The sequence below is a fragment of the Phaenicophaeus curvirostris genome, chromosome 4 (genome assembly GCF_032191515.1).
Source record: "Phaenicophaeus curvirostris isolate KB17595 chromosome 4, BPBGC_Pcur_1.0, whole genome shotgun sequence".
NCBI lineage: Eukaryota > Metazoa > Chordata > Aves > Cuculiformes > Cuculidae > Phaenicophaeus > Phaenicophaeus curvirostris.
Window position 1 is genome coordinate 44,476,677 of NC_091395.1, and position 62,070 is coordinate 44,538,746.

The 62,070-nt window shown below is 40.7% G+C and overlaps 2 protein-coding genes across 4 annotated transcripts; one reads left to right on the plus strand and one right to left on the minus strand.

Annotated features, from left to right (window-relative positions):
* Positions 1–16,329: 16,329 nt before the first annotated feature.
* Positions 16,330–19,657, plus strand: SLC25A4 (solute carrier family 25 member 4). The gene is made up of 4 exons (XM_069855929.1): positions 16,330–16,486; positions 17,278–17,764; positions 18,318–18,458; positions 18,812–19,657. The coding sequence occupies exons 1-4, from the start codon at positions 16,376–16,378 to the stop codon at positions 18,967–18,969; spliced, it is 897 nt and encodes a 298-aa protein (XP_069712030.1). The 5' UTR covers positions 16,330–16,375; the 3' UTR covers positions 18,970–19,657.
* Positions 19,658–24,378: 4,721 nt separating this feature from the next.
* CFAP97 (cilia and flagella associated protein 97) lies at positions 24,379–47,647 on the minus strand. Of its 3 annotated transcripts, none has more exons than XM_069855918.1 (6): positions 47,266–47,467; positions 44,632–45,510; positions 44,471–44,542; positions 34,232–34,491; positions 26,959–27,109; positions 24,379–26,249 (listed from the first exon to the last, which is right to left on the minus strand). In XM_069855918.1, exons 1-6 carry the CDS (start codon positions 47,318–47,320, stop codon positions 26,122–26,124), a joined length of 1,545 nt encoding a protein of 514 aa, XP_069712019.1. In that variant the 5' UTR covers positions 47,321–47,467; the 3' UTR covers positions 24,379–26,121. The 3 variants fall into 3 exon arrangements, with proteins under 3 accessions (XP_069712019.1, XP_069712017.1, XP_069712020.1); XM_069855916.1 differs by having other exon boundaries at positions 47,230–47,467; XM_069855919.1 differs by lacking the exon at positions 24,379–26,249 and adding an exon at positions 27,583–27,624 and having other exon boundaries at positions 27,005–27,109; positions 47,230–47,647.
* Between the last annotated feature and the right edge of the window lie 14,423 nt (positions 47,648–62,070).

The following is a 62,070-nucleotide window of genomic DNA, read 5'->3' on the forward strand; positions in this document are numbered from 1 at the left end:
GCAGGCACTGTGAAAAGCGGCAGTTAAGGAAACATTCCTAGGAAGTTAAAATTCTATCTTCCCACAGCTAAGTGGTTCTGGATAAAGATGATCATTCTTATATGCACTCAATTACTGCCTGAAACTCCTGCTGACTAAACACCTTTCTCTTAAGTTTGTCAGTTTTTCTGAGAAAAATGTAAAAAAGACAAAACAATACTAAGAAAACACAATTTCATACACAGTGAAAAAAAATGAGCCCTAGGTTAGTGAAAGGACTGACCTATTTTAACCAGATACTCCATTAGTTGGAGAAAGGGTCCAATTCCATTTCAAATATGTTGCCTACCCTATTTGGTAAGTGGAAAATTGTCTCCCTTCCCCCTCCCAGTACACAGCTCCAGCCCAGACTCCACAGGAATGGTGTAAGACTTAATGGAGCTTACAAAAATACCACCTCATATAAACAATATATCAGAGATCTCAACCAACCAACTAAGCACAGTAGTGAATCATTTAGGACACTTTGCTGGCATGTTTCAAACTAAATGTTTACTTTTGAACTGGTCCTCTGTGACCCAAACTCCTCCAGAATAAAGGCTAATGCACTGAGGAAACCCCCATTCTCCAGTTCAGAAGCGTTAGCAATAAACATACAGCACGAGAGTCACACTCAGTTTTTGATAACACTACCAAACTCCAGCAGCAGGACAGTCACAGCATTCTGCAAAGACAGCAGGCAACACCCTGGCGTCTGCCGGCTAGCATTTCTGGTGACCGCGGGGCAGGAGGCAGCAGTGAATGGAGCATGGAAGACACCCGCCACATGACAGTTAGCCAGACGCCAAGGTTTCTAAGCTACCAGGGATTCTCTAACACATGGGATACTCACACCTGGGCCCTTAAAGCATTTTTCCGTCAGCTTATATTGCAGGAGGACTGCAAAGGTGATAGGGACTGAGGTTTTCTCCATCGATAATGGCTTGTGGTTGGTCTGCTTCTGTAAGGGATTGAGAGCATGCTGATGGATGAGGCTCTGCAGAGCAACTCACAGTAACTAAAAAAACCCAAAACCAAAACCCCAAACACCTAGGATCTATAGAAGCCTGATGGTCCTAGTGAGTGTATGCAAGTATCCCTTCCTGAAATGAATTTGGTGATGCTGCCACTTTCCATACAACAAAGCCCACGAATTCTTAGCAACTCTCATTTCACACTACAGGATCAGCACAGGGAGGAAATAGGTGTGCAACTCACCTGTCCCAATGCAGACATCCACAGAGTCCTTACCTACATGTGAACTAGCAAACTGTAATGGAGAGATACAGACATTTCTAATGCATGATTTCATGACATGTCAGAAGGTATCATCACATTGTGGGATCCTCTCCAAACAGCATTATCTTTGGAAAATATCCCTCTCTTCTATAACAGATGATTTTTCTGTGTTTCAAATTTCACAGACTTCAGAAGTTTACACTTAGAAAGGGCTCACAAATTAAACAAAACAAATGCGATTGGACAGATGCTTACTAGAATGTGGCCAAGACAGAAATGAAATCAGACTGAAACAAGTTTGCCAACTTGGCTTCAGTTGTAATCACACCAGATGCTGGACTGATTCTCCCATCTCCAATTTATCTGTGAAATCTATGAAAGAAAAGACACAATCACATTTCACCTGTTTCCACATTTTTTCAGCCAATACCCTCACGTTCTGAGACTACAGGTAAAACTGATCAACTTTTTTTACCTTCCATTAGACCTGTTTTCTGCTGCAAATGCTAGCCAACAAAAACTTGGGCTGTGTAGAGAGCAATATGATCACTCTTCTGGTCAACAAATTCCTCCTGCCACCCTGGCTGAGGTGTGAATTTTACTTGAGCAAATCCTCACCTCAGCCAGGCAATGGTGTGGTATCTATCCTGTCTCTTCTGCTTTGGGAGTCTGACAAATCAAGCCAAATGTTCCACAAAACTGAAGAGCAAACCAAGTGGAAAGAAAAAGCACTTTTCCGGGTTCTCTGTCTTCCCCTAAACAGGCCCAGAGTTATGGTGTGATTATTGTTTAAAACAGAAGCACAAAAGGCCTTACCTTTAGAGCCCAGCTTGAGGCTGCAGGCCTGAGTGTTAGAACTGGGTTTCTCTAACAGAAATTGAGTTCTTGCTCCTGAAGGTGCAGGGAGGCAATGAACAGCCTCACAGCTCCACTCTTACAGCCACTTTCCAAAGTGAAATCACACTTCCAAAAATATAGAATCCTTGATTTATTTCATAATTCATGAACTGCCTAAATAAAAAGGCACCACAAACCTCGGCATATCATACAACAATTTGCTGAGCAGCTGACAGGATTAATGACTACAGTTAATTTTATTTATCGCTGTACAACATCAGTTGAGTCACAGGGATATTGATCAGTTCTTTCTTTACTTAGATGTTTTTAGATTTTGTGGAGGTTTTGCACTAGTCAGAAAGTGTAAGTTTCTTTCCTTTGAAAAGGAGCCACTACTTGTTTTCTTCAGGCCGCATAGAGAATCAAACTTATTTAGCTAAATCAAAGAAAGTCCCACACAGTCGGGACAGTATGTCTGAGGCAAAGAAATTGAAGGCAAGGATTTTAAAATCAGTATCAAAGAGATACCACATTTAAAGACACAAATATTAAGATAAGCATCAGGTCTTACCATTGCAACATGTTTTGGGAAGTGAAGCAGTGGTTTTTCAGAATAGACCACAAAACCATTTATGCCACTAAGGCCTTGAAACCAGCCCAGATGTGGCTGTTATGTTCTAGAATAGAGTCCCAAGCACTGCTCTGAACAGCTACCAAAGATACCTGCAGATGTGCAAGGGTTCAGGGTTACCCCATGCCTCAAGCCTAGCAGGGCTGTATTGCATTAGGGCTAGAAATTCCCCTCAATGTCAGTTCCCTCTAGTTCTGATGAAAATATTGGATTACTTCCCTTTTGCTTCCACACTGGTTCACAAATTAGCTATGGAAAAAAAAAAATCCCAGACATCTCTATGCATCCTTTACTTAAACAAGAGTCATTTTGGATGGCTGTAGCTTTATACACAACTTTATCCCAAGTACTTGGAAGTAAGGAATTTAGTAATTCCATATAAAACTAAGAAAAACAAGAAAGTTACAAAAATCTGACTTGCTGATGGAAATTCCTTCCTCTGAGTCTCTCTTGCACACTGAAACACAAACAAGCATGCCAGAAGGTATGATTTCTGGGTCACAAGATGCTTTGCTCAGCTGCAAGGATACTACAAGTGCTAAAACCCAGTAAGACTCCTGGTCATATTCTGTTGCCACAAACTGAACTGCTAGTGAAGAGATGAGGGCATATTTCAATTGGCTGAAGCACTGTATGAAATTAGAGGATTAAATAATTCACGTATCCACACACTGCTGCTTTCCTAGTCCTATTTTGTTCATGTTCTGCTGGTTTTTAGCACTGCCTTTTGTGGTTTTCCCGAATCCCCACAGCAGAGGGCACTGCTATAGCCCAGCTCTGCCTCTGCAAACAGACCCCATATAGACTGATCTGCTGCTTATCAGGAAGGTTATCTCAGGATACTTCTCTTGCACTGGGCATAGGCCCAGCAGCTAGAGGCCCTGTCTACTTAGTAGGTATCTCCGGCTTCCCAAGGCACCCCAGCTATGGAAGACCATGGATCCTGGCTCTGTCCCAGGCTGACCTATTCAGGGGAAAATTAATCCTGCTTCAGAAGGCCAATGCTAAAATAAACCCACGCTTGCTGGAGAGTGAAGAGGTAGCAGGGAAAAGGAGCCTATGTTACTGTGTGCTGCTCATCTCCTGCTGCAACCATCCTCCTCCCACACCGTTACTACTGCTCAACACTGAGAACAACCTCCGGGGCTGAGCAGTGCCCAGTAGGAGAAAGTGCACAGTTTCTGAGTAGTTTTCCCAGAAGTGGTGTCAGTGGGATCTCTTCTTTGGAAATGAGGATATTTTAGAAGTGGAGGGAAACGGGGAAGAGAAGAAAAGAAGAAAGGTCTGCTTAAGGATTTTTTTAATCTTGTTTTGCAGAGATGAAGGACAGAACAGGAGGCAAAAAAAGTATAATAATAAGCTGCTGGGTACCAGGGAACTGCTGTCTCATAACTTTTCATTCTTTTAGCTCTTCCCAGCTGTGGATTATTACCAGTGAACAAGAAAGCCTGCAACTTCAAAAATACCTTACAAAAATGAAGCAAGGCATCGACAGGAACACATGGAAGCCACAGAGATTATTTTCAACCACATAAGGATCTGCCTGTTGTAATTGAACTGCTACTTCTGACCTGAGTCCCTGATCTAGTTCTATGTACAGAAAATGGGTGCCAGCCCTACCACACTGTAACATCTGAAAGCAAAGGAAAATGACAGACAAGCGGCAGATTCATACAGCTTGTCAGCTTGTGGGTGACCCCTCTGTCACTATGATCCTGGAAGTAATCTTAGATGGTCTAGAAAATTTATCTTGGTTCAACCATTTCAAAACTGTTTCATGTCTGGATGACTGTGCCCGTGATCTCCATTTTCCCCACTATATATACTCTGAACATCCCCTCTAACTTTTTTTTTCCAATATAGCTGTATGGAAGATAGTGAATAGCTCAATTTCTTCCATTACTACATCCTGCCGTAAATAACGAGAAAGTAAATGGAGCAAAAGGACAATTCTTCTACAGTGTTGACCTGCAGGACACTTCTACAGCATATATTAATTCATACCTACCTATAATACAACTGTACATATTACATATAATGCATATATTAATACAATATCTTTCTTTCTTTGTTATGACTTCTAAGAAAGGTCACTTTTCTCTTGGAATCAGAAACAGGCAGACATTTTCCAGGAATTAATGAAATACAGATTGGGGTTTTGTCAAGCTGAGGTAACATACTACATAATGTATTATATTTCCTGACTTCTGCTTCTGTCCTCATCATTTCTTCACTCTCATATCCTGTATATCAGCTCAGCAGGGTAAATTAAAATCAAAAGGAATTTTTGGGACTGAGACTCGAACTGGATCTTTTCCAGAGTGAGTTCTGAAGCACAAAAATACCCCATCAAGGGACACAACAGATTTGACACCACTTGCTATTTTAAATCAGTCTTGGATGTCTTCTTTAAAGACACCTCTTGCCAAGTTTAAACATGAAGTTTTGAGTTGGACTCAGAAGTCTTTGGCAAATGCTATATCCTATATCAAACAGGTTAGAAAGAGGAGCACTTCCTAACTACAGACTCAGAGAGAGAAGGAAAAGCTACTTACACCTTTGTTTTGCTGTTTCTTTCAGCTGCCCATCAGCTGGTCTCACACAGCCATTGTGATTGTCCACAGGTCTGCAGGATAATGTCATACAAGAAGTAGTGGAGTCACAAACTACTACATATGACTCTTCAATTTGACAAAGGTTTGTCTTGTAGTTTCAGCCTGTTACAGTGCAGAAGCGGAAACATCTGTTGGTACCTGCATTCCCCTCAGTGATACAGACATTTCAAATACAAGAGATGTTCCAGTTTATGACACAAATTTTTTGATTAAGTTAGCAAAAGTTAGAGAGAAAGAACAGATCACTGCAAACAGGCTCAGCAATACCACCCACAGACAGAATGAAGACCACAGCTACTAGATATTAGACTAGCAAAGCTAAATACGAGATGAACCATGAGGCTAAATATCACAGCCTAACAAACCAGAACTAATCCATCTGAAACTATGTACAACCGACAAGCAAATTATAGAGAGGATGTTCCAGTTATTAAAACTTTTAAGATCCTTAGCCTAACGCCATTTAAGATAGAGGCCAGACTGGAGAAAAAGGAACAAATCTTGGTCACACTGGTCTCAAGACAAACAATGCTGAGAATAATAAAGGTGCCCATTAGGACCTGCACACTTTTGTCTTCTTTAGCTCTGTCCCATACATCACTGGGTATTCCTCTGTCATTCCCACCTTTAAGTACTTTCTTCCTAGCCTTCACTCCTTTAGTCCTCTCCCTGTTTTGTTCAGTTTCTTTTTTCGTTTCTACTGGCTTTTTTTCATTTTTTAACTCTGGATTTTTTTCACAAGTCAGAAGAAATAAGTTCTGACATCGAATGACTATCTCAACTACTTTTCTCTCCCCTCAAAGGTATGGTTACTGTCTTCAGCATTGGTGTCCCCGTTGCTGAGGTTTTGGCTGCTCTGCTGACCTTTTTTTCCTTCATGTTGGACTTGAAGATTTTTTTCTGAAATGAATATACCTCCTTGACTATGCTTTAATGATCTGGAATCCTTCTAGTGTAAAAACTACTGTTCTTGGCAACATCCTGATTACCTCTGCTTCAAGTAGTTTTAGACAAAAGCTGTTAATGAGGAAAACTCACTGGCGTAAGGATCCCAGTTGGGATAAAAATTGAAAGTTCCTACAGCATGCCTATAATTTAAAAAGAATCCAGCCTTTTTATTTCACCATCAAATTTCACCAACATCAGCTGATCAGTTAAATCAGAATACCATGTTTTCTGGAGCAAGGGCCATACACCTTCATCTCCAGCATGACCTGAAATTAGTCTGGAGACATTATACACATCTATTCTTAACAACTACCCAGCTATTGCTTCAATTTGGGGGTATTCTTTATATCAGGATAGGGCAAGTATATGAGCAAATATGAAAAACTGTTACATAGAATCATAGAATGGTTTGGGTTGGAAGGGACTTTAAGGATCATCTAGTTCCAACCCTCCTGCCATGGGCAGGGACACCTCCCACTACATCAGGCTGCCCAAGGGCCCATCCAACCTGGCCTTGAACACCTCCAGGGATGGGGCAGCCACAGCTTCCCTGGGCAACTAGTGCCAGAGCCTCACCACTCTTATAGCGAAGAAATTCCTTAACAGAGGCCCTTAAAAGAGAAGCAGCTTATCTGGGAAGAAGTAAGACTCTTGCTAGCATAATTGAAGTACCTTAAATGAAATAAGAAGGATCATAAAAGAGAACTTCCTTGTCTATACAAATTGCATCTCCGTAATGGATGAGAGGCGGATGTGTAGCTCTGTAAGCTAGGGAAGTATTTTTTTCCCACAGTCTTGATTAATACAGATACACTTTTAATAACGCATGGTGTGGAGCTGGTCTTAATTTTCCTTGCAAATTTTTTCTTGCAAAATACAGAAAGATTAATACTTCAATTTATTGCAAAACCATGTCTGTCATTATAAACAATATTATTTGAATAATACTAATAACATTGTATTTGTGGATTACTGAACCACCAAATAGGGTGGTAAGAAATTGATGATTCAGCCACTGAGCGATATAATTTGTTCATTTCTCACTTACTTGAAAATAAACTTGAATTTCTGGTACAACTGTTGTGGTAATAGCTGTTGCAAGTATGTGTAACAGTGACATCTATGCAATGCCTGCAATTGTATCTGTAATATAAAAATATAAATACCTTGTTCTGCTATTGCAATGCAGGTTGTCTCACCAAGCATAAAGCTGTGATTCAGTGAAAAATATACTGTTGTCAGAAATTGTTTCGGATTGTCCTACAATATACGAAAATAAAATTACTGTCAGCAAAGAAATTATGGAGTAATTCACAGAAGAAAGACTAATCTAATGTAAAATCACAGAATGAGAAACTCTACAAAATATGCAAAGATATAAAGAAGTAACAACTTGAGTGGGAGCTAACACTGTTAGAAAAAAAATTATATTATAATCACATGTATTGTAAGAAATAGTAGATGGAAACCAAATAAATCACTTAAATTATTTCATTTAATTCAATACTGTCAGACTGAAACAATGGATTTTTAAAAGATAAAATGCCCAGAACAGTAAAACTACACACAAAAGCAACTTAGCAAAGAGAACCCAGAAGCAAAGATTACAAACAGAAAAACAATAACCTAAACGAATTTCTGACACTCCAAAATTACTGCAACCCAAGAGATTAAGACCCTGGAAAGTAAACCTTTCAACAGTCTCTTTGCCTTGAAGGTCACAGTTTTTGAACAGTAAGGTTTTTTAATAGCTGGTGTAGAGCAAAACAATCACCAGATCTCATTTTGTCATGCAAAATATGTTCCAGCTACATCTTTTTTTTTCTTTTAATTAATTAAATATACAAACACCAGAGATCACCTCAGCATGCATTTTTTTCCTGGAAGCATAAAAACTGAATATCACTGAAACCAAGAACAGATACATGCTCCACCATGTAATGATGCATGTTTAGCTAAAGAAATTATTTTCTGTAGAGATCTACACCAAAAGAAAAAGTATGATATCCCTTTCAGCACCAAAGTAGGCTTTCAAAATCTGCTTTATGATCGTTCTGAGTAAGCTTTACCGGTATCATTGGAATAAACATGATCTTGACTTTTCAAATTATTGCAGTACAATTCTGAGAAAACCTATTAACTGTTAGCTCAATTCTGACATCCTTACTTAGCTCCTTTTCAGACCCTTTTCTATTGTCTTCAGCAGGTCTTGCCCATGAATAATGATGAAGTGAAAGCACAGTTCAGTGGAGATGTAGCAATTTTGTAATAACAATGAAGTAGCGTGTGCAACACTACTTAGCTGGGCACTAGTACTTCTGCAGAATGTTACTAGGTAACTGAATGGTACCAATTTATGCCAGCTAACCTTGTCTGATTGAGAGCATCTCAAACCACCACACACCAAACCAGAACTTATAAAGCAATAGAAACTACCATTTAAAGTTACTTTTTTTTACAGAGGTTATTTAAATACAAAATGTGATTTTATGATGTACGTTACTCCATCTACCTACTTGCGTGCATTGGAACAGACTCCTACCTCACCCACTTCAGCCCTAAGCTGCGTTCCAGATTAGGACAGCAACCTCTCATAAAACGCTCTCTGCTTCTGGCTCAACTTCCAACTTTAGCTGGTTGTCCTGACCCACTAAAAGGTAGAGATGGGGAAGGAAAGGAAATTAAAAAATATGTACAAGCAGTATCTTTGAGAGAGATCTGGCAAAACTAGGAAACCTGCATTCATGCCTTGCTGTGCCACATGCTGACAAACTGACCTTGAGCAAGTCACTTCACTGCCACAAACAGTCTGAGGATAACAAGTTATACTTGATATCAAAATATATACCAAAACTGAGTTAATAAGTAGTAAACCAACTATTATGGAGTCTATCAGGTCATTAATTTGCTTATATCCATAGCTTGGAAACTATCCGCAATGGCTCTGATTTAATGAGTTTACCATAACCTGTAATGTGTTCTATTACATTTGTGGCATGGGTGCACTAATTATTGAACAAGGAATAGGTGTTTTAGAGTACTGTAAATGTTCATGACACCGTGTAGCATCCATTAATTATTTATTGTGATGCACACTTGTGACATAAAAGATTATTTTTGTTCTCGAGGTATGTTGAGACCTACGAGAAAAAATTACTCAAGTTCTAAATCTTTGCAATATTGTTATTCTGTCTACAGTATACCCATTATTTACTATACAGTCCTATAAGGAAATGAAATTAACTTCAGAGTAAAGATTGTGATTTCAGTTCTTCATACAACCAGTGTAACAGGAATTAGGGCTTGATTGATTTGACTCAAAGCAGCCTTGTCATATCTCATGCTGCAACAGAATTAAACAAGAAACTGAGGTTCTGAAAACTGCTTGAAATAAACCTTTGATGAGGAACCAAACCCTGCAGGATTAGTACTTGATTGGTTTCCTTTCTCCCTGGCTCCCCCTGTCCCACTCTTTACAGTGACCTTTCCCTTCTCCTCCACTACACCAGAGCAGCCATAAGTGAAGTTAATGAAGCATTGCAAATTGAAAAAAAATATATTAACCTTAGGTTAGTTGTTTTCACCAGGGCAATACTTAACACCACAGAAGACATTCAGTCCACACATATTCTTTCATTACTAGTTCAGTGAAAAGGGAATGTCAAAAGTATAGCACACCTGGCCACACACCTGGATGAAGAAAGAACCAGCCAACAGAGACCAGTGTGACTCTGTCTAACCTAGTTAACCCTGCTTGTGTGCTCCTCCTCCGCTTCTCTCACCCTGCCCTCTTTGCTGCAATTTATTTCTGTACTCCTCTAGTTTTCCTTCCCCACCTAGTCTGTTTTCTTCTCTCTCCTTTTATTCCTTCAGCTGCTCCTTCTTGTTTCTTAAATAACCTACCTGAGGCACGGAGCCCTACCTCTTACTCTGCTTCCTTTTTACCCTTAGTGGCATTTGCTTCACCTCTGCCTCTCCATCCCCACTCCCTTGAGACTTTACCATTGCTCAGTTGGCCGTTCTTGCATTCCTGTTCTGTCCTTCAGCCCATTCCAATTTCGTTCCTTCTCTTCACTTACTGACACCGGAAGATACACTTCAATATTTCCCACAGGCCTAGTAAATCTCAGTGCCCACACATCTTGTATCCCCTTGTCTCACTTGCCCTCTGCAGCTTCATTCTCTTACGAAGACCTCCATTTCTCATCCCATTCCACTCCTCTCTCTCACAATGGGGCTGCCCTCACCATCCCCATCACTTTTTCTCTGCTTTTCAGCAATATCTCAGCAATTTCTCACATTCATCCTCATGAAGCTTCCAAGCTTCACGTTGATGTCCTTGCTGATGCCCTATAGCAGACATCCATATGTGTCCTTGCCTTGGTCCCTTCATTTCAGCTGCACCCTTCACTCAGTGTCCTACTCCCTGGAGGAGCCATGCCCTTTGATAGGGTCTGCAGCAATCATTGCTTTACCTCTGATCTCTGTTGTCCCATCCTTCCTCTCTGACCTGCTTCCTCGCCTGCGATGTCCTTCCTCATTTCTTTTCATTTGCTCTTTCCATGATTTTCAGCTCATCAGACTTACAAAATCCCATCTAATCTCATCCCTCTCCCTCATGCTCTATCTTTATTTTCTAGCACATATTTGAGGGTAGACTCTCTTCGTTTCTTACTCTCTACTGCTGTTCCATGAATTATGAAGTCTGTCTGACAAACACATACCTCAAGACTGCTTTCACCTTCAGTTTCCTGACTGGCCTGTGATCAGGTTTACTTCATCCACAAGCATTTAACTGTTTACCCTTTTAGCTGTGCCAACCTCCTAACTTTTCCTCCTAGTTTCCCAAGTTAATGGAAGACCTGGCTGTGTTTCGCCGCTTCTAATTCGCTTCTCAAGTGCTCACTTCCTGAACATCTTCTGCACGAGTCCTTGCCAAAGGAATTATGAGTATGGCACTGCCCACTTCCTGCACATCTACTCTTTGTGTTGCATGTTGGGTTTTTCTTCCCTACTTTCACACTCCATGCTTGTCCTGTTAAAACACAACTTCTGATCTGTTCCACGTCCATTTTAATCTACTTCCCCAGTTTTCTTCTGAAGTTTTGACTCTCCTCCAACTCCTTGTCCTCACATTGCAGACATGGTCTAAGAATCCAACATACCCGATGTTGATTGCCACTGCTATTTCCAGCACTAACACTTCCCTCCTCAGTGTGCTGCTTACATTCACTGCTTCTTCCTCTCCAGTTCAATGCAGGCTCCTAAGCCAGACAACAGCAATACCCAGCTAAAATTACCCTCACTAATATCTGCCAAGACAAAACTCAAAACCCACACCCCTTCACTCTTCTTTATCATCTTTGTCATCACCAACCCTCTTATTTCTCCTCAACTCTTATCCTCACTTAGCCTCTCTGGGCTCTCTCACTCTGTTCCTCCTGACCACAAACATAAACCAACCTTACACAGGGAGAATTTACTACAATCCTATAAATCTTTCCTGAAAAAAAACCCTACATATTTCTTCTCGGTATCTTGCCAATACACTCATCACTGCCTATGCTGGGGATCAGGACGGTCTGACTGGTACCTTGTTCTCCCACTTGTGTCTGCTGTCAGACTCAGACTGCTGACTTTAGAGAAAAAGCTTTTCTATTTTGTGTCTGGCCTAGCCCCAACACTAGGGTTGTCCAGTGTCTTGGAAATGCAAATAAACAAGGGGACACAATACTTCGTAAAAGTTTATCTGCTGTAATGTTTCAAGCTGGCTATTCACACATTAAAGCACAATGCAGTCAGTGACTTATCTCTTTTAAAAATGCAGATCTAGGTTAATATTTTTAGCTCAGAATTTTTAGGAACAAATTCCAGTGTCTTTATGCTATGTCGCAGTACAGAGCACCCACAAACTCAGCCTAGAAAGCCAGCTAATCCTTCCCAAGCTGCAAAGATCCAAGGAAGATGAGTCTTAAAAGCTGGCTTTCAATAATTCAGAAAGGAAAGCTTGCATTTTCCAAACTGTTTTAAATGTTTCTTTACAAAAGTATCTGTAATTCTTCTAAATATAGAACACCAAACACCAACTAACTGTATGAAAAGCCAAGGTTCCTTTCACTTTTTTTAGCATTTCCAGCTAGTGGACATGCTTATCCTGAAGTTTGGAGGTACTGATGGAGTTAGCAGAAAGTTCCTTACAGGTTATATTTGAACACCTGCAGTAAACAGCATAAAAAGTCTCATAAGAAAGATCCAAAACAGGCATTTTTTTAGCAAAAATCAAACAAATGAAGAAGAACTGTCACAGTAGGGGAGACATGTCCTGGTCCAGCCTGGCTTTTCTCAAAACTGTTTGGAAGCTAAGCACCTCCTGAAAATAGATATCTGGATTCAGGGACAGGGGAGCAGAAACAGAAAAACTGGCTATGTGCTTTGGTGCACTGCTTACTTTAAATACTGACAATCTTGGGTAAACCATGTTACTGCTACAGAAATACCCATTAAACCAAAGAGCCTCTGTGAGGTGGGATGATGCACAACAATAACTTAAAAAACTAAGCGGAATTCTTATGTTAAAGACTTAAATAAAGTGCATTTTAAAGACACCACCCTCCCAATTTAAATGAGTTTCTAAATGTCATTTTAAAAAAGGGCAATTTAAATGAGCTAAAACAAAGACGGTGAGGGGCGCACAGGCAAAAGACCCTTTTGGGCTAGACCCCTGACACCACTCCAGGACCCCACTCCCCTCCCACTGCCACTCTCACTCACCAAACACCAGTCACCAAGACACTGGCTGGCACCTGAGGACACACACTGAAGAGACCTTATCAGTCAGGACAGCCAAGCAGCAACTGCGAGCACCACCATCCCATGGGTCTGTATGAAACCAGCAGGAGCCCTGAGACATTAAAAGGGTGTTTACTTTCCTGTGAAAAGAGAAGAGACCAGACCTGGTGAGCAAAGTATGAGGAAGAGAAAGGAAAGGTCAAAGGTACATACATTAAACAACACTCCCCTCAGCTTGCAGTCTAATTCTAGGGTTCCCCTATGCTTCCTGCTTGCACCTGCCTCCAGTCCTTGCTCAGGGAAAGGGTCTCTTTCAGAGGGTTTCTCTCTCCCTTTCTCACGAGTTCCGAAAGGCTCTAACTGCTCAGGATGGCCAAGGTGCCAAAGGTGCTTCTGGAAGTTAAAGTCACCATCCACTTCCCAGAGCTGAGGTTCATGAAAAGAGAACTCTACCTCAACAGATCTATGTACAGCAGAGGGCGAGAGAAATGAGGGATCAAATTTACAGTCTCAACTTGTGCTAACACGTCAGAGAGAAGAGATTTGCTGTCCTGAAGAGAACGTCTCTTCGTGGAACAGCCAATCTTTTAGCGCCTACATTAAGATGAATCCTACTTCCACCATACTACCAGATCAAAGGAGACCCCCCCACCCTTACCCTATGCATTCCTCAGTATAATCATTGCCCTAGGGGCATATCTCAATCTCTTTTTAGGGCAAACTCCTAGGTATGCACCTACAACCTGTTGCACTGGCTTTCATGTAACTAATCCACAAAAGAAAGTCACCCAGCACTGGATCAGAAACTCTTGCTGTCTCATAGGGGTTGGCCAGAAGGAGCAGATGAGAAATGGGGAAACTAGTGAGGCCGCAGTCACTCAAGTGAATCTTCATTTGAGAGTTGAATGTTCCCCTGAGAACCAGGCACTGGATGAAGACAGGGTTTCAGTACAGTCTTTGCTCTTCTTTAACATTTGGTGTGAGTCAAGCAACGTAAGTGGGCAGGGGCACATGCTTCCCGGAGTCCCTTCCTGTCCCTCCTTCAGATGGGACTGACAGCCAGCCTTATGATTGTCTGACCACACAGGGTTGAAATGAGGTTACACTGTGTCCTACTGTGTCCTCTTGGGGAAAGTCAGGTCTTGGGGCACAGCAGGGTATTTTGAGACCTCGATGCCTGCACGCTCACAGCGTGCATCTCGTGGGCTTGGAGATACCTGGTCCTTTTTGTGATGTTCACCAACGCCACACTGATACGGGGCTAGGTGAAGTACTGACAGGATAACCATTGTTTAGCAGCTCAAGATAAACACAAAGAAAGGACTAATACTTAAGGGTAAGCAGAATAGTAATAATTTAGCTGAAGCAACTGACAGAACAGCAGAATATAAACTGCTCACACTTAAAGAATACACAGAATGACAGTCGTTTAGCTAAAGCCACATGTTTCTATAAGCCTTTGTGTAGAAAAGGGGTCTGTTGCTAGATGATTTCTGATAAGCATGACAGGTCACCTGGAACTGTGGTAGGAGTGGAAAACAACATTGATAAGGATGGCAAGGATCCGGAGAACACGTGCGCAGATTGAAGTTAAAGGAAGTTAAGACAATCAACTTCATCCCTGAGAAGACCCTGCAGAGGCACAAACAGGAAGAAGACTCTTCTCAAACTCATTAATAAGAAGCAGGGAAAAGTTACGAATATGTATAGGCATTTTTTTGGAATATGTAACAGTTTACTGTATAAAGCCAAGACAAGATGCCACTACGGGCACAAACGTTGTTTTGGGAAGTAATTCTCCCATGTGTCTCAGCAGTGAATAAAGATACTTACTTCCTAACTTTATAAGTTATAGAGGCTTGATTTAGGCTGGACATTAGGAAAAAATTTTTCACAGAAAGGGTCATTGGGCACTGGAACAGGCTGCCCAGGGAGGTGGTTGATTCACCTTCCCTGGAGGTGTTTAAGGCACGGGTGGACGAGGTGCTAAGGGGCATGGTTTAGTGTTTGATAGGAATGGTTGGACTTGATGATCCGGTGGGTCTCTTCCAACCTGGTTATTCTATGATTCTATGATTCAGTGTGTCAGCACCACCGCCCGGGCAGGCTACGTGTCCCCAGTGACCTCTGTCATTGGGCATGACCCCCACACTGCCCAGCATCCCCAACCCCACGTGAAGTCAAGGCTGGAAGCTCTCTCTCTTCTTCTTCCAGTTGACTTGCAGTGCTACAGACTAGGAGAAGTCTGTCTAGAAAGCTGCCTGGAGGAGCAGACCTCCAGGGTTGGTGGGTGTTGGTTGGCTGCCGACTGAACATGAGCCAGCAGTGTGCCCAGGTGGCCAAGAAGGCCAATGGCATCTTGACTTTTATCAGAAACGGTGTGACCAGCAGGTCCAGGGAGGTTATTCTCCCTCTGTACTCGGCACTGGTGAGACCGCTCCTCGAATCCTGTGTTCAGCTCTGGGCCCCTCACCACAAGAAGGATGTTGAGGCTCTGGAAAGAGTCCAGAGAAGAGCAACAAAGCTGGTGAAGGGGCTGGAGAACAGGCCTGATGAGGAGCGACTGAGAGAGCTGGGGTTGTTCAGCCTGGAGAAGAGGAGGCTGAGGGGAGACCTCATTGCTCTCTATAACTACCTGAAAGAAGGTTGTGGAGAGGAGGGAGCTGGCCTCTTCTCCCAAGTGACAGGGGACAGGTCAAGAGGGAATGGCCTCAAGCTGCCCCAGGGGACATTAGGAAAAAAATTTTCATGGAAAGTGTCGTTGGGCACTGGCAGAGGCTGCCCAGGGAGGTGGTTGAGTCACCTTCCCTGGAGGTGTTTAAGGCACGGGTGGACGAGGTGCTGAGGGGCATGGTTTAGTGTTTGATAGGAACGGTTGGACTCAATGATCCGGTGGGTCCTTTCCAGCCTGGTGATTCTGTGATTCTATGACTTCGGTCAACAAGTTGCCCAGACCCTCGGGGCAGGTTTTGAGCGCGATAGAGTTCAGGCAGCCCCAGGCCCCCCTGCCAGCTTCCCGAGTCCCCTCCTGCGCCTCCCGGGAGCTATTAATAAGCAGGCACATGCTCTGACACCGCGTTCCCCTCGCACACCAGATAACTTTAATTTGCCCTTTAGACGTCCCGAGCGCGGCGGGGCGGGCCCGGGGGGTCCCGGCCAATGGCGGCGGCGAGCGGGGGCTGCGGCCAATGGCCCGGCCGCGGGGCGACCCCTCCTCCCGGCGCGGCTATAAGGGGGGCGGCGCGGGCCGGGGGGGCGGCTTCTCCGCGGGCTGGGGGTGCGGGAGCGGCGGCCGAGCATGGGTGACCAGGCGCTCAGCTTCCTCAAGGATTTCCTGGCCGGCGGCATCGCCGCCGCCATCTCCAAGACCGCCGTCGCCCCCATCGAGAGAGTGAAGCTGCTGCTGCAGGTGGGGGCGGGGGGGACAGAGCGCGGTGACCCCACTAGGTGCCCTGCGGCGCGGTGACCCCCGCGGTGTCCCTAACTCGGTGATACCTCCCACTAGGTGACACCCCCAGCGCGGTGACCCCCGTGGTGTCCCCAACTCGGTGACACCCGCAGCGCGGTGACCCCCGCGGTGTCCCCAACTCGGTGACACCCCTGGCGCAGTGACTCCCCCCCGTGGTGTCCCCCACTCAGTGACCCCCCACCCGGTGACACCTCCAGCGCGGTGACCCCCATGGTGTCCTCACTCGGTGACACCTCCAGCGCGGTGACCCCCATGGTGTCCTCACTCGGTGACACCTCCAGCGCGGTGACCCCCATGGTGTCCCCACCCGGTGACACCTCCAGCGCGGTGACCCCCATGGTGTCCCCACCCGGTGACACCTCCAGCGCGGTGACCCCCATGGTGTCCCCACCCGGTGACACCTCCAGCGCGGTGACCCCCATGGTGTCCCCACCCGGTGACACCTCCAGCGCGGTGACCCCCATGGTGTCCCCACCCGGTGACACCTCCAGCGCGGTGACCCCCATGGTGTCCTCACTCGGTGACACCTCCAGCGCGGTGACCCCCATGGTGTCCCCACTCGGTGACACCTCCAGCACGATGCCCCACTCACTGCCCTTCCCCTCTCCAGCACAGTGACCCCTGCTTGCTGTGTCCTGTCCTGTGCAGTAACCCCTGTGACACCCCGCTCACTGTCCCCCAGCGTGGTGACCTTCAGCTCACGGCGCTTCTCCTCTTCCTCCTCTGTGCAGGTCCAGCACGCCAGCAAACAGATCACAGCGGAGAAGCAGTACAAGGGCATCATCGACTGCATTGTCCGCATCCCCAAGGAGCAAGGCATCATCTCCTTCTGGAGAGGCAACCTGGCCAATGTCATCCGGTACTTCCCCACGCAGGCCCTCAACTTCGCCTTCAAGGACAAGTACAAGCAGATCTTTCTGGGGGGAGTGGACAGGCACAAGCAGTTCTGGCGCTACTTCGCAGGGAACCTGGCGTCCGGAGGAGCCGCAGGAGCCACCTCCCTCTGCTTCGTCTACCCTCTGGATTTCGCCAGGACCCGGCTGGCGGCTGATGTGGGCAAAGGAGCTAGCGAGAGGGAGTTCACTGGGCTGGGTGACTGCATCGTCAAGATCTTCAAGTCTGACGGCTTGAGGGGCCTGTACCAGGGATTCAGCGTGTCTGTTCAGGGCATCATCATCTACAGAGCAGCCTATTTTGGGGTCTATGACACGGCCAAGGGTAAGTGCGTGGAAAAGTGACTGCAAAGGAAGGTCCATCCAGTAAAGGTCACTCCAGCGCGCTTGGCGGTAGAAGGACAAGCAGGGCTTGGCTCGGCACCAGTTCGAGGTGCTAGTGCTAGAATACACACTGAGATTTCTGAAACGCATTCCTGCCTCCCTCAGTGTGCTGTTGTGAGCCGAAGCCTTTGGTTTTCACTGCATTTTCAGACATTTTCCAATTTCTTTCTCTGTCTTAAGGCTTGAAAATACGGGTTTTTATGGCAGATTGTTCCTCCTTGCAACTCATGACACAAGCCTGGGAAGTTTCTGCAGGAGAGACCCTTTTGGTGTAGGGAGAACAAAGAGGGTTTAGATTGCAAAATCCAACAGTCCTATAAACTAGCTGCACTCGAACTAGCTGCACTCGTAATAGTTAAATGTGGATGAAGGGGGAAGTTCGAGACTTGATTGAATTGACTTGAGTGAGCGATGTGTGGGGCTGGTGGGTGATTGCGCCTTCCACAGCCATCTTCCCCTCTGTGCTGATTCTGCTCACTTGTTCTTGATGACAGGTATGTTGCCTGATCCAAAGAATGTGCATATCGTAGTGAGCTGGATGATTGCCCAGACTGTCACTGCAGTAGCAGGGCTGGTTTCTTACCCTTTTGATACTGTGCGACGTCGGATGATGATGCAGTCTGGCCGAAAGGGAGGTAAGAACAAGTGCTCCTCTGGTGGTCTGGCAGCAGAAAGTATCTTGTCATAGAGTTATTATGGGAGGCGCTGGGTATTTTTTGTATTATGGAAAACTAATGACTGCCTTATTAGAATCCTTAAAAAAAAAATAGCAAGCTATTTTAAACATCACTGGTTATTTCTGTCATGGTCACTTAAGAGGCTGAGAGTTGATTTCCTTTGACTTCCATGTGGAAAATGAAAACTACTTTTCAGGGATTGATTGCTTAATTTTAGATGCTTGGCTACATTTTTCTTATTCCTTGTTTTAAATATATGAAAGTTGAAACAGACTTGCTGTACAACTTCTGAACTTTGTCTGTTTTCACAGCTGATATTATGTACAAGGGCACAATTGATTGCTGGAAGAAGATAGCTAAAGATGAAGGATCCAAAGCGTTCTTCAAAGGTGCCTGGTCGAATGTGTTGAGAGGCATGGGCGGAGCTTTTGTATTAGTACTTTATGATGAAATCAAGAAATATGTCTAAAACTTAACATCATCGTGTAGTTCAATTGTTCTCAATCAACTTTTTTAAAACATAACACTGTTGTGATGTAATGGACAACAAAATATTTCCTAGGGAAACAATAAAATTTGAGTAACATATCTGGTTGAGAGGAGGATGAATTAATTAAAATTGTCCGCTACAACACAGTTAACATTTTGTATGAAAATTCGTCCAACATTTTTATTGGAACCTGTGCATGTATATTATACTTCAAATTTCAGATAACGCATTTTGTCTAGAGACAAGTCTTAGGTGTTTTATAACTAATTTAAAGTCCAACATTGTGAATGCTTAATAGAACAAAATCTTCAGAAATAACTGTTATACTAAGTGATGTCTCTAGCTACCCAACAGTATTTATAACATCAAAATGATTTAAAAATACAGCTTTAGAAGAAAACATGATATTAAGCGAAAAGCGTGTCTGAAAATACAAACCCTAGTAAAGCACCAGGCTGACTTCCTAACTGCAGCCTCTTCACTTAGAAGTTCTACAATCTTATGGTTGACACCATAATCTGATTTTTTTCAAGCATACTTTTGTTGAATAGGGATAGAGTGCTTCAAAAATTCCCCCAAAACTTCTTCACAAAGCAAAAAGTTGTCTGCTCTGATGTTTCAATTGAACTAGAACTGAAGTCATGAAATAAATTAATATATTAAAGAACTTTTTCCTGTTGTTTTCAGTACACTAAATACATTACAAGTACATGTCCTTTAAGGTAATCACGTGATAGTGAAGTCATTGCTGAGTTAAGGTATCTTAACTATACTTCCCAATTACACTATTAATGACTTGAGCAATTAATTAGCAGTAAGATCAGAACATGCTCAATAGAGAGTTTTTTTTGAGCTTTAGATAGTGCACCGTTGTGAACTGACTGAGGAAAAGTCTCTGTAATTAGGCAAAGGAGGGAAAGTGAGTTATGTCTATTCAGTAGTTCAGTTAGACTATATGTAAACAGATGTTTGTTGTGTATCCACCTGGAAAAGGGGTAAGACTAAGCAAGTAACACTCAAATTTTATTTCAGCTGTATCTTTTACTTCATATGTACAAGTAAGGGGCCCTTGTGGACTGATTAAAAACTCTAGAATGCTTGTCATTTCTAGTACCCTAGAGTGAAAACAGACTGTGGAAACATAAATGTTGGAATTGCATGAGCTGTAGCATGAAGGTAAAAGGCTGTCTAGTTAGTTAGACAGCTGTTATTTTCCATGTTGAAAATAAACTGCACAGTAGATGATGCCTTAGCTAGTAAAACTGATGAGTGAACAGCATTGTTCTAGTGAAGGGGTTATCACCAAGATGGGACATGCCTGCAGGTACTGTCACTGCTTAAGTTACCTTCCCTTGGCACCTGGTGTCCCAGCATGGCTAGCGTGAAAGCTGGAACAACGTAATATGCAGAAGAAAACAGATGCAAAGAGTATGATCCCTTGCTCTGTGAAAATAGATTACTCCGGAGTATAACTGGAACATGTCTCTCAAAAAGAATGTAGTTGTAGACATTTAACCTTGCTTAACACTTCATGTGACTTTCATAGAACCGTCCAATTTCTTGGACTGGGAGCATGCTGCTTCTGTGATTTTCATAACTGCATATGCAGGTGAAAACTCTGGATTAACCAGTTTTGTGAGTAGCAGTAAATTGAGAGCTAGAAGATTCAGAATTTGATCAGTTCCAAGTTCTGTGCTTAGGCTTCAAGTTATGCCTTTCCTATATTTGAAATCAGTTTATTGTCAAGGTGCAGGTAGTCCTAGCTTTCCATCACTTAGTGTGATGGGCTGTATATGTCTGCTATAGATTCTCCCTGAAGTCAGGTACAAAGTACTACAACAGTATCTGGTAGCAACATCTATTCACCTAAAGAACCAAAGCATTTGTGAAAAAATTGATCCAAAAATGATAGTCTAGTTGTAAATTACCTACATTTAATTACTTTTTGTTTCATGAAGATAGTGTCTTTTTCAACCTGGCCTGATCGCATCCTCTCCCTTCTTTCATGGTTGCTATTTTAAACAGCTGCTTTTCCAGATACGTGATCTGTTTTCTTCCCAGAGTGGTAAATAACTAGGGTTGCAGCCTATCGATCTGTAAGTTTTTAAAGAAAATCTTCTTACTTTTTTTTTATTTTCAAAGTACTTACTGCAGTAGACATAGTTCAGTTTTATCTGCCAGTGTCTGCCCTTGCTCATTCCTCTGCACATTCCTAATGGGTCCTTATGAGAAGCCTGCTAACACACTGCAACTACTCATTTCACATTTACCTCACCAGCAAGATTGCAGAGGGTGTTTGGTTGTTTTAGAGAAGATCTAGGTTGGCTAGAAAGATATTGGAGATAATGATAGAATGCAACGTGCAGAAGCGCCAAACCTTGAGGGGAACTGCATGTGTGAATGAGCAATAAGAGAATGAAGAGGAAGCAAGAAAAAACTTAAGAGAACGTAAATGGAAGAATTACTATATTAAAAAAAGGCAAAAAACAAAGGAGGGGTAGAGGCTATTAAAAAGGAGAGTGAGGAGTACCGGAGTACCAAAGGACCAATGCAGGAAAGTTCCACTGAGGGAAGATACAACACATGAAATAATACGTATGGAAAACGTAGGTAAATGGCTCCCGATTTCTTCTGGAATGCTTATGCACATGCACACCCTGTGGCAGATTCCAGATGGTACTCGCCATAAAGATACTTCAGGTCAGAGTTTGAAACTGTCAATGAAATAACTATTCCTCTGAAAGCAGCTCTGCACCAAGTCCACAGCTCTCAGCAAGTGTAACCTGAAAGCCACCCATCAGCTCTGCAAAACTGGAACACGGAAGACTTCCCAGAGAGTCTCTAATGGCCACTTGAACTCCAGTCAAATGAATCCTGATTGTCAGGCAATTGATACCACTGCCCTAATCCTTCTGCACCTTTACAAGAGTTTTGGACAATAACAAAATTCTGTATCAAAACCATTATTCCTTTGTATCTCACACTTGAACACTGGGAAGCCTGGTAATATTCCCTACTAATAAAGTCAAAGCCTATATAAAATCCAGCATACTACCTGGGGAGAGAACTGAGGCCCTCTGATCTTTTGGATGGGGTGAAGTTGGGAAATTTAGGTGGGTCTGAAGGATGAACATGTCTCTAAGAGCACTGCAAGGTGCAGAGAGTGGGAGGGGAAAGATCTATGACAGCAGATTAAATCTTCCCTACCTTCCTGAAGGTGAAAACCTCCACTTGTCTTTCCCATGCTTCGTCATGGAAGAAGCAATCATCAGCTCTTTAAAAGCCATAGGAAAGAGATTAAGACATGGGGAGGGCGTAGCAGAAAGAAAAAAAAAACCTTGTTAAATCATTCAAACACCAGAACAGCTGGTAACAGCTGGAGATGGAGGGTCCAACTAGCCAACCTAGGATGCCAGGCAAAGAAGCATCAAAGCAGAGTCCCTAACTCATCCCCAGGGGTGGCAAACTTCAGCCACCTGCATTCCACTTGTGAAGTCCCTCTCACTTGAAGCAAGTGAAATCTCTCCATAGCATGTTCCGGTCCTAAAAGCCACTGCATGGAGACAGCTGAGGCCTGTCATTTTTGTTCTAAGCTCTGACCACATAACACCGTGGAGAGAACTATGATTTTTATGCAATCAGAGCTTGGAAGAAAAATCATAGAGAACAGAATTAGGACTCTGCAGTGAATAACACAAGTGCTCTCAGAACCAGAAGTGACAGCTACAAGGATCGCTGTAGCCAAATCCTGTCTCGTTTTGGCCAGGAGAATATTACGAGGTGACATAGCTGCTTTCTTGACCAAGGTGTTAGAAGCATCCATCCTAAAGATAAACCAGATCTGTATCACAAGCATTAACAACCCCTGCTGATACCTGAAACAAATATGACCTCAACATAATTTCAGTCCTGGAAGATTGTTCCAGATGCAGCTCTTATTTCTATTTTTATTGATCAAGTGGAAATTACATGGTTCATCCAAGACTTTACTCAAGACTTAGAGTAGATAAACACCACAAAGATTGCACTTGATGCTCAATGTACCTGGCTCATAAGATATACCACTTCAATGCACAAGGAGCTTCCCCCACCTTTTTCTTGTTGATACATCACAGTGGAAACATTAATTATTGCCTGCATAGGATGGTCACGACTGCACAGCCAGAAGGCTTAATGTAAGTGACCTCATTGCCCTCATTTCCAGCACAGCGATGTGCAGACTGCTCTCCAGGGAAAAGCTCTCACCTACCAGATGACTCATTAAGCTGCCCCAGGTTGGGAAAGCAGGAGGCTATTTTTGTCTATTGACCACAAAGAACAAGGAGAAGCACTAGGATAAAAATCCTATTGTTGACCTGTAAGAAGAAAGTGTCTCAGGCTTTTTACAAAGGCTTATCCTGAAACTCATTCAATGACAATCGGGAAAATACAGTCCACTGCGAAGTCCACACGTCATGGAATACATAAATCCAGCCAGCCAGATTTAGGACAATCAGACAAACCCTCAGCTGAGTGGCAGAATGACAGCAGAGATCCCTCAGGATCTTCAGTAAAGACTGCAAGCAATCTGACAGGCTCTGGCACGTTCCACATGAGGAACGGCCTCGTGCGATTCTCCCAAACTAGCTTGAGTCTCTTCGGTTTGCTGGGATTAAAACTGAGTTCTAAAGGATTCACCAGTCTGCTTGGAAAAATGCCCTCCACATGTCACCTATCCAGACAGGGATGCATCATCACTCCCTGTTCCTCTCATACCATGAGTGATCTGAGCTAGGGCTTCCTTTAAGACCTTCTGTATTTTAGAAAGACGACAAAGCAGAACCGTATCCTGGAAGAAACTGAGCTCCCAACAAGGCAGAGACACCTGCAGAGCAGAAGCATGACAGAAGCATCACAGTCCATTTCTCAGAGAGATCAATATGCCAGTGCTGCCACTGGAACTGGCAATCGTGTCACTTCACCAGGGAGATGGGCTTCTACCTGGAACCATGTATCAGTTCACTTTAAGGAGAGAGCAAAGCAGCTTACACCTTTCTGTCAAAGAGATTCTGGAAGGAGGGAAAAAAAAAAAGACAGTAGAAGAGAACATAAAGCAGCAGCTTAGAAAAACATAGAACACAAGTCTATTAGAAGCTGGGGGTGGGGGTGTGTGTGCTATTTTTTTTGCTATAAAAGCCTTGATGAGATTAACTTAATGAAGACCTGTCAATATGGCTTATTTTAAAAAACCCACATCAGGGTCACCAACAGGTAAGGTCCATCAAAGAATAAACTGATTCTTTGCATTTTCCTCTGCTACACATAGTACAAAACACTTCTCCCATGACCTCCTTTGCACTTCATTACCAATTATAAAATTCTGAAAGAAGACACTGCAATGACAAACAATTCATGTTAAATATTTTATTTATGATTTACAAAAATGACTTACAAAATTGACAGTCTATCATACCAAAGTTAAATAAAACAAGATGAAGTGATTACGAGCAACCCATTTTGTGAATTCCCTCACAGAAAAGAAATTATCATATGAACATTCAAAAGTATTTAAACTGTGATCCTGATATTCACACTGAAGGACAAAAATCTTTAAATAGCGAGGAATTCTAATTCACACAACAGTACAAATAAATACAGCAGCACTATGTGAAAGATTCCTTACAGTCCCTATCAATGAACAATAACTGCAGTAAAAATCTGTTTGCCACAATGCTGCTTAGCTAAATTTGATCCGCAGGTCACCAAGTGCAGAAGCTCTGCCAAACTATCACACAGGACCAAGAAAGAAGTTTGTTACAATGCAGAATACCTGAAAGCCTAAGCTCTCATGCAAGCACAATTGAAGAATACTAAACTTCCCTTTTCACAGGGCTAGGACCCAGCATTGCTGAATACAGATTTTTTTTTTCTTTAGGCATAATATGAAGAGATTTCCTGTATCTCTCCTGGAAAGACGCTGGGGAAGCAAAGCAGGGTTCCAGCAATATCCACAGTTAGTGGCATCACAACTTACATTCTTTAAAAGACTATAGTCCTACAAAGTAAGCTCACTGAAAGTTTGCCTTTACATAAATAAACAAAGCATACCACATACTGTTTGCGATTTCCAATTCCGTTAAATTTCGCTCCCCTGTTGCTACTGAAGCTTATCTGACATTACTACAAATATTGGCATGAACATGATGTTAAAGTAAAGTTCAAGAGCACAACAAGGCGCTGTTTTTTACTGTCATTTTTTTTTAATCCTGGTTAGTAGTTGCTCACAAAATCAGATGTTGAAGTTTCCTGCAGCTCGTTTATATCTACCCACCGAGAAGTGCAAGGATCTGAAAAAAGGAGGGCCATGAAATATATCCCTCGCTTAGTATTCTCTCACTTGAGAAGTAACTAAAACTTACTCTAAGGAGCAAATCTAAAACTTGTTCACTTCAGTCTTTACTCTTGTTCAAATAGCATCAGATGCTTCTTTCCTTTTCCAAGGGTCCCAATACAACTTCCAAAATTATTTTATATCTGGAAGAGACTTCACCTTGAGTACAAAACAAACGTTCGATACCTGGAGTGCAAGAGTGGCAGAACATCTTCTGCAGCCTCAGTAATCCAGTTAACTATGCAGGAATACACAATCTGCTTTTCACGCCTTCATGCTACTGTAAAAATAAGATTCTTTCAGTCATAAGAACAGGACCCAAAGTTCAGACAGCTTACCTAAAGCCAGGATGAAAACAAGAACCTAGGAATTAAGCGTAGGCTTACAAGTTTAATGCAATATTTTAAAATATTATTATTTTTAAGATTTTCTTTACATGTTGCACTTCTAGTACAGAAGTTCTGTCCTTCCATGATATGGAAACAAATTCCCCTTATGATTTGAGAATAAAATAATAATTAACAATTTCTATTTAATCTGTCCATTTAAATATCTCCTCCTCTTTCACAAGCTCTTCCTGTTGTTGAAAATACTGACTGAAGTTAAAGTGTTCACTTCAAATCATTTTATAAGCAATTATATCATACACAATGCATTTTAATCGCCAAACAATGCAGAAAATATTTTTGCACATAGAATTTACAAAAGCGCTAAAAACAGAAGTCTGAGGATCACCTCAAAATACAAGGTGAAGAATGCTTTTATAGCCAAGCAGCACGAACATTAGTGGGTTTAGGTCTCTGTAATGCCCCACTGGCTGAATCAGACACAGGTTTTTCGTTCCTCTGGCTCATTGTACTTGGTACAGTGGATGTTCTTGAAGTGCCTCCTGTTAACACATACACAAAACCAGAGTGAGAATGCTTATATGTGGTACAACAGAAAACTTCATGCTATATTAGTACTGCCACACTCATTACCATATTTTCCCCAAAAAATTACCCAGATCACAATAAGTTGAATACAAACTCATAACAAAATGTTATGAGTCGTTTGTACACGGTCAGGACAAAGACTTCAAGCCTATGCCACAGTGCTTAACCCAACATGTGTGAATCATGATCTACTTCCAAACATTACACACACAAATTCTAAGAGAAACAAGGCTACTATCAGTAGATTTACATTTTCTGAATGAGAATTTGAACCTCCTTTTGGGGTTTTGTGTTGGTTTGGGTGGGTTTTTTTGTTTGTTTTTTTTTTTCTTTTTTCTCCTCCTTTCAATAATGGGTACTGGAAAAAATGAGAAATATTTCTTTACAACAGGGATTTTTTTTACCTTCTTGGAAAAGGTGGTTAACAAGACAGTTTATTAGAAATTTAGGATGGTAAGTAAGCAAATTCATACGATCATCATACTTTTGGTATGATTAAAAAAACCCACTTTAATTATTTCTGTGTGATAAATGATCAGTTTAAGGAAGACAGAGGAAGGGACTTATATGCTATTCTTAGCAGTAAGTGCTTCACAATTCTGAATTATAGAAAGATAAACATATGCAAAGATACACAAGAATCTGCAACTTCAAAGTACTTACTTGAAGGGCTAAGCTGGCTAAAAGCAGATTTTCCTCTTCTTACAGAAGGTGAAGAACTTAGATAACTCATCTGGCGCTGATAGTCCATCAATTGTTCAGAACGCCTCATACCAGGTGTTGGTTTCACTGCTTCCAGCCTTTTCAGGAAAGCCTTTTTAGTGAAGAAAAATGTTATCAAAGAAAGAGAAAAAGCAAACAAGAAGCTACAAAACAAACATTGACAAATTGATTTTTTTATTCAAACTGCTAAACACCCCCAAGTTTTTAGCACTGCACAACACAAATTCCTCCACTGGGGACCAGCACAGGCTATTCTGCTCACAGTTCTTTTCTCACCGTTCATAAGATGACACAAATAGTAACTATCTGTTACATGCCATCAGTTGAGTACTTCTTTACTACACCAAAGTTCTCTGCATTTTATGACAACTTGAAACAATACAGCTGTTTGGCAGTAGTACAGGTGGTAAGAAGTTGGGCTACGCTTTTCTAATCCTATCTTTGGTTACTCCTCTCTTCCGAATTCCCAGAGGGACAGGAAGTTATTTTTTTTAATCTTTACTTCACAAACATACTTAGGCCATTTCATATTGCCCTACAGAATCCCCAGAGAGAATTACTGACTTCAGTTTTGTGACAGTAATGTCAAAAGGAAAGCACAAACATCTATGGATAAAACAAATAGTGTCCAGTAATGTAATTTTAAGACATCTGCATTGCAATTTTTGTTATAGACATAATTTCCTCTTGTTGAAATTAACTCTGGCAATTGTGCAGCAAACATGAAATTAGAACAATACTTACATAGTATTTGTAAGATACAGACAGATTCCCATTCTGCACAACCACTTTTTAAACCAGAGGTTTTATTGGTTTAAGAAATGCTCATAACCTTAAAAAAAGAATCCGATAGCAGGAAAACTTTATGTACCTAGCTACATGCAAGTTCCAATTATCGACTTCACATTTTTAATATATTTTACCTCCAGTGCTTGCCTCATGTAGATCCATACATTCCTTCCATTGATTAATTTCAATTTATTTCATGGCCTACAAATATTTGGCAACGACACAACCATTGCACAATTACACAAGTCTCCAAAGTACTAAAACCACCTCCATAAATAAGAATGTGTTGTCTAGATTCATACTGATATAGCAGAAGTCAAGAATCTGTCTGTACAGCCACTAAACTGCACTTTGTAGAAACGATCATTCTTCCCCACTCCAAACCAGATAAACCAGATACTGATTTTTTTTTTTTTTCAGAATAAAAAAAACTTTACAGAAAGTGATTCAGGAAGTATTCACAGAGTGTCAGCTGTCATATTCTAGCTGTAACAGGAATCTACAAACTCTTAGTAGCTTATACATGGGCTCTGGAAACCTACACAGAGTGCACAAGATAGAAAGGACAAGCGATTCCAGCTCAGACGTAATATGTCACAAGTGCTTGCATCAAGTGCCAGTCAGTTCATCGCAAGTGGAAATACCTAAGTAAGCAAAAGTCAAAGGAAGGACTTGAGCTAGAAATAGCTCTTCACTAAAGCCAGCTGCCGAATATGAAATGGTAGACTAGTCTTAAATGTTACATCCAACATTTTACTCACTTCATCCGCATCTCCTACTATGATTATAAGCTTGCAGTAATCAATTACCCTCAATATTAAAAAAAATGGAAGCTCTCAATATGGTCAGTTCAATCACAAATTGACAGGTAAATTGCCTCTATAAGGAGCTGAGCATGTTTCAAGTCTGCACTCCAACAGTAACAGCCTCATAGAATTTGCACACCTTAACACTGCACTAATTTCAAGCTTGATCCTGAATGCACAGTATTTATATCTACCCTCTTTAGTTTAATACAATTATCTGCTTTTGCTTTTATGCCTATATTTCAACAAGTATGAAGTCCCCACTACTAAAGCCAAAAGAGACCTCTCACTACTAAAAGATTACTTTTTGAATAGGTTAACACTAGACTTGATACAGCCCTGAGCTATGAAAAGTGTAGATATAGTTTCTATGATGCAGAAGTGTTCTAAGAAATGCTCCTCTTCCCTTGTCCTCTGCTATGAATTGTACCAAGGGCATATTAATAGACACACTGCTTACAGGTGTGAATTCCACATTTTGGAGAACAGCTTGCTGCATAGAGAAACGAACTCATGGGCACATTGAAATGGCAGTCCTGACCTACTAAATCTGTAACTAATTCCAATTCTTATGTTTTTATTATCAACCCTATAATCTTGAGGTCCTTAACTAAGGAATCACCTTGTACAATAGTACAAGCAACTTGAACAGGTGTTCTTTTTCTATTATACTTATAAATCTACTAATTCTCTCATTATGGTCTCACTTTGAGAAATGGATTGAACAACACTGCCACTTTCCTTATTCTTTTAAAGTGCTAGATCTCTGGAGCCTTAATTCTGCACCACTACAGTAAAAAGAAATTTCATAATTGATACTAATGATCAATGAATCACATCACATAGCGTGATCCAGGTGTTCAGAACCAAATACATGTTCCTGATCAGACTTAAAGAGATAAAAATCCATGAGTAACAGATACTAATGGAAGGAAATTCATTAACCGCTTCAAATTGCATTGTAGCTCCTCAGAGCTCAGATTCAAGCTTAATACATATATATCATATAATTGATGAACTCCCAGCTTGGCAAAAGACTTTCAAGCTTTCTATTCCCCTGTATAATTTTACTTTATTATAATACCAAGTTTATAGTAAAAGCAGAATAGTAAAAAAAATAAAAATAAAATCATGGAAGGAGTTTCTGCATGATTACCTTCTAAGATTAGGACAGTTCTTCATAAACATAGGTATCTGGACACAGATTAGTATATACAAAGACATTAAAATACATATTGTCGACAACAGAAGGAAATGTTAGATTACCAAAAATTAGAGAACAAAGGAACCTGTATCAAAAGACTGTTGCTACACAATGGGCCAAACCAAATGCTACTAATTGAACTTTGGGCATATCAGGAGAGTGCTAAAGCTAATTCAAATGCTCTCTGTCAGAAAAAGAAAAAAGAAAAAAAATCAGTACACGTTTTCCTGCAGTTATGTTGAAAAAGGAAAGAAAAAAGCACTGAAAATGCAGCAGTCCTAAACTGAGTTCAGAGAGAAGGTAAAAAACATTACTTTTTTTTTTTGTTTATTTTGCTTTTTAAATGCATGCAGTCTCAGTTTCACCTCCTTTGAATCCTAACCAGCTGACTAGTGTGCCTTGACAGCTGTTCAAATTTATTTATATTATGCCTCCTCTAATGTCACTGATGTTAGTGACCACACTGTCCCCTGGCAGAGTCCAGGAGGGGGATGGGGAGCAGATCACAGTGCATGCAAGGGCAGCTTTCTCTTCCGATCAATACCAGTATTTGCAAATTGCTCGAACTGCCAGTTGCATTAATTAGCTCTAATCTGACAAACTCTGAACATCAAAGAACTCTTCTTCAATCTCTAGAGAAGTCCTTTAAACTGAAGAGCTTCAAGCTTACACGTGGCTGGCATTACCACAGAGAAAATAGGCGAAAAGGACAGAAAAATAGAAATCCCACAGAATTGATCAGTGTGCAAAATAATCAAAACTTTCCTTGAACCTGTCAACTTGCCAGCGTCAAGTCTGGGTCAGGAATCAGCAGACCACAAAAGATCTGATCACAAAGAGCCTAGAGCCTAAATACTATGATCACAGAACTCCACTATATTTGCACCACATACTGCAGCAGATTTCAGCCAGGCACAACTGCGCGCCAGCCCCACATCCCAACAGCTTCCTGATGAGGAGGCCATGAACATGTCATCTAAGGAACTACCAACATTTTGTCTTTAGTCACGGCATACAACGGCTTTTAACTCAGTAAATGAAAATAACCATTAAAACCCCTGTATGCTTGAGTTTCCAAGGAGCTACCACCCAACAGGAACATATGTGGAGACACATACACAGACATGGGAAAAAAGTAACACATCAGTCATGCTTATGTCCCTTTTCCACTGGAGAGGAGATGGGGTTGGGAGCATTTTCAAACCCAAGAGCAGAATGTTTTGTGTATCACCAGCATCCTCTATTGGCAAGAGACACACTCTGGTCTCACTAGCTCGTATAAGCAACCAAAAGCACATCCCACTTGTGTAGGCACACAGTCAAAACCAGCAAGGTTAAAACTGCTGTCAGAATTTTGTCAGCAACCTGTTTTGCTACTTGTATTTTTTCCATAAATTGCTAATCACTACTATGATTAAACTGCTGTTTCCCAGAGCAAAGCACCTTTTTATTCCATCATAGCTCTTTCTAGCAGAATTTGTGGGAGCAAGAGTTATTCCCTGTACCTCCTTGTATCCTTTGCCAAAGCTAGAAAGCCACAAACCACCTAGATTCCTCTATAATTTCCTAATATTTTAATTACTTTCCCACCACTTCTGATATCAAATGACTGCACCAGAAACCAAGCTATCTTTCTGATAAGAGTAAATTTAGGCGTTACTCCAAGAAAGTTCTAGAAGAACAACTGAGAGTTTTACCTAGAGAAGGTGTTAACCTAAGGACAAGAAATGACAAAAGCTGTAATCCAACAGGTAAAAAAAAAAAAAAAAAGAAAAGAAATCTCTGCATCAAAACTCTTTCACCCCCTGTACAGACTATGGTTGTAGACTTCTATTCTGGAATTATTTACAAATCCCTCCATCCTTCGCCAATGAACATTTATTAATAGTGTCTGTGCAGCACCTGAGGCCTTGTAGAAGAAAAAAATCCCGTCAAGTAATAGAAGAAAGATCGATAACAAAGTTCCACAGAATTCCAGCTCCTCAGTCTACATAGATCAATAAAAGCTGTTGACCCGAAAAAAACAAAGTACATAAAGCACATACTTTTAACTACACAGAGAAGAAAAACGCTCATCAACGGGCACGGTAGAGCAACTCTTTCATTTATAGTCTCTGTGAAAAGCATGTCATATTTGTATTGCAAAAGGTAGTGCTAGAAAAATCAATGTTACAACCGTGATGCTCTCTGCACACATACACTTCAAATAGAATAAAAATAATTAAACAGAATGGCTTAAAATTGATAGCAATGTTAAACAAAACAAAAGAGCTGTATTGATAAAAGAAGAGCAGAAAATATCATCCTGAATGTGGGGAAAATAATAAGCCAAATGTTCTTCTAGTCTATAATAGCACAATGTCCTAACATAAATTCTAAGCAATGATTCTGAAGTCAAACATGTCCACTTATGTTGCTGAGAGCAACAACTAAAACATAAATCATGTAAGTAAGTAAATGAAGGATATTATTTCTTGGACTACACCTTAAATCTTTAATGTGTACTAAACTAGCAATGTGTGAAATGACTATACATGTTTAGTTTTGCTGGATTTTTGATCCCAAAAGTTGCAAAGGCAAGATATTCTTGGACAAAATATTGCAATATAATGAAGACAATAAGATTTGCTCCTTTGAGTAAACAGAAATGTATTGTAAAATATCATACACGTTGATATTACTGTAATCACCTATTGTTATAGAGTACAGCATATTACTATTGGATTGTATGCGACTGTGACACAGCACTTCCTCCCCACAGCCTAGGAATACGCTCTTACTACCAAGCCTTGTGTGGAAGAGCAAGTCCTGCTTTCAATATTTTAAATAAACAAATGCACACACATTTCTCTCCTACCCTGACTCCCCACATGAAGGAAGCCATCCTATCAACCTACAAACACCAAAGCCTAAGAACATTTCTTCCCCAAACAAGGAGAAGTATCACACATCTGTAACAAGTACCTATGCCAAATTCTTTCCCTGTGTGAAGTATAATGTCCTTTAGGTAAACTGCAGTCTAGTGGAGCTGGGAAGGAAGTTTCCTACTTTGAAATGTTTTAACAATCTAGATGGCTGGAAGAACTAAAACCTAACAGATTTTCCCCAATAAGTCATTTGACTTTCTCCATGTTGAATCTATATCTCGATCTAGGAAACCGCAACCTACACTTAAACAGAAGAAAAATGGGAGTAAATTACTTCCACTACAAATTTTCCACATATTTTAACCATATTTTATCTCCTTTTCAAACACAGTAATGAACAACTAGGAGATATGAAAATGTAATTAAATGTATTACAATTCAATCACTAAGAATACCTTATTCAAATTAGCATTATTTTTATTATTAGACAACTCTGCCAATATCCTTATAAGCGAATCTGAATTTCTATTTTCTACTAAAGTTACTGAACATATACAAGTCTATGGGACCTGATGAGATGCATCCCAGAGTCCTGAGGCAACTGGCTGACATGGTTGCCAAGCCACTCTCCATGATACTTGAGAAGTCCTAGCAATCAGCAGAAGTCCCTGGTGACTGGAAGAAGGGTAACATTGTGCCCATTTATTAAAAGGCAGAAAAGACGACCCTGAGAACTACTGACCTGTCAGGCTCACCTCTGTGCCTGGGGAGATCATGGAGCAGATCCTCCTAGAAACTGTGCTAAAGCACATGGAGGACATGGAGGTGATTAATGGCAGCCAGCACGGCTTCACTAGGGGCAAATAATGTATGACCAACTTAGTGGCTTTCTATAATGGGGAAACCGCAGCAGTGGACGGGGGTAAACTGAGAGATGTGATCTATCTAGACTTCTGTAAAGCTTTTGACACAGTCCACCACAACATCCTTCTCTCTAAATTGGAGAGATATGGATTTGATAGGTGGATGGTATGGTGGATAAGAAACTGGTTGGAGGGTCTTATTCAAAGAGTAGTGGTCGATGGCTCAAAGTCCAGATGGAGATCCGTGACAAGTGGTGTCACTCAGAGGTCTGCACTGGGACCGGTGCTGTTTAATATCTTCATCGATGATATTGACAGCAAGATTGAGTGCACTCTCAGCAAGTTTGCAGATGACACCATAGCTTTGCTATGTAAAGTTATGAGCATGCTACCAATAAAGGTTGTTCCTCTTAAATTGATTGATACTCAAGTACAGCAAGCTTATATAAAATAAAATCTATTTTAATCTGAAAAACGCACCATCCGACCCCCTCAAAAAAACCCACAAAACTCCAGACATTTGAACAGTGATGCAGACAGCATAGTAAAGGAAACTCATTGCAGACTTACTGCAGTAAAGCTCCCAGCACTGCCTTATGAATTTTGCAAGTATTTAGCCGTTTTTCACCTGACAATAATTAGTTCTTCTCAATTTACCAATCCAAATCAGTTCTCAAAACTTACCAGGTTTTCTCTTTCAATTCTTTGCTGCTCCTTTTGCCTGTTGAGGGCACTGTGGTACAATTTAAGAGACGGTACGGTTGACTTCTTCAACGTGGTACTTCTTGGCTTTGCAGATTGTCTGGACAGTTCTTTTAGCAATCTTTGGTTTTCCCGATCAATCTGCCTTACTTCCTCATTTGTGAAAGAATAATTTTTCCTTGTTCCTTTAGATGGCTGATCGATGGTTATTTTTTGTTCTTTTTTCTCCAGCTGCAGAAAAGCTTTAAAATAGCAAGAAGTAAAATATTCAGACCAAAAACACCAAACCAAATACAAATCTCACATTCTATTATTAGACTTCAGTTACAGACCTGAAAAAACAAGGTACAGTTCACCTCCCCATCTGAATTCCAGATTTATGCATTTCAGAATTTTTCAGGGATGCTCAGTTGACATCAGTACACTGACTTTACACAAGTTTCACCACAAAAATCAAGTCTTAACTTTGGCCTTAGTTAAAATCCATCTGCTTCCTTCTCAGTAGAAATTGATGCAGTGAACAACTGAGCAATATAGGAGAATCGGCAATATGCACACAGACGCTCTGTAACAATTTGTGTAGAATAGATCTGTTATTTAGAAATCAGAATATAAATCAGCCTTAGGCGCATAGTCATTTCTTCTGCATGGTCAGTAATCCTGATCCTCCCTTTGACTCTGCTCACCCTTGATCTCCACCTTCACCAGTACACTTGCCCATTTTCTACATTGACACAATATGCTCAGACTTCCATCCTCAAACTTTTACTGTAGTTACTACAGTACCAGCAATCAGCATAAAAAATTATACATATATGCTAGCAGGACTACCAGTACACAATACTAACATTTAACATAATCATCACCACAGTGGTATCATTTGCAGCACCAATATAAGCATCAGAGAAGCTTTCCAAGCAACAGAAAACACAGCTTCAAGAATCAAAGTCTAGAAATAACTTAACAGAACCAAGAATTATACCAAACATCAGTATTTAGATGTCTGCACATGGAAAGAGATTTAAATTTGCTCCAAAGCTATCTAAAATATCTGTCTCAGCTGAGTAGGGAGAACAGAAATGAAGTCTCAGACAAAAAACTGACACTGCATGAACACGACTCAGAGACACAAAATCCTGAAGCAATCCTACATCACATGTAAGGGATGTATGAAAATGTAAGGGAAAGAGGAAAGATGAAAATGAAATTTAATGGATGGAGAGAAATGAGTGAGCATATATAACATAAGAAAAATTAACTGGGGCCTGTCATTTTAAAACAGTAATAAAACTGACAAATTAAACCAGGATATCAAGTTTCAAGACAAAACAAAGAATGCACACTTAAAAATGCAGAGCAAGACAGACTTGCACAATTGTAAGATAAGATAATAACTGGAAAACTTCACTCTCAGCCAAAGCCAGCTATGTTTATTACAGTTCCACTGGAGCTTTGCTCTTGACCTAGTTCTAAGCCTTTGCTTTCTTAAGCTCTGCAGCAGATCTTCTGGCAAGTGTTTTAAGAGCTTTGCTGTCATGGTATTAGCCCATCAAATCACTGCATTATCTATGGTCCTGGAATGGCAGTAGCAGGTTAGCTCAGATTTTTGGAGCCAAGAAACAGATGAGTAAGCCTTATTCAAGCTACTTCCCACATTCCTCCAATATCACAGTGTGTCCAGAACATACTCAACTCTTATGCCTAAAAAGACCCACACGAGCAAAAAAAAAAATGCATCCAAAAAAGTAGCTTTGAGAAAAACAGAGAGAAAAGCAAGAACAGGCATGCAGCAGCATTTCCTCAAACACTTCCACATCAGCAGTTTTTTTGGATGGGGACGTCTGAGGCAGCCTTTAACAGCTTAAAAGCCTCGAAGAATGATGTGTGTGTTCTTACTTCAAAACAAAATCTTTCTTTCAGTATCTCAACTGAGTTTATTCTAGAATTGATGTGAGCAAATATTCCTACCATCTTTGAGAAATTCAGGAACAGTATTAAGCACTGACAATCCAAACAGTTAATGAATTTCAAAACCCCTCTGGAAATTAGCAAGCTTGCACCATCAGCATGCCAGCCAACACAGGCAAGAACTGCCCCTAGGCAGCTCTAACTGTGAGCTTGTCCACATCAGCAAATATTGGTTTAAGTTGTCAAGAGAAGATGCAAATCACCTCAACCCCCTGACACAATGCAAAACAGTGCAGAACAAACGTGCCAACCAACAGGTTAATCAAGTTTAAATGTCTTGAAAAGCATCTTTATGATTTAGTAAGTTATTCTCAAGGGAAAAATAGTAACAGTCATCAACACCATTTGAGGAGACAAACCTGGGATGAGACTCATGTGGATACACCTGCAAGGGACAAACAGAAATGCTCAGAAAATAACTAAAGTCACTCAACTCACATGGTAATATCAAGGTGCAGTGTACTTCTCAGTAAAAAATAAACGTCCTTTGGGAACATGCAAAACCAGCACTGCAGAACACAGCTGGAAGGAAGTAATTTGAACAACCACCAAAAGAAGATACTTACTAAATATCATACTGAATAATTGATAGTTGTATTATTACAAAGCTATGAAAGATAATTTCATCTTTGGCTTTAAACTCATAGCATCTCACAGGTTAAACAAGACTGCACATCACAATCAAGAGTGGAAATCAGGTTGTGGCAAAGAACAGTTGTTCAACTACAACCTTGACCTAGCTTTGTGGCACCAATGCTATTGATGATGCAGCCTCTTATAAGAGACATGTAAGCTTCTGAATACCTGTCAGTGCAAATTCCAAACACTTCCTTTCTTTCTGTGAAAGGTGTGAACTAGTAAAATTCCATTTAAAGCAATGACATTCTGAGTGAGGACATTTTAAATTAGAAAACAGGTTTCATGTCTTCACTGGTACATGATTGTTTTAACTCTCTATAAGGTAGCTAGTTATACACTGGTGCAGAGTATATACTCTTAGGATGCACCTATAAACTACACCCAGTAAACTCAGATTAAAAATGTTTTCAGATAAGTAAGCACCAAGGTAATTACTTGTGACTTCCTCATTTTTCTGGAAAAAAAGGGTCAACTGTGATGAAAATATTAAAAAAGAGCAATAACATGTAACAAAGACCCTTCCTTTTCCCATCAATGCTGGTCAGTAGATGCTTTTAGAAATATTGATCCAAGAAACCCTGCAGTGACTACTACACACAGTGCTCAACAGGCATTGCTTTACTTGGTCACTCAGATCACCTAGAAGGCAGTGGTATACAACTTCTGCAGTATTAAACATCACCAGTATTGTACCAGAAACTCTCAGGCAGTTTGTGTGAGCATATTATCCATGTACATTTCCACACATTGCTCTACTGGATACTACTTCCTACATATGTGAGTGAAGCATAAACAAAATTTTACTGACTAACTTCACTCCTACCTTCCAGCTTCTTCAGTCACATCGCCCCAACACACAGACTTTTTTCATTCCTCTCTTCTTTCTTCTTTCTTTCCTTAGCCTCATACAAGTCTTTTTTTCTTTTTTTTTTTTGTTTCAATTTATTTTCCTTCTACAGCGCCTCATCCCCATCTCTTGTCAGCTCACCATAGAGATAGCCTCTCCCACTTGTGGCAGGCAGAAAAGAGACTCCAGCCCATTTTCTTCAGTATGCTGTCCTCATTATTTACACTTACTTAACACAGAAACTAACCTTATTACTGCAAACAGCTTTCCCAGAAGTCTTGAGGCTAAGGGCTTGCTAACAGTGATAGTATCGAATTTATCACAACTCAAAAGAAACATATTAATAAAGCAAAAGAATTAAGACTAACATCAGGGTCCTGCTGTAAAGTTACTCAGTGAAGCCTAAGCAGAAGGCTACTAAACCCAGTTACTGGTCTCTTTTTACATTGCTGAGTTACAAAAGACTAATTTTGCATCAGAAGTTCAGACCCAATACAACACATGCAGCAAAAGCAAGTTTTCTTCAAGCGGATGAGGTGAAAAGATCAATCTAAAACTCTAGTTCCTCATTAGTTTCTTCGGTTCCTCAACTGATCTTTTTATAGTTAGCCTTCTGCATGACCTAAAGAAGAAACACATTTGAAGTTTCACAAGCAGTTCTTTGCAACAACAGTGCTGCAATACACCACGGCATCAGATCAGGTAACACAATAAAACCAGCTGTTTTGTTGTTCTTCAAGCTGGTAAGTTAATAAATCCCAGTCTTTTGACTTAGTTAAGATTTATGTTAAGGAAGAGCTTAAGCTGTGAACAACATCTTAAAACAAACTGTAACTGGCTGAAGTCTATCTATGGGCAACGTTTTCTAACTCACAGCAAATGCAACATTGATCACCTTAGGAGCTGTGCAACAAGAGAGTTTAAAAGTTTAGTAGTAAAAAGTCAAGTAACAGAATGCTTACTGTGTCACTTATGGAAAGAGGATCACTAATACTGTGGGTAAGTGCTTGTTCCTAACAAAAACAAGCAGAAGGCAGGGGACATTCATTAAATCACTGCTCCTTAAACGATGCTCAAACTAACCACAGCAGCTATCAAACAAAGCAGTGAGCAAAAAGTTCTGCAGGTCTTCCTACGGCAGGGGTGACACTGTATCTATGGTCCAGAATTAGAAATCTGACCCTAGAACTTCAAATCAGTACTAATAGTTTACACTACTTCCAAAGTTACTTGGCTGAAAAATTGTCCAGCCTGCACTCTGAAAAACGCCACTTTAAACAGCATCATATTCCTACTGTCTTCTCACTTGCTATGACAGAAAATTATATAACCCACAGCAGGTATGTCTGTCCATTGAATGTGCTTCAACCTCTACTGGGAAGAACGTTCCTTTCATGGCAAAGGCCGTAGCTGCCTAAATGAGGTCGGCACAAGGCTACAAGTTCTGGACAATTCCTATCAAGAAACAAAAAAGAATCACGATCCCCCTGGAAGAGGTAAATGTATTTATTTTAAATGCTATTAAATAGTTCCAGTATAGTTAGTGTTATATAACTCAAATACTTGAGTTTAGAAGTTATTTCAATGACTTATTCAACAATGCACTCACTACTTTTTAATCACAAAGCATGTTTGAATGGTTTACTTGACTATTTTTGCAGTGGTAAATTACCACGAGGCATTGCTACAGTTTAAGGTTATGATTTAAGGTTCTAAAGAGTTTGTAAGCCTTGGAATAGTTACATGTGATGTAGCTTCACACTATCAGTGCATAATAAGTAATTTAACTAAATCCTACTTATCACTGCGTAGTCAGCCAGATCATAAATCAACAATTTGGGGGAGGGAGAGAAACAAGCAGCAGCATTTAAATGAAGACTTGCACAGTGTGCAGTTCTACTTCTCATTTACTGGTAAGCAGCAAAAGAAAATTCTCTGGTATTCACAGGATTTCTATGAGGGCTGGTTTCCATGGAGAGACACCTGACTTTCTTTTAAGCAATAAACAAGCTGTTTACTGCTTTCAAATTGTAAGCATTGAAATGACCTTGCAGAGTGAGAAAGGCCAAACCTTACATAAACCACAAATGATGAGTAGCAAGTCAAATGCACTAGGATAGGATGATACAGCTGCCCTAATGGCATTAAGGTTAACATTAAAATCATGTATGTTTCTGTGTATGTATTGCAATCCCAGTAGAGGAAAATGCATTAAATTGCTTCAGCACTCATGCCTTGGAGCTTGCCTAGTGTTTTATTTTATACTGTTCCACTACCACATCTATACTAACTGGAAAATACAAAAGGATTAAACAGTTTTCCATAAATGTCTATTCGTTGCAATAAAAAACCCTATTTCTCTGTAGTATCTCTAAACAAACATTTCCTAGAATATCCATTATTTCATGTCACAGAACTCTTAAAGACTTCGGAGAATTTGTGATTTGATGTTTTTAATGAAAAGGAGAATGTACTTTTAAGTGTAAGTTTTCCTTATACTTAAATATGGCTGCTAGTTATTTCCTGATGTCATGAGAAAGACAGATACCTTATAGGTACAGTATGTTTTTGGCCCCCGAGTTACACATTTTCATATGGATGTAAAGAAAATCTGGATGTCTTTACAATCTTAAAGAATTTCAATCTGTTTTCAAACTTTAAATATAAGAATAAGCTCATAATTTCTTTTCCACCTCAAGTTACTAGACTTGCAAAAACAATGCGTATGTATACACACGCACATGCGCACTTAATTCAAAATATGAACATACCAACTAAACAGAACTCAGGGAAAAGGCTATACATGTTTAGTCCAACTGTAGAGTTTGGGTGTTTATGTCCATATTTAAGAGTCTAGTTTAAATTTAGATATTGTTTAAGAATTATTCTACAAATGCACTAGTTCAGCATGAATAAGCACAGAGAAAACACATCCCTAAGAAGAGAAGATTTCAGTTATAAAAATCTTATTCTATTTCCTGAGTGACAAATTATGGCAAAAAAGGAGTTAAAGCAATTGCTACATGTTCAGTTGAAGCTATTATTTACCTTTCTAGGATAGTTTTTATTCAGAAACACAGAGCTTTTTCTTCCATAATAATAATCTTTATATGATAGTGCTTTTCACCAAATAAGCCCCGACTATTTTACAATAGAAAATTTAAGGCACAGAAAAGGCAAAAACATTTATTAACGAGCATATAGGTCAGCGAGAGCTTCAAGGATAGAATTCAGGTCTTCAGCCTGTGGCCCACTGTCCTACTTACCCCATCACACCACCTTCTCAAGTTAATAATAGCTAATGCCATGGATTTACAGACTAATTCTCACAGATACTTCTGTAAAATAAGCAGGTATCAACCCCATTTTACAGAGAAGAAAGCACAAAGTGATAAATTCTTCACCCTACATACCTTGCGCAATCCCATTACTACTGTATTGATACCCAGCATACATTTAGATAGAGATACACAGCATTTTCAGCATACAACTCTGTATTTTGAACTACAGAAATCAAGAGACTTGTCTGAAGATAGAGAAATGCTCTGTGACATAATGGGATGGAAATGGATGACTACTTAGCTCACTCTCATATGCTTAAACCATCTCTTTATCTGTATAATATAAATTCCTTAAAATTACATGGGACACTGGATCAGCATGCAGGATCAAGTCAAAAAGGCACCAGAAAACTTGGCAATTTTTTATTCCCAGCTTTTCAACATGGAGCCTTATGAAAGCACTGCCAAAATCAATTTTTTACAACCTACTTCTTTGCACTGGCATATTTAATTCTCTTTTTGAGTTCAGATTAGCCAAGACTACCACAGAGGAGATAACCCTGACATTTATTATTATGGCTTTTGAATATTGTTGTGAGTTATTCTGGTTTTCTAAAAGATCTTTAAGGTTTATAGCAAAGTGGAAACAGCATTGACTTGTGAAGGAATTACATACAGAAATTTACATAACATCAAGAAGCAACTTAAGTACTGTGTGTCCACCTGAAAAATCATAATTACGTCTGTATTCTTCTCCATGCAGGTGGGGGAAAAAAAAGAAGTAAAGAGTGAGGAGAGGTGTGTGAAATATAAACCCTACTACCCTTGAGCAACAGAAGTTGCGAGTACACAATAGTTCTTGGACACATTGATAAGATATTTGAATTCCCAAGTAGTGTAGCTGTCTAACTCCACAGTGCTACAATAGTTCTTATAGTCATACACCACAATGATAACAATCAGCTACATGACGTAAGTCTTAGCATTGTTTTCAAAAACGTAAACTTCCTAAACATTTGACTTCTAATGTCTGCAAATATGTGCTGATATATTATACATTTTAAATAAGCACACTACCCAAACAGGAAGCGATTTTTCACAATCAGGGTAAAACACACTACCAAGAACAACTAAAGAACTCTGTCGCTCACAGCTACCAAATTAAAATTACATTACGTGTGAGATTTTAAATGATTCAGAGTACAGTAACTTAAAATTTGGTTTTAAGGCCAAGCATAACTAAGGAGACGTAAGGGTATAGCAATTATTTTTTATAGAAATGTGATTTTTTGTAAATGCTTATAAAAAAGAGTTTGCAATATAAGCACAACCATGTTTCAATGGCATACAATATAGAGGAAAGACAATTTCAGCTCCTTTTTAATTTAACTGCAACATTTTTTCCAAATGCTTCAAAGGAATTCTATTTTAAGACACACAAACTACCTCACTGCTTAATAATCAGAATCTTGTTCTAGTCCAGAACTTGTTCTTTAAACATCATGTGATTTTAAAAGATTTCTTCTGTTTCTTTGTTCTTCTGATTATTTTTAAATACAAAAGATCCTAATATTCCCAAATGTTCACATTACCCTTGTGTGGAATTATACAAAATTAATTACTGCACACAGACTAGAAACAACACGGTAGCAGATCACACTGAAATTCTTCAAGTTTCAGGGAACCTTGGGAAATAAAACTTGAATAACTGCTGTAAATGCTTAGGCCCAGCTATACTACAAGCATATTTGACAACAATTTTAAACAAAATGTTTCATCAGTATAGATTACTGGAAAAATATTAATCTTTAAAACCAAACATGAGACACAGAATCATACAGTCATAGAATGGTTTGGGTTGAAAGGGACCTTAAAGATCATGCAGTTCCAATCCCCATACCTTGGGCAGGGACACCTTCCACCACATCAGGTTGCGCAAAGCTTCATTCAGCCTGGCATTAAACACCTCCAAACATCTTATGATCATCCAAATATTCTTTAATGAAATCAGGTCTGGGCTTACACTGTTCTCGCTTGAAGAGGTGTTCATGCCTATGCAGCTCTTGAATAACATTTAATGCACGCTAGGGGTGGGGGGGATGATTTGCCTTTTTTATAAAGTGAGTACGGAAAAACCTGGAATAAGATTAGCTCCTGTTTTTCCAGACTAGTTACTTTCCATCATTAATAATCTGGCATTTAAACTTTAAACTACCCCAAATAATTAATCTATGTTATACTTGCAAATTTAGACTTGCAAATTGCACTTGGGAGCAATATGCGTAATATGCATGTTAATCAGGAACATTAGCTGCCAGACTTACATGAATTCTTCTTCTCTTACTCAATTTTTCATATTGTTATTTAGAATTGGTTTTCAGTTTTGGGAAAAAAGACCCAAACTTGCCCTCTACCTCCAAACAGAGATTCATCTCTGAGAATACTTATTCTGAGCTACAGTGCCTATTTGATTTAGAGATGAGACGAATCCTTCCATCATCACTAGTTATTAAATAGCTTCTTGCTATCAGTGAGCAAATAAAGATGTAGGACAATTTCAATTGCCTAGCAACGCCTTTTCACACTTTGACAAGTGGTTGCAGCCTATTCTAGTATGAAGGAGTTGCTGGAGGACAAGAACTGTTCAAGATCAGACTCAATTCTAGCTTGCTTTGTGACTAGCTCTGCTTTTCTTTCTAGATTTTACTACTGAAAATTGTGGTCCATGAAAACAAGTGTAAAAGCACTGTGTAGACCTTAAAACATGCACATGAAAACATTCAGTGCATTGCCACTCCTTACAATGAATGTTTGCAATGAATGCAGTTAAAGACAAAGGTCTCTCTCTCAGACTTCATTATTAAGATTTATTAAATGTATTGGCAAGAAGCAATCTCTCAAGCTTCAGTCTCTTTAAAATACTTTTACTCAACTTCATGGTATTTTAGGAGATAGACCCTTAGTTCAGAAACAGTTTCAAATAATGCCATTTCATTATCAAAAATGTACTACAAGTTTAAATATATGAATACATGCATCTATCATATCATGCAACGTAGTTTTGGACTGTCTTTCCATTTTGAAGACTGATAACCCAACATTTTATCAGGAAGGCTGGTGTTTTAGTTTAGGTAGTAAACTGTAGCATACGTAGTCCAGTAAACTTCCATTTCTCAAAATGCATGTGCGGTTTTAGTATTCAATTTGTCATTACATCAGACCTTATTTAGAGATTTACTCTGTCTGTATATCTTACTTATAGGCATATGCATAGTAACACATGCTCATACATACCCTTCTTCCTTCCACTGTAGAATCAATGCTATTTAAATACATACGAATTCTTTGAATTAGATCAACACAGCTTAATTTAGCTCTAAAAAAATGCATGTGGCACACTAAAACCTCCTTCTCTTCTATTAGAATTCAATTGTTCTCAACAAGGTACAGATGTCATACTTTGTTTAAAGAAAATTTAAAAGTCACCTTTCAAAAGCTGATTCAGGTCCATGGCATCATGCAAGACTTTTCGACTATATCTGCGATCAAACTCGGAATCTAATGGAAAAAATACAGATATAAGATTGGATTTCCCAGACCCACAGGTTTTACAATTTTTTTGTTGTACTTAAATTCTTCAAAATTACCATATAATTCTTGGTTCACATTTTCCTGTCTTTTTATTTTTAGTTTCTTATCATTTGATGCTGCAAGTTCAAAAGACTGAATAGGACTGATGTCAGGAGTTGACAGAGGCGTTACGTCAGTCACTGTGTCTTCAGACTCCTCCAAGTAGTCACCAAACTTGGGTTTTCCTTCCACTAGTTCCATTGCTGACTTGAATTTTTGTTTTGGAGAAAGAAGAGCATTCCTACAAGCATTCCTCTTTGAGGAATAATGAGAAGAATCTGATAAACAGCTATCAGAATCTGAATCAGAACAATCTGTATCTGAGCTTGAGGATGAGGAGGAGGAGGAAGAGGAGGAGGAAGAGGAAGAGAAGCTGATGTTACTGTATTTTTTGCTAGACTTTTTTATGTTGCTTGACTGCTTAGCTGACTTTGGTCTAACCTTCTGGTTTTTGCCATCATCACTACTATCTTCTTCATCCGTATAATAATCTTCTTCACCTTCTTTAACTATTCTGGGGATTCCAGCAGGAATATTCTCCTTTGTTCCTGTACTTGCCTCAGATGTTGCTCCAGATGTACCTGCATTCTCCACAACTGGCAAAAGTGACAAAGATGAAGCATGTACAAGATGACCTGTGCTGTCTTCTAGGGACTGATCCTTCTGCAAATCTTTCTGCTTTTCTTCACTGTCTTCCTCAAAACACTTTGTATCCTTTGAATTAGAAACTGAATTGGGGTCTGCAAGAGATACCTCTTTACTTCCTTTCTCTATACATTCACCATTTTCTTCAGCTTTCTTTTTCTCTTCCTCAAAATCACTGTCAAAGAAAGCATGATCCACTTCACCATCTGATATACCTTCAAACCGGTCCATACCGAAATATGAAGCTACACCTGCAACCATGAGAAAAGGTTTCCAAATGTTAGCAAAAACAGATCCAAGTACACACCTAGCATAATAGTTTTGTTCTTATTCTTTTAGCTCTAGTAATTTATAATACTGCAACTAATTGCATTATGTTGCTAGGGTCAACTCTGTAGTGACTTCTATAAAGAAACTTAGTGCCACCGTACTGTATGTAGCTTACATGTTAGACCAGAAAGCTTTACTTTAAGCCAACAAAAGCCATAATAATTTTAAAACTTGTACTCCTAAGGAAATTAGCCAAACACTGTTAGCAGCTGAAGAGCCTTAACTAACAAACAACTGAAATTACTTATTTTTCCCATTTAAGGTAGAATCATAAAATCACAGAATAGTTTGGGTTGGAAAGGACCTTAAAAATCATCTAGTTCCAACTCCTCTGCCATGGGCAGGGACATGTCCCACTAGATCAGGCTGCCCAAGGCCCCATCCAACCTGGCCTTGGAACACCTCCAGGGATGGGGCAGCCACAGCCTCCCTGGGCAAGGTAGAGCCATTTTAAGCTAGAGCTGCTTATGAGTTATCATTAGCTCGAATTATCGTTACACTAAAAAACTTCTTTGTATGTGGCAGTCATCTTGGGTAACACAGCCATTCAAACTGCAGACTTTCAGCACTTAAAGTAGGAGCATTCTCAACCTACATCAAAAGATCCAGGGCTCTAAAGGTGAAATTGTAATACATGTGCGGTTTGCCAGTGTTCATTTTTTGGTTTGGGTCAAGAGTCTGCTTTCCTTGACAGTCCTTTAACCCACACTGCATAGTACAGTGCACAAACTTGATTATTTCAAATGGAACTGATCTTTAAAATGTGCTTCAGGCACAAAGCTAGTGCACGTAAACCAGCAGTCACCATTCAGTCCATGGGACCAGCCTATACTTAGCCAAAAGGAAAAACCCCAAACACGCATAGTATGGATATCAGGTCCTCAGTGCTAACTGCTATACTCTACAAATCTGCTCCTATTGCGTAAAAACGTATGGTGTTAGATCCAATGCATGTGTAAGGTATAGAAGTTTCCACTCATTAGTAGGATATACAGAGAATCAAAAAAAAAAATACCCTGAACACCCCACAACCAAACAAAATTAGCCAGTATCAAAGACTACTTGTTCCCATGTAGCAATCAGTACTTATCCTGACTATTTACAACAGGATTCATATAAATTTTGTAAGCTGCAATCAATAAATATGTTATGTTCTTCAGAGCGGAGGAAACAAAAAACAAAGGCAGTGGAAGCAAATATCCAAGGCAGAAGAACCAGGATATTTCACAAGATGGATGGTCTCTCTTAAACTATACATAGTTTGTTGTCACAGCAAACAAAGGTGAAAAAGGAACTCCTAAGCTTGCTTTGAAACTGCAAGATTATTCCCAAGGAAGCTTCTAGCTAAAATTACTTCAAAACACAGTATTTTAAAAAGTTGATGTCACTCAGTTATCCTGCCATTTCTCAAACTGCACTCAGTTTTTGGGGAATTTGAAATATCTACCCCAATACGAAAAGCACAAAATAAATCTTAAAAGCAGAAGCTGTGGAACCTCCTGTGGTTTTAAGATTCACAAAGCCCAAGAACATAAAAGACTTAATAAGGTTAGATGTTGTACAAAGCTGAAAATACTATTGAGCAGTAGAAACAGAAGTCAGCTTTGGTACCATACAGAGAAGCTCTGTAAAGCACCTACCTCCCCCAAGAGCAACAAAATGAAGGAGTAAAACACCTGGGGATTCTTTATTTGAAATGTTACATGAAATTTGGAATTTTCTCATATTCATGTCACTTCTTGTGATCCCTGGCTTCAGGCAGCTGGCATTGTCTGCAATGCCCAACTGTCATATGAACTCCTGGAAGTTTTCCTAGAGGAGCTACCTAGAAGGCTAATGTACTTCAATACATAAAAACATGCACAACAGGGAAAAAATAAAATCAGAAGAGAATAACACATCATTTAAATTTAATTTTCTGCCTCATGCAACCTAAACCAGAAGAGAACCAAGCAGAATTTTTTGGCATTACCTGTAGACTATAGATCATGAATTCTTTATTTAGAAAGCACAACTTGGGCAGAGTCAATTTTACAGAGAAAATTAATATAGGAAGAACAGTATTAAAATTGAAGCAAAAGCCTTTCCTCTGCATGATGCAAGGCACTAGCATCTCAGTTTGTAGTTTCAGATAAGATTATGACTGATTGGTAAAAGTAGGCACGTGCTGTGTTTCACTTGTCTCAAACACAGATTTGATATACTGTCAGCACTGTTGTACATGTAAAAGCAGAAGGAGATAATGCAAAAAAACTGTTTGCAGGTGGATGCAGACCAGCTAGTACAGCTTGTAACGTAAAATTTTGTTGAGTGTAATACACATGTCCACATATTTTTTGTTTATGTAACGTTACTCCTGCAAAAGAGACTAAAGTAACAGCATCTCATCGGTTGCGATATAATACGTGGCCATACCATGACTTCTTCAATGTCTCTTTTCTGAACACAATCTCTTAAGTGAGGCTGGGATATAACTGAAGGCAGCATCAAAAGGGTAGAGTAGAAGTGGTGATAAAAGATAGCAAGGAGCCCATACACTCCTTCCCACCATTAGCACCAGCCAGAGAGTATACATCTTCCTACTTTGCATGAATTAGGAATAGCTTACCTGCCAGTGGGCTGTTTTCCGTGAAGACTGAGCCATAACTGATTCATGGACAACAACTCACCCACTGCTACCAGGACTGACTCTGTCCAAGGGGCGGCAGTCATAGCACTAGTCATTTCATTGCTCTTCCCATTTTTCTGGCGCAAACCCCTAAGGACTTTAGCCTTCATCTTAATGGAAAACAGATGTGCTGCATCAGTCAATTTCTCTCACTGATGCTCTTAATCATTCACAAAATAAACACTAATTAATTTTGTAGTTTCCATTAAAAACAAACAAGAGGAAATAGATGCAGAGATGGTATTTCTGGTTCCTGTTTCCCTAATGCATCTAAAACATCTCTAATGGAGCCGGAATTTGCCAAGAAGCAGCAATTCAAAAGTAATTTTGCTGATAAATCATGCCTAAATTTGTAAATAAGCTGAGTGCACACACACTCACACCTTTATATATACACAGGGCAGAGTGAAATTTTATTTCTGTGAGAAGTATGGAGTTCTGCTACGTTATTGATTGTTAAAATACAGAATCAACAAATGAAACTCTGAAATCCCAAGAAAACTGTCATTACAGTCAATTACTTAACTGCTAATTCTAATGTCCACCATATTTGTTTATAAAAAAAACTATATGCTTTCTGTGGCCTTCTGCCACAAAACTTTCTAGCACAAATATGATCAACTCAAATGAGCAGGCTGGACATTAATTATTTGTCAGATCCTTTTCTACTGCAATATTTCTTCTCACCATGTAATCCTCTACTTCTCGACCCCTATTTGTTGTAACTGCAACACCCACCCACTATCCTAGATTCGCCTGTTTCTTCCTCACGGCAACTCCTCCTCATTGATACCACTTTTTAATCCAATCACCTGTAAACACCAAGCTTGATCCATTTAAGATCAGAAAGCAGTGGCCAAGCACAGTTCAAGAGGCTGATGCACCAAGCATCTGACTGCCTACCAAGATCGCATCTGTGTTCTCACCAGCCAGCCCCTGCAGGAGCAAAGACCTCTGAGCTCCTGTACAGGCAGGATTTTGACATCCTCCTCCATGTTAAACAAAGATCAAGACCATTCTGACAACAAGCACTTTTGAGTTTTCCCCTGCCAACTACATCACCACCTGAAATAATTTTGTAGGTAATGCCTAGCAGCAGGCCTTCAGGCATGGCTACAGTATAAATTATATCACACAAAGGCAGGACAGTACATAAAAGGTTAGGATACAGGTTTAGATGTGGTTTTGTGTCTGAATGTATACTGGCTTTTGATAACATTTTTTATATATTATAAGCTAACACGTATGAAGCTCATTAAGTACCTGGTGGAAGACCTAGTGTTTTAACCTTGGTTAAACCTCGAAGTTATCCAATCAATCTTTCACTTTTTTAAAATGCAAACTATCTGCCATACATGCAGAGAGTACTGAAATAAATCACAAAAAAAAATCAATATTAAAGTACAAGCAGTATTTTTTTGTTTGTTTTAAGCATTCTGCTTTCATAATAGAAGAAGAGACTGGCTTATACAGAGGAAAGCTGTTTTTTCTGCCTAGTAACATCGAAGTTCCTAGCACACAGAACACCACACTGAATTTCCACGCTATACATCCTCTGAAGGCCCTAGGTGCTTTCAGGACATTGTAAGATTCTGGTATTTAATAGAAGTGGAAAACAACCCCCTTACGCATGCTGTGAGCTGAATCAGAAGTTTCTGACGTTACTGTGTGCATACTGTGCATCACCACAAAGGCCATAATACAGCACAGCTACAGTACAGTCAAGATGAGTCAACAATATGTTCCCTGCAACAAAAAGGAACAGGCATGATCTTAGGATGCAATAACAAGGATATATGTAAGTACCAGAAGCAATAATAACGTTGTATTCAGCTCCAATAAGGCACCTGCTGGATTAGGGTTACTACTTTTGCTTCGTAAGTATAATTGATACTCAAAGAAGTAACCAAGCAGGCAACCTTCTCCCAGCCCGTATAATTAGTCCTCCCATAGACAGCAACTCTCCTTCCAGTTGAAAATTTTTACCTCTTCAGAACAGGGACCCACTCACCTGATCTCAGAGAGCATCAAAAAAAGGGTTTGCACTAAGGGGTTTGAAGGTTAAAGTGTTTTAATTAAAAGATCTATACTATCAACGGCAGATGTTCTTTAGGGCACTCTCCAATCCTCTGACTCTATTTACTTATTATGTCCCCTCTGTCGAGGATCCTGCCCCCTTAAACCTGCTGAATGCCAATTCACTTCTTTGTATGGTGAACTTGGGAGAGAGTGAAAATGCTAGATTCGTCATCTAACATTTTAAAAAATAACAACCATGAAACAAATAACCATGCAAAAACACCCTAGTTCAATCCCTAGCCCCTTTTTCTCCTTTCATTCCTCATTTTTTAGCTGATGTTTAAAAAAAAACAAAAAAAAACCCAACAAATTTGAAAAAAGTCTAGAAGAGAGCAATAAAAATTTTAAGACAATTAGGGAAGTCCAACTTCTGACAGTTTGCTTAGTTTAAAAGAGGGGTAACACAGAAATACAAGTCAAAACTTGTACAACAGACCAAAAATTTAGTTTGTTCCCAGGTACAATCAATAGTAGTAAAAATCAACTAGTGTAGCTGCTTCCAGCCATGAGACAAATCATTCATACCCAGCCTTACCTACTTCCTCTGCCATTAAAGCTTTCATTTTTGCTACTAAGAAACAACAAAGCATGCCAAGGAGGAAATAGGGGGAACTATTTTCCCCGAGGGAAAGCCCCTAGGAATGGAACAACCAGTCTGTCAAGTAGGTAACTCTGCTACAGCAGCTCTGCATACCATAAGCTCTTCAAACCTGGGTACAGATTTTCTCAATCCAAACCATGATTCATTTATTACCAATCTGCAAAACACAAGGCCTCAACTCCAGCTCAAAATAAACTCCAGCACTACAAATCATCCAAGCTCTGCTCCTCTGCACAGTCATACAGCCTGAGATGCGAGGGCTAGTTGATGCACAGACAAGTTACTCTGCAGAACACCACAAAGCAGACAGGAGCTGGAATTAGAACCACAGAAAAATTTAGGTTGGAAGGGATGCTGTAGACATTATCTAAGCCACTCCACTGCTCAAAGCAGAGTCAGCTTCAAAGTTTGATCTAGTTTTGCTCACTGCTTTGTCCAAACAAGTTTCCAAAAACTCCACAGATGAACGCTTGGTATCCTGTGTGGGCACCTGCTGCAGTGCTTCACAACCCTTACAGTGAATTTTCTTTTCTTTAATCAGAATTTCCTATGTTACATCTTGCAACCATAAGCTTCTATCCTTTCATGGTGCACCTCCAAGAAAAATTTGGTTTTGTCCAGTTACAGGTAACCATGTTACTGCTGATCAACCACCTAGACACAACTATGTGAGGGGAAATCCCTCTGCTCAGATAACAACCTATAAAGTATTTGCTGTAGATTTGTGCAAACTTCTTGTTGTTGACTCATGAGACAGTAGCAGACTTGCACCTGAACTGAATAATCTGAACAAGCCACGGAACCATCACTTGTTCCTCACAGACTAGATCTGACAGGATCAAATTCAAGCTCGAATTTGAACTACTATTGAAACCACTTGTCCAGCTAATTCTCAGCTGACTCTCTAAAGCCTTTCACTGTCTTTTTCTCTCCCCTAACTAGAGAAAAGGTTTTATTTTTTTTGTTTTCTTTGTTTGGTTTGGGAATTTTTCCGTGGTTCTCTCTGATGGACACAAGGGAAAAGATTTTTCCCTGTAGGCTACAAGATATAGTTCAGTAACTCCCAAACCAATGAGTTAGGCCACAGAACAGCAGTTCTGTCTCCAAACAGAGGCAGGCCCACTGGAGATGCTCCAAAGTACTTTGGAGTCATTTTAAATGGATTCCAACGGAAAGCCCTGGGCCTCCTAACTATTTCAAGCAAGGCTTCAGTTCAGCAAATGGGCACTAGAAAGTCCTGGAACAGAGTCAATTGCCATCATCTGTTAGAGCAAATGAAAGCACATGACCACCCGAGAGCCCCAGATGACTGCAGGGCAAAGGCTTTCTTGTTAATGTAAAACATGGGGGGGAAAAAAAAAGAAAAACAAAAACAAAACCACAAAAAGAAACAAAAAGAAAAGAGAGAGGGGAAAAAAGAAAAACAGCTTCTCTAGAGCCAAAAAGAAGCCATTCTCCTGCTATGAAAATCTGGAATACATTATGCTGAGAGGTGTGGATCTGTAGCTTCAGGACTTCACTCGCACACACATCATTTGTTCTTCAGTGAAGGTCACCTTGCAACCTCATGAGCAGAAAGGTTAGGTCACAGACCACTGAGGTTTAGTGATGGGAGTGATGATGCCAATCAGGCCTGACTAAGCACGTCACATACTCGCTGCTCAGAATCCCAAGAAAATGACCAGCAAGCTCTCCAAACCCAAAAGCAACAGAAGCAGCTCACAATCAAAATAAAACGTAAGGACAACAAATCATATATTGTTTGACAGAAGTATCAGAAGGATACAGTATCTGGAAGGATTTCCTTCATAAGGTCCTCCATCTCTACAAGCATAAGTGATGCCACCCACAGAAAAGCCTCATGGGCCTACCGTTTCTCACTACCTGGAAGAGTCCAACCTCCAGCTATCTCAGGGACAACTTGTTGGGAGCCAGGTATTGCCATCTTCCAAATGGCAACCGATACACCACTTCCCTGGCTTCGTGTAAAGAACATTTCCATGCTGAGCATCTGTCTCAAAAAGTAAAGCTCACAGGTGGGGCAAACCTCAGCAAAGGTCTCTGTGTACATCTTCAAGCTCTCAAACCACCGCTGATCATTCCCCACTTGAAACTACATGAAGGCATAAACCCATCTTTCATCACAGTTCAAAAGTAAACCAGACACAGTAATTCTTTCACCAGTATGTGTACAGTAACTTTCCACCTACTCTCACCTTGTCATGGACCAGTTCTGTTCAGCCTGTGCCCCTGTCTCATTCACTGGGTACAGAAGAGGTATGGCCCAGGAACACTTAGAACCTACAGATACCCACCTGCTACTGCTGGGAAGTCCAATCTCAAAAAGAAAGCCATAACAGAGCTCAAGATTATTGATACTTTCATCCAAGAGTTGACTATATTGTGCCACTTACCTTGGCATTTTCTAGATTTGCCTCTGTGCCAGTCCTGAAATAGATGGCAGGACCTCAAAGGAAGCTATTACACCATTTCACAAACTACTAACAGAGTTTAGCAGCAGATAAATCACAGCATGCTCCAGAATACCAGGCCATCCCTTCCAAGTGGCACAACATTAACTGTCTCAAACAACAGAAATGCTCCCTGAACTATAAGTTTGTTAGTGCCTCAGAAGTAATGGATTTAGTATGCTTAGTGACCTGACTGCACAAATAGGTATGTTGTCAGTATTTCCCTCAACACCTTGCATAGAGGTGCTTCCACACAGATCGAATAGATACGAGGCTTTGTGACCACAAGATGACACCTATTATCACAGTTTGGAAAATACACATCAGTTTTACAGAGATAGAAATCACATTCTTCAAAGCCATTGAAAATAAGACGCAATTCTTTAAATTTTCAGCAAATATATTCCTATGTAAGAGGAATAAGCACTGTCTGGTACAGATCTACATAGTTTAGAATTCAGTTACCAAATCAGTATACAAAGTACAGCTTAAAATCTCACTTAGGAATAGTCCAAGCAAATTTATGTTTCTTCAGATGGGGCAAATGAGGTAAAGGCCTCTGGATATCCTCTCTCACATTATATTTTTAAGCCTTGCTCATTTCTTCAGATGGGAAATATCAACATGGAAAAGCAGATGAAATACTGGAAGATAGGGCTCTCTTAAATTCAACATTGGCTTCATGGACTTCCAGTGTTCATTATGTTATTACAATGAAACACTTCAAGAATGATAAATATTTATGATTTAATTGTGACTTAAAAATCAGTTGAGATTGTTGGATAGGAAACCTTAGCCAAGGAACATATGTCATTCCAGCACCAGTCTTGGTTGAGCACAAGACCAGAAAACAAAGAATGAAAAACCTTTCCAAACTAGCTCTGGTAGAAACACTAAGGTAGAGCGCCAACGTAGCAAGTGTCTGCCTATCTCCCATGAATTTAAGGAGATATCTAGGATCACTTAGGAGCCAGCTCACTTTTGAGGCTCTTACCTCTAAGCTCCTGGTATATTACTATATCATCCGATTCCTGACTGGGTGGATTTCAAAAAGCTTGTAGGAGTTCCCATCACCTATGCCACAGAAAACCACATGCCACCTGTCCTGCAAATTTTTAAATACTCCTTAGAGGAGCACCTGCAGGTGTTGCTGGGTCAAGTCTCTAAAGGGACTGTACAACTGCACTTTCAAAGTCTCAACAGGCTCTGCAGTTCCGAGTGCCCTTCTGAGCCCATGTAAGTCTTACGCAGAAACACAGGACACTCTGAAAGCTCTTTTAAACACAGGCAAGCACAAAACCAAAACAAAAATCCCAGTAGGTCACAAAATCTTCAAGTCCCACAAAAAAAGAAGAGAACGTCTGCAAATTACTTGTTCTCTCCAGACTCTTATCCAAACCATTACAAGGATTATGTAGCCTCAGAAAATAAAAAGGAACAACATACACTCTACAAAATAATTAAAAAAAACACAGAAAACCGCACCAAATAACAACAGGTAAAAGTGATGGAAGAACTTGAAGTATTCCAAAAGCTGAGTCCAAATTTTTGGAAATAAGTTTTTTAAATGCCAGTTATTTCACAAATCCATTCTTAAGCTAACATTCAGTGACTAATTTTCCAGTAAACATTACTTGATTTTAGTCTTCAAATAGCTCCTCCAAAGAATTTAACTTTCTGTGGAACTTTGTCCTCTTCCCCTTAAGAACTCTGGGCATCAATTTCTATTCAAGAAAAAGCAATTAACTATGTTTTCATAGAAGCAAAAATGTGCACAAGGCACTCGATGCTCTATATTGAGCACCTCACCACAAACAAAAGCAAGAATACAGAAGAAATTCAATACTGCTGTATCTGTTATAGTCCTTCCATCCCCAACAGGTTTCCTGCTGTTTCTACGAATGTTGCACAGATATTTTACTTGCACAATTTTTAAATATAGGCATGACCAAATGCAAACACTCGATGCTTTTAATATGTTCTATAGTAAGAATGAACAAATCCTAGCATACTAGAATAAAACTTGTTCCTGAAAAGTTACGTCTAGCATAGCCTTGCTAGAAAACCTTCCGCAAGATGTAAAAGTTATGTGACCTTATATTATGTTCTGCCATAAGCCATGCTGCAATATGGCTTTAAATATCAATTTTCCCCAACATGATGTGAAAACTCTGGAGAAAACTGAGCTTCACCAGCAGGACATCCCTCGTTTGTTGCAGCCCTTTGCCCAGACTCATCGCTCTGCTCTGCTGCAGGGGCTGCGCAAACGATAACCAAGAAAGGCCCGGGATTTAGTTGCGCCTTTTGCAATCTCCACACAAAGCTCGAGCTCCACTGTCCTGAGGATGCTACGATCCTCATTGCTACAATTCATAGAATCATAGAATCACCAGGTTGGAAGAGACCCACCGGATCATTGAGTCCAACCATTCCTATCAAACACTAAACCATGCACCTCAGCACCTCGTCCACCCGTGCCTTAAACACCTCCAGGGAAGGTGAATCAACCACCTCCCTGGGCAGCCTGTTCCAATGCCCAATGACCCTTTCCGTGAAAAATTTTTTCCTAATGTCCAGCCTAAACCTCCCCTGGTGGAGCTTGAGGCCATTCCCTCTCGTCCTGTCCCCTGTCACTTGGGAGAAGAGGCCAGCACCCTCCTCTCTACAACCTCCTTTCAGGTAGTCGCTACGATCGAACGTGCTCGAGGCAGGCCGTTTACAACGACCCCTGGAGCGGACTTAATTCCTACTAATTAAACCCAAGCGAATGCCTTCGCAGAGCTCTATTCCAGCATCGCTGCGAAGCGCCGTTGCCGGCCCGTAACTTTAAGGGTGGCGCACAGCCTGCGCTCCCGGAGGCGGCGACCCCGGCACGACCGAGGGTCGGTGCCCCTCGCGGTGCAGCAGGAGGAGCTGGCCCGGGGCTTTCCCAGTCCCCGGGAGGAGCGGAGGGGGCCCGCGGGCCACCGGAGCCGCTGGAACACGCGTCTCAAGGCGGCGCGACTCGACCCCGGCTGCCCGGAGCCAGCCGAACGGCTCCCCCGGCGCGGAGCGCACGACGCGCTCGGGAGGCACCGACACTCGCGTCGCTCCGAGTCGGAAAACGAACAACACCTTGGGAAATAATCAGAATAAGGCTTATGTAACGATTTAAAAATAAGACGCGGCTCTATGAACCCCAAGCGCGCCGCCTCCCGCCGCGGTCTGAGCAGCGAGCGCCCTCCCACCCCCGCGCCCCATCGCCTCCCACCGCTCCCCCGGGCACCCGCCGGGGAGCCGCCGCCCCGCTTTGTTGTGGAAACCTCCAGGCAGCCGGGGCGGACACTCACTCGCAGGCACGGGAGGAAAAAGAGAGGAGGGGAAGCAAGAGCCTTGCGGGAACTGGGCTCCTGCGCAGCCGGGGCGGCGCTTGCGGGGGGCGGGGACGGAGCAGGGGCCACCCGTGGGAGGAAAAGACTTCCAGGCTGCCGGTGCGGGACCTCGGAACTGAAAGATGTGGCTGCGCTTTGGCCTCGCTGTTCGTCCTTAAAGAGAGCTAGTGGCACGGTTTTACTGAACTGAGCCCGGTTTTGGAGCCCTCAGCACAGGAAGGGTGTGGAGATCAGAGGAGGCTACAAGGATGATCAGAGGGCTGGAGCACCTCCCATACGAGGACAGGCTGAGAGAGTTGGGATTATTCAGCCTGGAGAAGAGAAGGCTCTGAGGAGAACTTATAGCGACCTTCCAGACCCTGAAGGGGCAACAAGAAAGTTGAGGAGGGACTGTACACAAAGGCTTGTAGTGATAGAACTAGGGGCAGTGGGTATAAACTGGAGAGGGGCAGATGTAGACTGGACATACGGAGCGATTTCTTCACTATGAGTGATGAGACACCGGCACGGGTTGCCCAGGGAAGCTGTGGCTGCCCCATCCCTGGAGGTGTTCAAGGCCAGGTGGGATGGGGCCTTGGGCAGCCTGGGCTGGAGGGACGTCCCTGCCCGTGGCAGGGGGGTTAAAATCAGATGATCTTTAAGGTCCCTTGCAACCCAAACTATTTTATGATTCTATAGTGTGGTTCTACTTGTGCTCCACAATGTTTAATAGCAGTTCTGCAAATTACATAGACTACCTCATCATACTTGGTCATGTTTCATTCTTATTTTTTCTAGAACCTTACTCAGTGCTGAAATGTTGCAGCTAAAACTGAGGGAAGCTGTATTTGGGAAACAACAATGCTACAAAGTGCTGAGTGGTCAAAAAGTTTTTTCTTACGTCTTGCATGTTGGACACTAAATGGGTGCTTTTGTGCTTTTTGACTGTTTATCGGGATCTTATCTGCAAACAGGCAAAATACAGTAACACTATATCAAAAAGGAGTAGTGAAAAATAAAATCAAGTTAGTATTGGTGTATCTTAAATATTCTATAGGAAAACGAGCAACAAAATTAATAGTTATCTTCTGAGAACATCTCTGAGAGCTGATTTTCAGTAAAAGAGGAATGAGGCCTAATGGACAGATAGTGTATGATTGTGTGAAGTTTATATCATAACGTCTTTATGAGTTATATTCTTGTAAGCAGAAAAAAAATTGTAAGAAGTTTTGCAGTTGTAATATATGAATGTTGAGGTAAAGTTTTATCAGGCAAACTATGTCTGCTTTTATATAGACAGATTGTTTATGTGATTTCCACATAAATGTGTCTGCATTTTACTTTTTTAATCATGTTCAAAACATCTACCACTGCAGGCCAAAAAGGTTGACAATTGTAAGCCCATTCATTTTGCAAGCCTTTGAGAAATGATCACAATAATTTTCTTCAGTTTCTTGAAAGGTGTCAAGTAAGAATAAAGATATTGAGAAGTATAAAATTCTCCTTTTCTCTTGCTCTGTTAGTTGTGATTCATGAAATAGGCAGCAACCAGTACCCAGTAAATTTATCTGTCTTTCCTATGACTGTTTCTAGCAGTGTTAGTTATCACTTTTCCAGGTTTAGAAGTTCACAAGCGCTTCTGAGTTTTGTGCCTTGGAAGCTTTTAGGAATTTCTATAGACTAGTAATGTGAAAATAACTACAATGCTGCACCAACCACAGTAGTTATAAAAAAAGCATGTAATTCCAGTTGTAAATATGCTAAAAATATAAACTAAGTATGCACTTTACACACCTTTTTTTTTTGCCTGTAATGTAAATTTCTATTTTAATTGAGAAGTGGTAAATTGCTAGCCTTTACAGCAATGTGATCTGAGCTTACAAACCAAAAAGTAAATGTGCAAAAAACTTCAGGGAAATATTAATTTTAAGCTTGTCTAAACATTTTAAAGTTGATTTTATTGAAGTTTAAAGTTTGTGGAACTGCAAAGGTAAAAGTTGCAAGGTTGTCACTGAAGACAGGTGTAAAATTGTTATGAGACCAGTGGGGGTTTGTCTAGGGTACGTTATAAACAAATAAATAATACACTTAGCTCAAAGGAAAAGGGTGAAGGTGCTGTCTTTTCCCCCATATCAAACATATTTTCTGTTTTAAAACAAGATTAAAACAGTCTTGTCTTTGCAGGAAAGATATCTGCTATAATGCTTGCATAAGGTAAAGTTTAAATCGCTTATCTCATAAACTAATTCCATGACTGAGTAAATAGTTAGAGCAAGAGAATAAAATGCCCCCCCCCCAGTTCAGAAGACTGAACTCTGAAGTCTTTTTGTCTTGTACAGAAAAGTAATGTTTAAAGAACAAAAAAGGAAGTTCAAATAACACTGAATTAAACTTGAAAATTGCCATCGACTTCAGCAGAAGTCAGATGTAATCTAAAATATTAGGAGTTGTACCTCTAGTTGAACAACCATAGAATCTTATTAAAAAACTAAAAGAAAAACAATCAAATCTCCCTCTAGCTCTATGGATACACACTTGAGTTGATTTGGACATATCTAATTCAGGGCATGATGTGTAAATCCGAGCTAAAATTGGTGGGATTACTCATTCAGACAAGAACTCTTTTTGTGCGTAAGCATTGTGGGACTAAAACATTATTGCAGATAGGTTTATTTTTTTATCTTCCTCTCCACTTCTGAGAATTAATACTCTAATAAGAAAATAATCTCTGTTTACACAGGACTAACAACATTACATGCTCTGCTTCAGGTTAATTTAAAAATTCAATTCCCTTAAGTAGTTTTGACAGAGGCCTAGGCGGTTTCCTGAATGCATTTGCAGTAGGCGGCCTCTACACAGTCTGGTTTCTTGTGTGGATCTTTATTAAGATCCCAGAATAGATCTTGAACTCAGTCCAAAGCCCAGTATTTTCTGAAATCTTTGAGGAGTAAAGTGTGTGCTGGGAGGTAGATCTTCACTTTCTGTTTTCTACCTGATGAGAATAAAATAACTATTGGACCCCACACCCTCACCCCCATCCCAGCATGTCGGGCCTTATCCCAAAGCTTTCAGATTCTGCAAGAATCTCTGTTGGTCTTAACGAGCAGACGCATTGAACCTTGATCCCCAAACCCTTTGATGAAGCATCAGGATATTTTGGCACATGGTGGTTTGCATGAGGATGGACTATCATTGCAATAGTATTTTCATTTTAATGATTATTTTCACCTTTAATCACACTAGAGACATTACTCAAGTAATCAATTTTGGGCACTCTGTGAATGGTCTAAGCTAGCATTTAAAAGGTCTTTGAGCAATTTAATATCCACTAAATCGAATAAACTGTGTAGTTGAGTTCTATTTAAGTTACTTTGAGGACTTTGATCAGATTAAGGAGCAGTGTCACTTTTGGTCAGTGACTAACACAGGAGCTAAAATCTCTCCAAAACCACTTTGGGGTTTTGAGAGGAAAGACATTGTTATGCAAACCTCTATTAGATAAAGGCATATATCTAGAGAGACAATTCTGGATACCAGAAAGGCCAGACCATCAGACGCTGTGGGCTACATTACAACTAGTTTAGAAAATACTGTGGTGGAGTAAAACATTTGTTGTAACTTAGAATCCTGACTATCTCCATGCCTGTTACTATTCATGTTTCCTTTCCTGTTGTGCACCATGAGCTGACGCCTGACCTACCGCTACAGTGTGATTTCAGCTTTTGGACACCTCTGCTATTCATTCGTGGTGTCTTGGCCTGCTTAGTGTTGCAGAAACATGGGCAAGTTTGGTGTCTGGTTTTAAAACTGTGCTAGCTGTGCTCCTGAAGTCATTTGGAAATGTAAACATTTGCAAGAGCAGGGCCGTGGTATTCATGCCTTCTCTTCATCAGGCTCGTATCATTCTTTATGTAGTAGTAACTTTTTAATGTAAGTTTTACAGAATGCAAATAAATCAAAAGGACTCCAACCTCAATACCAATAGCTGTTATTTAAAAGATAACATTCAGGGCTACTTTGCACATTAAGACTGCCAGAGTTGAGGCAATCCGAAAAGTACTTCCCAGAAGACTCAACACCTGTAAACACTTCTACAGTGCTTAACTTTCTTAATGGGATACCTGCTCTTAAAATGAAGCCCATGAGTAAATGCTTATAAATCCACTTTTGGACAGTCTGGCTCCTGCAAGGAAAACATTGTCCTTTACTCCTGCTATGAAGAGATCAAGGCCTCCCACTTAAGCAGTGGTTGGTAGCTGCTGTGAGCCTGCAAATTCAGAAGAGCTGTAATGGCACCACGCCTATGGCAAGGTGAGCATGCATCTCAAGCTGGTTTAAATGTGACAAGGCTTTTCCCATATGAGGAATTTGTTCTATGAATCTGCCACAACCAGTTATAGAACATTAGACCAGGGGAGGGAGGGTAGTGGCCTCAAGCAGTGCCAGGGGAGCTTCACATTGGACATTAGGAAAAAAAATTTCACTGAAAGTGTCATCAGGCACTGGAATGGGCTGTCCGGGGAGGTGGTTGAGTCACCATCCCTGGAGGTATTTAAAAGAGGGATAGATGAGATACTTAAGGATATTGTTCAACAAGGCCAAGTGAAATGTCCTACACCTGGGTCGGGTCAATCCTCTGTTTCAATACAGGATGGGGGATGATATGACTGAGAGCATCCCTGCAGAGAGGGACTCAGGGGTGCTGGTTGATGAGAAACTCGACATGAGCCGGCAATGTGTGCTTGCAGCCCAGAAGGCCAACATATTCTGGGCTGAATCAAAAGAAGCGTGGCCAGCAGGTTGAGGGAGAGGATTCTTCTCTTCTATTCCTCTCTTGTGAGACCTCGTCTGGAGTATTGTGTCCAGTTCTGGAATTCTCAACATAAGAAGGATATGGAACTGTTGGAACGGGTCCAGAGGGGGGCTACAAAGATCATCAGAGGGCTGGAGAACCACCCATACAAGGACAGGCTGAGAGAGTTGGGGTTGTTCAGCCTGGAGAAGAGAAGGCTCCAAGGAGATCTTATAGTGACTTCCCAGTACCTGAAGGGGCTACAAGAAAGTTGAGGAGGGACTGTACACAAAGGCTTGTAGTGACAGGACTAGGGGCAATGGGTATAAACTGGAGAGGGGCAGATTTAGACTAGACATAAGGAGGAATTTCTTCACCATGAGGGCGGTGAGGCACTGGCACAGGTTGCCCAGGGAAGTTGTGGCTGCCCCATCCCTGGAGGTGTTCAACGCCAGGTTGGATGGGGCCTTGGGCAGCCTGGGCTGGCGGGATGTCCCCATCGCAGGGGTGTTGGAACTGG

Coding starts and splice junctions, on each gene's coding strand:
- CFAP97 (XM_069855916.1), bottom strand. CDS start 47,320: ATGAATATGAGAAAATTCCAAATTTCATGTAACATTTCAAATAAAGAA. Junction 45,511..47,229: donor TTTTGTTGCTCTTGGGGGAG/GTAGGTGCTTTA, acceptor TCATGGTTGCAG/GTGTAGCTTCATATTTCGGT. Junction 27,110..34,231: donor GAATTGAAAGAGAAAACCTG/GTAAGTTTTGAG, acceptor TTCACTAAAAAG/GCTTTCCTGAAAAGGCTGGA.
- SLC25A4 (XM_069855929.1), top strand. CDS start 16,376: ATGGGTGACCAGGCGCTCAGCTTCCTCAAGGATTTCCTGGCCGGCGGC. Junction 16,487..17,277: donor GAGTGAAGCTGCTGCTGCAG/GTGGGGGCGGGG, acceptor TCCTCTGTGCAG/GTCCAGCACGCCAGCAAACA. Junction 17,765..18,317: donor GGTCTATGACACGGCCAAGG/GTAAGTGCGTGG, acceptor TCTTGATGACAG/GTATGTTGCCTGATCCAAAG.